General features: G+C 43.2%; 1 pseudogene; it reads left to right on the plus strand.

Annotated features, from left to right (window-relative positions):
* The first annotated feature begins 22850 nt into the window (after positions 1-22850).
* Positions 22851-56837, plus strand: LOC142143130 (hexokinase-1-like; annotated as a pseudogene).
* Positions 56838-72089: the final 15252 nt, after the last annotated feature.

Below are 72089 nucleotides of genomic sequence, written 5' to 3' on the forward strand. Positions count from 1 at the left end.
CTGTGTTTATCCTCCTATGCATACCTGGCAAGCGGATACAAATATGGGAGGTAGGACATTCCTATATCTTGTGGGCGGCCAAGTACAATATGGCCAGCAAGTGGTCCTGCTTCTCACGCCCCGTATACATCAGGTGGGTGGGGAAAAGAGGGATGAGATGGTCAGCCCTCAGGCACCTGTAGACTTGGGAAATAGGAGCCCAAGGTACCCCAGACATTTTAATGTTACACCTAGATGGTAATGATGCGTGGTCATGTCCGTCATCAGATTTAATCATTTAGATACATGAAAGTCTGAAGAACATACAGGCGAGATGGGCAACGATTAAGATATGTTGGACGAATATTGTCCCATGGCTATCATGGCGATCAGACATCCCCCCTATCATTATGGTGCACATTGTTAAGAAGGCCAACAAATCACTGAAATCATCCAGAAATTAGGTGGTACGGTCAAATAGCATCTACTTTTATTAATGGAAGCAATTTAGCATTTGTCGGAGGAAAGGGTATGGATCTTTATCGATCAGATATATTGGAAGCTTAGGAGAGTACATAGGGCTTTGGGGGGTGGGCTGTGAGCCTCCTTCCAGCTTTTTGTTGGTAGGAAAGCAGAGCAGTCAGCAGTCAGATAGCATAAGGTGCTGGTAATCAGTGTGCATGAGTCACTGCCCCCTTCAAAGTCACCAGACTCTTGAGCCTCTAGCAAGGAGGACCGCCTTGGCCTGCTGATAGCTCACACGCCACTGTCGAGTCCAGAGGAAGCATAGTCACTACGTTGACTCAATTTAGCACCGGCCAATAGATAAGGCATTTCCTGGGTTGGTGGTACAATGATCTGACCTTTCCACCTATATTGGTTTTGCAAGTTTCAGCTGACTGTCCTGCTTTCGCCGCCACCGCTTTGAGCTACAATTAATATTTAATAAACTGTATCCTTCTTCCAAACTTAATTACATGTCCCTGTTTTTATTTTGGCAACTTGCAAAAGTTATGTAGATTTTAATTTTGAAGAATCAATGCTATGCATTTTATGACATGAGAGGCCATAAGCCAAATATATTAAAATCATGCGCTTGTGTCTGGCATAACACTTACCCTCACGGAGTTAAGTCTTAAGAATCAACAGTCAATAGCATCCCAGGGGAGTGTCTAAGCTTCCTCTATATAATCTTCCAACCCCTGGGAGTTGACCTTATTTCTTGTCATCTGGATACCGCCCACCTGCCTGTGTCACGAATCCTGTGGATATTTAGTGGATCCCTTGTAACTGCCAGGTGATATTGCTCATTCAGCGGCGCAGAGTCTAACAGGTAGGGGGTGTTCACCAGGGACCCCCGCAAGAGGGTATGGACTTCGCTGCCCCAATCCTGCATAAGTCCCCTGGATGAGTGTTGGGCAGAGTATTAGTCAGAGCCAGATAGGGAGGAAAGATGACGGCAACTAGGAGGAGTACTGGAGAAGCAGCACTAAGGATGACCTGATAGAAGTGCAGGGCAGCAGCACAAGAGTCTCTGGGACAGCAGCAGTTCAATAATAGAATGATGGCTGAAGCGATGATGGCGACTTCAGAAACAGTAGGAGAGTATTGTTACATCGGCAGTAGTGGAATAGAACTACAGCTGATCCGTAGGTGGTAACTCAGAGCGCTGCAGGAGAGTCACTGGTAGAGTGGTAGTTCCAACAGAGGTAGTAGTGGAGAAGAACTTGGCTGATCCGAAGATAGTAACTCAGAGCAACAGCAGGTGAGTCACCGGTACATTGGCAGTTCAAATGGAGGCAGTAGAGAAGTGGAACTATAGCTGATCCGAAGATGGTAACTCAGATCAACAGCAGGTGAGTCACTGGTACAGGTGCAGTTCAAATGGGTGCAGTTGAGAAGTGGAACTATAGCTGATCCGAAGATGGTAACTCAGAGCAACAGCAGGTGAGTCACTGGTACAGTGGCAGTTCAAATGGAGGCAGTAGTAAAATGGAACTAGCTGATCCATAGATGGTAACTCAGCACAGCAGCAGGTGAGTTACGGGTACAGCGGTAGTCCAACAGAGGCAGCAGCGGAGTAGAACTAGCTGATCCGTACATGGTAACTCAGAGCACAGCAGGTGAGTTACTGGTACAGTGGTAGTCCAACAGAGGCAGCAGCGGAGTAGAACTAGCTGATCCATAGATGGTAACTCAGCACAGCAGCAGGTGAGTTACGGGTACAGCGGTAGTCCAACAGAGGCAGCAGCGGAGTAGAACTAGCTGATCCGTAGATGGTAACACAGAGCACAGCAGGTGAGTTACTGGTACAGCGGAAGTTCAACAGAGGCTGTGACGGGGTAGAGCTAGCTGATCCAAAGATGATACTCAGAGCACAGCAGGAGAGTGAGACAGAAGGGAGCCAGGTCCAGGGCCTGATTAAGGGTTCTGGTCGCCCTAAGCTAATATGGCCGCAGCGCTCCCCCCCCCTCCTCCGAATATATAGGTGTATAGGAACACTCCTGAATATGAATGTTCAGGTGTATTCTCCAGCATTCAAATTTAGACAAATTGTGCCATTGTCTCTTACCTGTTCTTGCTCTTCTCTCTTGCAACTTTGTTATCCTCTCGCTGGCTTCTGGAAAGTTGGCGTCCTGTTTTGAAAATGCAAAAATGTATTAAAATGCAAAATGTTAACAAACCCTGAATGATTAGGCCCTTTAGTTAAAACAAAACACTCCATTATGGCCAGCTAAAAGTACCCCATTGGACAGGAATATATAAGCAATATCTGAATATTTGTTGTCAATCAAATACAAACCTCTACCAGCCCCATCTCACTAATATTTAGTATTCTAGCGATTGCTGAGACCACCCGTGTGACCACCACACAATCATAGCTCCCCCCTCCCACCCTATAGATTTGTATGACAGTCCCCCTCTCCCTCCCTATACATATGCATGACAGTCCCCCCTCTCCCTCTCTATAGATATGCAGGGTAGTCCCCCCCTCCCTATAGATATGCAGGGTAGTTCCCCCCCTCCCTATAGATATGCAGTGTAGTTCCCCCCCCTCCCTATTAATATGCAGGGTAGTTCCCCCCCTCCCTATAGATATGCAGGGTAGTCCCCCCCGTCCTATAGATATGCAGGGCAGTTCCCCCTCCCTATAGATATGCAGGGCAGTTCTCCCCCTCCCTATAGATATGCAGGGCAGTTCCCCCCCCTCCTTATAGATATGCAGGGCAGTTCCACCCCTCCCTATAGATATGCAGGGCAGTTCCCCCCCCCCTCCCTATAGATATGCAGGGCAGTTCCCCCCCCCCTCCCTATAGATATGCAGGGCAGTTCCCCCCCTCCCAATAGATATGCAGGGCAGTTCCGCCCCTCCCTATAGATATGCAGGGCAGGTCCCCCCTCTCCCTATAGATATGCAGGGCAGTTCCCCCCCCTTCCCTATAGATATGCAGGGCAGTCCCCCCCCCTCCCTATAGATATGCAGGGCAGTTCCCCCCCCTCCCTATAGATATGCAGGGCAGTTCCCCCCCCTATAGATATGCAGGGCAGTTCCCCCCCTCCCTATAGATATGCAGGGCAGTTCCCCCCCCTCCCTATAGATATGCAGGGCAGTTCCCCCCTTCACTTACCTGTAGTTGTGCCAGCGTCGCTCCTCTCATCAGATCAGCAGATAGGAAGTGAAGACGTCCTGCTTCCTGTCTGCTGCACAGCAACAGGCAGCCTGGTGATTGGCTGTGTGTTGCTAACCACTGACCACCAATGCTTTTGATCGTCGAGCCCTCCACCCCTCCGTGGCGACCCCCTGCGGCGACCCCCCCTCCCCCACCCCGAAAATAATAATGAATGAAGAAAAAAAAAAGAAAGAATGAAAAATAAATAAATAAATACCCGCAGCGCCGCGCCCCCCGGGACCCAGCGCCCCAGGCTGCAGCCTGGTCAGCCTAGTGGTTGATCAGGCCCTGGCCAGGTCCTTACAGCAAGAGAATGAACTCAAAGAACAGGCATCAGACAGGAGGAAGTGGAAGGTTTAAACAGTGCTCCAAAATGACAGGACCAATGGTGAACAAGTAGAAGGTCATAAGAGAGGGGAGAAGGCTTGCACATGCGCAGAGCAGATGGTAGATGTATCTAAAGGTGTCAACAGGATATCGGGATCACCGCTTACAGGAGGAAAGTAACAACGCTGGTGCCCGTCCGCTGGGCCGACGTGTGACAGCCTGGCTATTAGATTCACTGTTTGCACTAACCTTTTTCTCATTTACACACATACAAGGCACAGTCTTGGTAGGATAGCAAATCTGTCAGCTGTCGGATAGCATATGGTGCTGGTAATCAGTGGTCACAAGTCACTGCCCACTTCCAAGTCACCAGACTATTGGGTCTCTAGCGAGAAGGACCCCCTTTACCTGCTGATAGGTCGCATGCCACTGTCGAGTCCAGAGGGGACAATGCAAAACTGTAGCCTCCTGACATAGTGTTTACCTGTCTAGAAGGGCTTGGGGCCTGATTCATTAAGGATCTTAAATGAAGAGGTATCTTATTTCAGTCTCTTCGACAAAACCATGTTACAATGCAAGGGGTGCAAACTAGTTTTCTGTTTTGCACATAAGTTAAATACTGACTGTTTCTTCATGTAGCACACAAATACTTGATAGCTTATTTGTACACTGAAATTTTAAGTTGATATTTGTGTGCTACATGAAAAAACAGTCAGTATTTAACTTATGTGCAAAACAGAAAACTAGTTTGCACCCCTTGCATTGTAACATGGTTTTGTCCAAGAGACTAAAATAAGATACCTCTTCATTTAAGATCCATAATGAATCAGACCCATGGTCACTGGAGTTGAGTGACATGAAAGGATGAGTCACCAGCAATGCTAACTTGCGTGCAGGAAACTACATATTTAGCATGTCTGAGGAGCAAAGACAGAATAACTGATGTCAGAGCCCACCAAACACGGAGCTTGCTGTCAAGTTGGAGAGGCAAGGGATTTGGAGCCAGATCACCCATTAGATGATCATGGTCACCTAGCAAGTGATCTGCATCACAGTGATTATCGTGGTCCGGCCTGAACTGCAGGAGGCCAGCTCCACTAGTGCTCTGCTTCTTGGGTATGTTCCGTATCAATTTATCTGTCGGGTGTAGTAATGTTTATGAGGTGGGAGTGTAGTAATACCATGTTGGACTAGATTTGGGGGTGCATTGAACATATACATAATATATACAGTGCACAGAGCACATACAGCATCTATACGCACATACATAGCACATACACACAGCACATATACGCACATACAGTACATATACACAGAACATATATACACACATACAGCACATATGCACACATATACAGTACATACACATATAATACAAACTTCCATTCTTTTCTCAATTCTTCAGTAATTAATTCATAGGAGGGACATATTTTTGGTTAATCTGGAAATATCTTCCGAAGATCTTTCTCTTCCACCAGACCTTCGTCTGCTTCTGAAGTAATATTTTTACATTTTTAACGGACCAGCCAACTTTTTCTCTCCCCTGGCTCACATCAACCACAATTGTAATACTGGCATTCTCTTTTAATTTCTCTTTCCAGCTGCTTAATTTAAAACCTGACATTTTATTTGCTTAATACAGATTTATTTGGTAATAGTAGGTTATCAGGGGCGGGCTGAGCCGGACTCGAAAAGGGCTACTTTGGGTACAGTGACCGGCCAAGTCTATTACTTTGTGGCTGATCCTTCCAATGGGACCAGCCACCTTCCATCATTGGCCGCTGATCCGCCCTCACCTCTCCCCTCCCTACCCATGTGTGGCCTCGGTGTCACATGGGATGCACACCACATGACAGGTGCCGTCCCATGTGTGAAGATCATTGCGCGCGGACGGAACAAGATAAGTGATGTGTGTGATGGCAATGTAGTGTGTGTGTGTGTGTGTGTGTGTGTGTGTGTGTGTGCTGGTAATGTAGTGTGTGTGTGTGCTGGCAATGTAGTGTGTGTGTGTGTGTGTGTGTGTGTGTGTTGGCAATACAGTGTGTGTGCTGTCCATATAGTGTGAGGGAAGGGGGGTCTTAATTTAGTGTGGGAGGTAGGCTATTTAATGGTGGAGTGCAGGAGGGGCTAGTTATTTAATGGGTGCTATTTTATTTGTGGGGTGGTGGTGCGGCAATATAATTTATTGGTGAGGCTGTTTGAAGGGCGAGAAATAGGTTTATATATTAAAAGTGTTTGCTATTTAATGTTAGGGTTGGTTGGAAAGAATTAGATCCATTTAGCGTATGAGAATATTATTATTTTAAAGTTAGGGCTGGAAGGAGGCCTAATCATAAAGCGTGGGTGCTATTAATTTAATACCGGGACTGTTTGGAGTTTTCTAAAATTTATCTACCCATTTCTATTTCCTAATAATGCATCCAACATTCCAGGATCCAGATAAGCAGCAAAAGAGTTAAGAAACCAGCACTCACAAGTGGTGAACGTGACAAGAACAGGCAAGAGAGAGCAGGACAGTCTGCCAGCTGTCATGCATCTGGTGGGACAGTCCCGAATTTGGGTGACTGTCTCACTTAGGACAGTTGGGAGGTATGTCCTGCTTCCCACTGTACTACTTGTGAAGGCAGAGCTGCGTGCACCTAACTGTACTACACACAGTATTGCCTGTGTATTTATTGAAAATGATAATCATGTTACATCATAGGGGGTTACCCTGTCTAAAGTGCCCAGGCCCCCCAGAGCCTTAATCCAGCTCTTGGCCTGGGCATAAACACATATATATGGATTAAGCAACACTAAAATCGCCTCTTTTTATATAGATAATTATATATATTGCCAAAAAACACCCTTTAAGGATGGGCAGCTACTTATGGGCCAGTGCTGTGTGCTTGCCCCCGGGCTAAAGTCTGCCGGCCTTCCCTTGTAGGTTATTATTCTAAATTTATCGTGTATTAGTTTGGAACTACAAAAATTTTTCAGTATTTTCAAAATGTTTTCCATTCCTTGCTTAATGATTGGAATCTGAGCTAGAACTCAGCATAATATAATATAACCTCAGAGTTGTATCATTTTCACATTAACAATAATGGACCTCCCTATATTTCCAAATTAGTGACCATCAGTTTTTACTGATGAGATTTGGATGCGATACATAGATGACATCCTTCTCACGTGGGACATAGAAAAAGAAATATTGGAAGGATTTAGTGTCATAATGAATTAAAAAAAATGACATAAATTTGAGATTGACAAGTGAGATTCATAAACAGCAAGTTCATTTCCTCAACATTCAGATTAAAGATAATAAAGAAGGACAAATAAAAACAAATTTATTCCTAAACATATGACAAGAAACAGTTTACTTCACAATGATAGTTCACATTTTCCACCAATTGTCAGGAGTATCCCCAAAGGGGTATTCCTGTGAATTAAAAAGGGATGCACAGATGTGTCTACATTTAAACAAAAAGCAAAAGAACTTTCTTGCCAATTGAGAAAGAGAGAGAGAAAGGATACCACAGCAAGCTGATAAATTAACCTTTTCAGAAGAAGTAGAAAAGAATGACTGTGAAACCCTGATATTCTCAAAAAAATCATCTAAAAAGGAGAAATAATAAGATTTGTAGGCAATTTTTGCCAATAGTAGGAAATGATCGAGGGCATCCTACAGAAAGGAAAAACTGACACCTAAGATCTCCATTAGTTGTTCGAAAAAAGGGGTAGCAGTGTTCTTCAAAGTCTCCAGTGACATTCTACTTAGTTATAGCTCGCACAGAAACAGGAAAGCTCTATTGTTCTATTGCAAATTGTCATTGCTGAAATAGAAATAATAGGGCTGTCGGTGTTCTTCAAAGTCTGCAGTCACATTTTACTGTGTTATCAAAATAGATTCACAGCAGTACACAGAAACCAGGAGCACCAAGCAGCTGCTGGCACCAGTCATGATGATAGTAATCCCTCTACGTCATCTGCTAAAGCCTATGTTAAAGTGCATAGTGTTCTTAAGTCAGGAAAACGAAAATGTAAAAATACACCTTTTACCTTTGTAAAGAAAAAAAAACCTGTAATCCAGGCAAAGTTATCTGCAGAAAAAAAAGAAATTGCCAACATGCCATTCTACACAAGCAGTGGCAAGGAAAGAATGAGGCCTTCGCCTCTCTCTATGAGTGCTAGTTCTGCAACTGTCACAGGCATCTTCTTGTAAGGTCAGTCATGACCAAGAAAGACCTTGTCATTCTGACTCCAAAAGTGGTATCCAAAAATTTTTACGTTTAAAAGCTGAGCTGGAAGAAAACAGTAAGGCATTAGAGGTAAATGTAGGACACAAATCCCTGAGGAAAGTCTATGCATGAGTGCTATGTATAAGCCTGAATTTTCTGATAGTGTACCCATAAAGAAGACCCCTTTCAGCATTTCTGCTGATGTGTGCCTGAACAGCCCGAGTGTAGCCGGTGATACATCAATTGAGGATGTCACTTTGGGATTGGAACAGGATGAGGGGGATACCTGTGTAGTTGACAATGGCGCTAATGAGGATGTTGATGAGGATGATGTTGTTTGTGTAAGTGCACCAGTGGAAGCAGTTCTTGCACTTGATAAGAAGAAGGCCATTGTCATACCTGGACATAAGACCAAAAATTCCACTTCTTATGTGTGAAATAATTTCTACCCAAATCCTGACAACAGTTGTCTTGCCATTTATAGCGTTTGTAAAGCCACAGTCAGTAGAGGTGAGGGACCTTCACCATCTAGGAACCTCATCCATGTTACGCCATTTGAAGTTCATGGCAAGCTGTTGGGATAATTGGAAACCTATGCTAAAAAAATAACATCAAGCAGTCCAGCATCAGCTATGTCCCTTCTCTCAGCTAGATCACGACACCTGCAATCTACACCCACAACACCTTCCTCATCAATATCCTCAGTAGCGATTAGAGTTAGTCCTGCATCCAAGTTGCTAAGGCTAGATGACTCCTCCACTATCCTGAATTCCTCAGAGGAATTCTTGAGCATTAGTCCCACTGTGTTATGAACTGGAATAATATCAGGCCTAGTGGGCGGTTCCCACGATGGCCTGTGCACGTGACTAGCTGATTCAGGACCATACAATGTTTAGAAAATAAGAACACAAGACGGTGGTTCTGCTTAATAAGTACTTCAATGAATATGAGCATAAGTACATATCAACACATGGAAACAATGCAGCAAAGTTCTGGACACAGTAGAGATGGTGAGATGGCAGCTCAGAATCTCACAATGATGAGCATCTGCACACTTGGCATAATAAACAAAGTCTTGTAAATTGATGCATAGAGATACTTGCAAACAGAGTCCCAAAGATGGTGCTATCAGCACTTGGTTGATAAAGCAGGTTCACCCACAGGAAATCCAACAGGAGAGTTCAGGAATGCACAGGAGTCCATGGAGACAGGCTAGCAAACAAGTTGCACTGACAGTGAGCAGGTCTCAGTGCTGAGTTTAAATAGAGCAGGTTTGAATGGCATGCCCTGAAGTGAGTCATGTAATCCACAGGAGAACAGAGCAGACAGGAAAAGTAACAAACTTGGACTGGATTGTTACAGTACTTCCCTCCTAAGGGTGGACTCCGGACACCTACGATAATTTGTTAGGGAATATTTTCCGAAAGTGTTTGAGCAAGCGAGGGGCATGAATGTCAGAAGCTTTAACCCAGGAACGTTCCTCAGGCCCATAGCCTTTCCAATCGACTAGAAATTGCAGTGAACCTCTGGATCTACGAGAGTCCAATAGTTGTTTGATCTCATATTCAGTTTGATCTTGAGAAGTAGCCGGAGGCGGAGAAGCTGTGACACTGAAAATTGATTTTGTACCACCGGTTTTAGCAGAGAGACGTGAAACACATTGGGAATCCGTAGTGAGGATCGAAGTTCTAATCTGAAAGCTGCTGGATTGATCATCTCGGAGATTCGGTAGGGACCGATAAATTTGGGTGCTAGTTTCATACTAGGCACTTTTAAACGGATATTTTTAATGGATAACCAGACCTTATCCCCTGGAAGAAGTGGAGGAGCAGGACACCTTTTCTTATCGTAAAATCTTTTAGCCCGAGCGGCAGAATTCTCCACATTACATTTGGTTTGTGTCCAAATGAGAGAAAACTTGCGTAGCAGGGAATCTACTGCAGGAACTGAGGAGATAGGAGTTTGAGAAAAGGTAGGTGGTCTGGGATGACATCCATACATGACGAAAAAGGGTGAATTACAAACAGCTTCATGGAAATTATTGTTATGGGCGAACTCAGCCCACGGGAGGAGTTCCAGCCAATCCGCTTGGTGAGCAGACACATACATTCGTAGGAATTTTTCGAGCTCTTGGTTTTTCCGTTCGGTCAGGCCATTAGATTGAGGATGGTATGCAGAGGAAAAGTCCAATTTAATGCCTAACTGAGAACAAAAGGATCTCCAGAACCTTGCAACGAATTGTGAACCACAGTCTGACACGATATGGAGTGGACAGCCGTGGAGGCGAAATATTTCTTTGATGAAAAGTTCTGCCAACACTGCGGAAGAAGGGAGTCCTTTGAGAGGAAAGAAATGAGCTGCTCTTGAAAAATGGTCTGTCACCACCCAGATAAGCGTATGAGCTTTGGAGGGAGGCAGATCGGTAATAAAGTCCATAGATATTTGAGACCAGGGTATTTCAGGAACAGGTAGAGGAATAAGAGGACCGAAGGGTCTATGTCGAGGAACCTTATGTTGTGCACATTTAGAGCAGGCAGAGACGAATGATTTCACATCTTTCAAGAGGGATGGCCACCAATAGTACCGGGCTAGGAGTTCTCCAGTCTTCTTGACTCCAGCATGACCCGAGAAACGAGATAAATGGGCCCAGCATAGCAACTTGAGACGTAGATGTGGTAATATGAAGGTTCTGCCTGGAGGGCAAGTAGATTTATGCACAGGAGTAAGGGCCAAGACACAACTAGGGTTGAAGATGGGATGAATGTCCTCGGGAGAATCCTGGTCTTCGGAATGAAAGGACCTAGAAAGAGCATCTGCTTTTTTATTTTTTGATCCCGGACGGAAGGTAAGACGAATATCAAATCTTGAAAAGAACAAGGCCCATCTGGCTTGACGAGGATTCAGACAACGGGCTGAACGGAGATAAATGAGGTTCTTATGGTCGGTATATATCGTAAAAGGAAACAAGGCCCCTTCCAACAGATGTCGCCATTCAGACAGGGCTAATTTAATAGCCAATAATTCTTGATCTCCTATTCCATAGTTATTTTCTGCTGGGAGGAATATACAAGAGAAAAAGCCACATGGATGTAGTTTCCCAGAAGTGTCACGTTGAGACAAAACTGCACCAGTGGCCACCGAAGATGCATCTACCTCCAAGAAGAAGGGACGTTGGCAATCAGGTTGCTGAAGAATAGGAGCAGAAGTGAAGGCTGACTTTAGATGTTCAAAGGCTGAGATGGCCTCGGGGGACCAAAGCTTGGGATTAGCTGATTTCTTGGTAAGTTCAGTGATGGGGCAATGATGGTAGAATACCCCTTGATGAATTGTCTGTAGTAATTGGCAAAGCCAAGGAAGCGTTGGATAGCTTTCAGACCAGTGGGCCAATCCACAATTGCTCTTAGTTTGGCCGAGTCCATCTGAAGGGCTGTGCCTGAGAGGATGTACCCTAAGAAAGGAACCTGGGGCTGCTCAAAAAGGCACTTTTCTAATTTACAGAAGAGGTTGTGTTCTCTCAGACGGGCCAGGACTTGACCTACATGTTCCCTATGTGAAGGGAGGTCTTGAGAAAATATCAGAATGTCGTCCAGGTAGATGATGACGAATTGATAGAGAAGGTCTTGGAAAATATCATTCATGAGGGTTTGGAATACAGCTGGAGCATTACAAAGCCCAAAGGGCATTACTAAATACTCAAAGTGCCCATCGTGTGTGTTAAATGCTGTTTTCCATTCGTCACCTGCTTTAATACGAACAAGATTGTAGGCCCCGCGTAGATCTAATTTGGAGAACACAGTGGCACCTTTGATGCGGTTGAAAAGCTCAGAGATGAGAGGTAACGGATACCTATTCTTAATGGTAATATCATTTAAGGCCTCGAAAGTCAATGTATGGCCGGAGGCCGCCATCCTTCTTTTTAACGAAAAAGAATTCAGCTCCAGCTGGAGAGGTGGACTTCCGGATAAAGCCTTTTTGCAGGTTTTCTTGAATATATTTAGACATTGCTTGAGTCTCAGGAAGAGAAAGGGGATATACACGACCACGAGGAATAGGTTTGTCAGGGAGGAGCTCGATTCCACAATCCCAAATGCGATGAGGGGGAAGCTTGGTTGCTTCCTTTTCACAGAAGACATCTGCATACTGTTGGTATTGAGGAGGTAAAGATGGTAACGAAGAAGCAGTGGTTAGATGAAGAGGTACTACTTTCTTCAGACAGTGAGACTGACACCGTGATCCCCAGGACAAAATTTGAGCAGTATGCCAGTCCAGAGTTGGGGAGTGGAGACGTAGCCATGGCAGACCTAACACAAGGGAGTTGATGGTCTTTGGAAGGACTAGAAAGGAAATTTTTTCCTGATGCAGAACTCCAATCTGAAGGGTGAGAGCAATAGTCCGGAACTTAATGAAGCCTCCTGGAATATTACTGCCATCGATGGCTGTAAGGCGTACAGGACGTTCCAGTGGTGTAGTAAGAATATTGTATTTCTCAACCACAGTGGCAGCAATAAAGTTACCAGCTGCACCAGAATCCAGAAAGGCATCAAGCGGAATAGAGAGATTCCCAAAAAACAGAAAAACAGAAAACAAGAGGTTCTCTTTGTGAGGAGAACTGTTGGGGGAAAAATCAAACAGACCGAACGGTGTTCCACCTTGCTCTGTTTGGCCTGAGCATTTTTCCAGACGCGTAGCACAAGTACTGATGCGATGGGCCTTCCCTCCACAATAGAGGCATAGATCATTTTTAAATCTTCTCTCCCTCTCACTTGGACAGGCGGGACCTACCCACTTGCATAGGTTCTTCTGGGGGCAAAGAGGACCCTGGGTTCCGGAAAACAGGGCGATGATTAGGACACCGGATCTGTTCCTTTTCTTGAACCCTCTCCTTGAATCGAAGATCTATTCTGACACATAGCGAGATCAGATCATCCAAGGAAGATGGGAGGTCACGGGAAGCCAACACGTCTTTTATTTTATCAGATAGGCCTTGCCAGAACGTGGCCACTAGCGCTTCCTCATTCCAGCACAACTCAGAGGCCATGGTCCTAAATATGATGGCATATTGCCCGACAGAATGAGAACCTTGGCGTAGACGAAGAATTCCTGAAGCTGCACTGGAAAGCCGACCAGGTTCATCAAAAATTCGTTTGAAAGTTGTCAGAAATTCTGTATAATTTTGTAGCAAGGGGTCATTCTTCTCCCATAGGGGTGAGGCCCAGGCCAGGGCTTGACCAGAAAGAAGGGATAGAATGTAGGCAATTTTAGCTCTATCCATAGGGAAGTTCCTGGGTAATAATTCAAATTGAATTGCACATTGAGTCACGAATCCTCTACATGACTTGGGGTTCCCATCATACATTGGAGGATTAGGAATTTATGGGTGTAAGGTAGTTGTGTTTGCAGAATCCGAAGAAGACTCAGCAGAGATCTCAGGTTTATGGGAGGATACCAGAGTGTTCTGAAAAGAATCCAGACAAGAAGATAAACCTTGTAAGAACTGCATGAAGCAATCTTAATTGGACTCTTGCTTTTCCACTCTCCCTACTACATATTGCAATAGGTCCTTGAGAGAGGGATCGCCCATGGTGTTCATTTCCTTTTATTGTCAGTGCAAACTGTTATGGACTGGAATAATATCAGGCCTAGTGGGCGGTTCCCACGATGGCCTGTGCACGTGACTAGCTGATTCAGGACCATACAATATTTAGAAAATAAGAACACAAGACGGTGGTTCTGCTTAATAAGTACTTCAATGAATATGAGCATAAGTACATATCAACACATGGAAACAATGCAGCAAAGTTCTGGACACAGTAGAGATGGTGAGATGGCAGCTCAGAATCTCACAATGATGAGCATCTGCACACTTGGCATAATAAACAAAGTCTTGTAAATTGATGCATAGACAGAGTCCCAAAGATGGTGCTATCAGCACTTGGTTGATAAAGCAGGTTCACCCACAGGAAATCCAACAGGAGAGTTCAGGAATGCACAGGAGTCCATGGAGACAGGCTAGCAAACAAGTTGCACTGACAGTGAGCAGGTGTCAATGCTGAGTTTAAATAGAGCAGGTTTGAATGGCACGCCCTGAAGTGAGTCATGTGATCCACAGGAGAACAGAGCAGACAGGAAAAGTAACAAACCTGGACTGGATTGTTACACACTGCTGCTGCTGCTGCTGCTGGGGGTGGATCTTCATCGCAGAAGCAGACCAAGAAGAAGACTTCTAATAGTTTACAACAATTGACTGTTAAACAATCCTTTACAAGAGGAAGCAAGTATGAAAGCTGTCACCCGGTCGCAAAACAGATCACAGACGCCAAGGCGACTATGCTAGCATTGCGTTCAATATCCACTATTAATGCAGCTGGTTTTAGACAGTTACTTGAGGTCTTGTTTAGCCGTTACCAAATTCCATCACGACACCATTTTACTAGAAAAGCTATTCCTCATCTCTACCAGAAGGTTGGTAAAAATGTAATTATTGGGCTACAAAATGCAATTCTATCCACTGTACACTTAACCACAGATATCTGTGCAAACTGAAGATTATATGACTGTGACAGCCCACTGGGTTGGTGATTCACCTTCAAAAGCAGGAACAGCAGCAAAATAACTTTTGTTTCCAACTGACCCAGATTTCAAGAGATGCAAGGAGCTCCTGGTGAGCAAGATGACATCTCAAGTGTTACGTGACAGGACCGCATCTCCTCTTTCAGTTTCTCAGTCAACTGCTGCTAGGAAAAAACTTAGCCTTCCCAAGAGACCCAGGGATGATGCAGATGACTCAGCACAACATTTTGACAACTGGTCTGGTCTAAAAGAATTGACCAAAAAATGTGACACCTCTGCTGTCACCGGATCCTACTATCAACATCCAAAGGAGGGTGAAAAATTATTTGAATTACATCATAGAAATAGACACATCAGTCCCTTTACATACTGGGAGGAAAAAAAAGGGAATTTGGAGACCCATGTACCAACTCGTTTTGCACTGCCTAATCTGCCCACCCTCCAGTGTGTACTCGGAAAGATTTTCAGCACAGCCGGGAACCTTGTCAGCGATCGGCGTAGGAGGCTACTTCCTCAATATGTGAATGAATTAATAATGTGTGAAGATGATGTACACACTGATGAGGGTGAGGATGAGGCTGATGACAACAACATCTTGCTACAGTAGAGTTCATTAACAGCACTGTTACCTTAGGTGCCTTAAGCCCATTGTTAGCTTGTTTTGTGGGGGCCCAAACAAACCAAGCTCTTCAGCCACAAAAGGGGCACTTCTTGTCGCTGAAATGCTTGGTCTTTTAAAGTGTGCATGTTCTTTTTAACATCCAACATAAGGGTGGGTGGGAGGGCCCAGCCCCACACTTGCACCACCTTTTGTTTCAGCTACAGCTATGTGCCAATGTTACCTTTATGTGCTATATACGGTTGTGTGCTTTTCAATAAACTTAGACACCCATTAATGATGCAGATCCCTCAGCACAACATTTTGACATCTGGGGGTAAATGTATCAAGCTGAGAGTTTTCTGGCGGGTTTGAACAGTGGAGATGTTGCCTATAGCAACCGTTCAATTTCTAGCTATCATTTTGTAGAATGTGCTAAATAAATGATAGCTAGAATCTGATTGGTTTTTCAAACCCGGTGAAAAACTCTCTGCTTGATACATTTAACCCGTGGTCTTGTCTACTGTAAAAGAATTGACCAGAATTAGTGACACCTCTGCTGTAACTCCACCTGATCCTACTATCAACTATCAACATCCAAAGAATGGTGGAGGATTATTTTTAATTTGTTCGAAGGGTTTAAAGACAACAGTTTTAACAAAGAACAATGTTGCTGTAACAGATTCTGGATACTATATTACTAATCTTGATTAGCGCTGGCTTACCTGAGGTGCGGAGTCTAACGATCTCCCCGGAGTTCACCAAGAACCGCCGCAAGGCGGGGTGGGCTTTGCTGCCAGGAGTCGCAGGTCGCGGTCCCCAGGTTCGCCCCAAGATGTAGTACAGCGGAGTGAAGCGGAGGTAGCGGAGTCAACAAGCCGGTTCGGTACACAGGAATGGAGTCAGGCAGAATCAGAAAGCAATTCGGAGTCAACAAGCCAGGTTCGGTACACGGGTCACAAGAATAGGGGAATGGTCAGCAAGCTGGGTTGGTACACAGAGGTAGGAGAACCAGAGAAGTCAAACAGGCAGAGATAAGCACACAGGTAGACACTGGAAACTGGAAGACACTGCAATCCACGAAGAACAGGAGCCAGGAACAGGTAAGTAATGCTCTGACACTCAGCGAGTGCCAGAGTGAGGTTTTTATGCTGAAGGGGATTCAAAATCCCCGCCTCTGAGATGTGGTCATATGACCGCCTCCGGTGCGGTCACGTGGTCCTGGATGCGGAAGTGCGGCTTCCGGACGGAGCGGCGGGGATAAGGTAAGTCCGTTACAGTACCCCCTGCCATAAAGGTGGACTCTGAACACCTAATAGGGTTTCAAAGGAAATTTTTTATGGAAGGATTTAAGCAGACAGGGAGCATGCAGATCAATGGCTCTTACCCATGAGCGCTCCTCAGGGCCGTAACCCTTCCAATCCACCAGGAACTGTATGGCACCTTGAACTTTACGAGAATCAAGGATAGTTTTAATCTCGTATTCGACTTGATCCCGATCCACAACAGGAGGCGGAGTTCCGGATGAGGTGGAGAATCTGTTGGTTACCATCGGTTTTAACAAGGAGACATGAAAGACATTGGGTATAGGTAAAGAGGAAGGCAGACTCAATCTAAAGGCTACGGGATTAATAATCTCAGAAATAGCGAATGGACCAATAAACTTGGGAGCAAATTTTTTACTGGGAACCTTTAAACGAATGTTCTGGGTGGATAGCCATACCCTGTCACCGACTGAAAAACTTGGAGTCATTCTTCTCCTTTTATCATAGAATTTTTTGGAACGAGTGGTTGCTTTCTATAAATTTATCTTAGACTGTTCCCAAATAGCGGAGAAGTTACGAAAGAGAGAAGGTGGGTAGTCTAGGATGGCAGCCATAAAGAACAAAAAAGGGGGAGTTAGAGATGGCCTCATGGAAATGGTTGTTATGGGCGAACTCGGCCCAAGGGAGAAGATCCACCCAGTTGTCTTGGTTACTTGAGATAAATATTTTTAGAAATTTTTCTAATTCTTGGTTGGTTCTCTCAGTAGCCCCATTGGACTGGGGATGATATGCAGAAGAGAAGTCAAGCTTAATCCCGGATTTATTGCAAAAAGACCGCCAAAATTTTGATATGAATTGTGATCCTCTATCGGAGACAATATGTTGAGGACAGCCATGGAGGCGAAATATTTCTTTGATAAAAATATCGGCTAAGGAGGAGGAAGAAGGAAGGCCTTTAAGAGCAATAAAGTGAGCTGTTTTAGAGAAGCGATCCGTGACCACAAGCACCACAGTTCAGGATTTGGAAGGGGGAAGGTCCGTGATAAAATCCATGGAGATCTGTGACCACGGGTAATCAGGAATGGGTAATGGGAGCAAGCATCCATAAGGCTTCTTCCTAGAGGTCTTGTGTTGAGCACAATTGGAACAAGCAGCGACAAATCTCTTCACATCTTCCAGCAAGGAAGGCCACCAGTAACTTCGGGACAATAAGTCCCAGGTCTTGCGAATGCCGGCATGCCCAGAGAAGAGTGAGTGATGAGCCCAGTTAAGGAGCTGGGTGCGTAGATGTGGCAAGATGAATGTTTTGCTCGCGGGACAACCCTTTTTCAGGTGTGTAGCTGCCAATACTTGACATGGATTTACAATGAATTTATTATCTTCTGAGGATTCCATGTCAGCTGGATCAAAAGAGCGAGATAAGGCGTCTGCCTTCGTATTCTTGGATCCTGAGTGAAAAGTGATGTTGAAATCAAAACGTGAGAAGAATAAGGACCACCTTGCTTGTTGAGGGGTTAGACATCGAGCAGTGCGTAAGTAAAGCAAATTCTTATGGTCGGTATATATGGTGATAGGAAATTGCGCTCCTTCTAGTAGATGTCTCCATTCGGAGAGAGCCAACTTGATGGCCAGGAGCTCTTTGTCGCCAATCCCATAATTCTTCTCAGCAGGTAAAAAGCGACGGGAAAAGAATCCGCAGGGATGAAGTTTTCCAGAAGGGCTTCGCTGTGATAGCACAGCTCCTGTGCCAACAGAAGAGGCATCTACCTCCAGGACAAAAGTACGTGAACAATCCGACTGTTGAAGAATGGGTGCAGATGAAAAAAGAGACTTTATTAATATAAAGGCTTGGATAGCCTCAGTGGACCAAATACTAGCATCAGCAGATTTACGGGTCAATGCTGTGATGGGAGCCACAAGAGAGGAGTACCCTTTGATAAATTGACGATAATAGTTGGAGAATCCTAGGAAGCGTTGGGTGGCCTTAAGACCCGATGGTTGGGGCCAGTCAAGTATGGCTTTCAATTTCGTGGGATCCATCTGTAGACCGGTGCCCGAAATAATATATCCCAGGAAGGGAATCTGTTTCTGCTCGAAGGTGCATTTCTCCAATTTGCAAAATAGATGATTTTCTCGGATACGTGAGAGGACCTCCAATACATGAGTGCCATGGGATACTAGATCTTGAGAAAAGATGAGAATGTCGTCCAAGTAGACGACTACGGATTGGTACAAGAGGTCTTGAAACAGCTCATTCATAAAGCCCTGAAAGATGGCCGGGGCATTGCATAACCCGAAGGGCATGACCAGGTATTCGAAGTGGCCATCTCAAGTGTTGAACGCCGTCTTCCATTCATCTCCCTCCTTAATGCGTATGAGGTTATACGCTCCTCTGAGGTCAAGTTTAGAAAAGATGGTGACACCTTTAATCCGGTCAAATAATTCGGAAATCAGTGGCAGTGGATACCGATTTTTAACGGTAATGGCATTCAGGCCTCTGTAATCAATGCAAGGGCGGAGGCCCCCATCTTTCTTTTTTACGAAGAAGAAGCCAGCCCCAGGTGGGGAGGCAGACTTGCGGATGAAGCCCCTTTTTAGATTTTCTTGGACGTACTCCTCCATAGCCTTAGACTCCGGGAGGTAAAGGGGGTAAACATGGCCCCTGGGAATGGGTCTACCAGGTTTAAGGTCAATGCCACAATCCCAGATTCTGTGAGGAAGAAGTCTAGTGGCCTCTTGTTGACAAAAAACATCAGAGAAGGTTTGGTATGGTTCAGGCAAAAGAGTCACAGGTAATTCTTGGGAACGTCTGGGACTATTCAGAGGAACCACGCTCTGTAGGCAGTGAGAGAAGCAGGACTGTCCCCAGGACAATATGTGACCTGATTTCCAGTCCAAGGTGGGGGAGTGGAGACGAAGCCATGGAAGTCCTAGGATGACTGGGTTGGTAGATCTTTGAATTACTAGGAAAGAAATCTTCTCCCGATGAAGCGCTCCTATCTGAAGCAGTAGGGGAATAGTGCGTACCATAATGGACCCCTCAGGAATTCTTTCCCCATCAATAGCCATTAGAGAGATGGGTTGTTCCAAAGCTTGTGTGGGAATGGAAAATTGTTTAACTACCGTGGCAGAGATGAAATTTCCTGTGGCTCCGGAATCAAGAAAAGCCGACTGCGGGAAAGTTTTCTGTCCTAACTGAAGGGAAATGGGAATAGACAGGCAATCATTACTACTGGGAACTGAGTGACACTGAGAAAAGAGGCCCAACGATACAGGTTCTGAACTCGTTAGGCCCTGTCGTTTCCTGAGCGTTTAGAGCAAGAACTCAGAAGATGGCCGCTCTCCACACAATATAAACACAACTTGTTCCGAAATCTCCTCTCCCTTTCTTCGGCTGACAGGCGGGTCCTCCCCAGTTGCATGGGCTCTTCAGGAGGAAGAACAGGGGTTTGGAAGTTGGGGGCCAAGCCAATCATACTACGCCAGGACTGTTCCTTCTCAGAATTACGTTCCTTGAAACGCAAGTCCACTTTGACACAGAGGGAGATAACATCGTCCAAAGACGTAGGGAGTTCCTGAGATACCAGCTCGTCTTTGATTCGGTCTGAAAGGCGCTGCCAGAACGTAGCTACTAGGGCTTCATCGTTCCAGCTAAGTTCAGAGGCCATAGTTCTAAAGTGGACCGCATACTGTCCCACAGACTGGTTTCCCTGGCGTAGACGTAATAAGCCGGAAGCGGCATTGGACACCCTTCCTGGCTCATCAAATATTTAGTTGAAAGTAGACAAAAAGACGCTGAAGTTATGTAGAATGGGGTCGTCCCTCTCCCATAAGGGGGAAGCCCATGCTAAGGCTTGACCGGACAATAATGAAATCACATAGGCCACTTTCGTTTTTTCGGAAGGGAAGTTCCCGGGTAAAAGCTCGAATTGTATGGAGCATTGATTTAAAAATCCTCTGCAATACTTGGGATCTCCATCGAACTTGGGTGGATTAGGTAACCGTAACTGTGAGGAAGAAGTTGCTGCTGCGGCCTGAGGTACAGGAGCCACTGCCGGCCCGGGTGATCCACCAGCCACTAGGGTGTTCTGGACAACATCCAACCGAGTGGATAAACTATTGAGGAATTTTAAAAGTTGCTCTTGGTTAGCTTCTTCCTTATCCATCCTTCCTACTAAATGCTCCAACAGATCTTTAGCTGTGGAATCCATGGTCAGAGCAAACTGTAACAGATTCTGGATACTATATTACTAATCTTGATTAGCGCTGGCTTACCTGAGGTGCGGAGTCTAACGATCTCACCGGAGTTCACCAAGAACCGCCGCAAGGCGGGTGGGCTTCGCTGCCAGGAGTCGCAGGTCGCGGTCCCCAGGTTCGCCCCAAGATGTAGTACAGCGGAGTGAAGCGGAGGTAGCGGAGTCAACAAGCCGGTTCGGTACACAGGGGTAGGAGAACCAGAGAAGTCAAACAGGCAGAGATCAGCACACAGGTAGACACTGGAAACTGGAAGACACTGCAATCCACGAAGAACAGGAGCCAGGAACAGGTAAGTGTTGCTCTGACACTCAGCGAGTGCCAGAGTGAGGTTTTTATGCTGAAGGGGATTCAAAATCCCCGCCTCTGAGATGTGGTCATGTGACCGCCTCCGGGTGCGGTCACGTGGTCCTGGATGCGGAAGTGCGGCTTCCGGACGGAGCGGCGGGGATAAGGTAAGTCCGTTACAGTTGCTTACAGAAGTAAGGTAAGCATGGATGTCTAAATAGACGTGTATATGTATTAACTTCCACTTTGCTGCTGTTTCATCAGTTATGCACAAAGTGTTTGTAATCTGCAATTTACGTCAAAAGTACCTATCTATATTATAATTTTTTGGGAATTGGGGCTGATTCGAAGCTCAGTGATGAACTTGCTTTTGCTGTGAATTACAATGGCTCTTTTTAGTGCATTGTCTGGCACTTTGGAATGGTTCGGGTCTGATAAAATCACGCAATCCAGAGGGGGGGGGGGGGGAGGTGTTCAGCACTCTTTGCCATGTATTAGCTGTAAAATTACCACAGTTATCTAAGGAACAGGTTGAGTGATCAAATGAACCATAATTCATTTTGTGATCCAAGGACAATTCCATCTTGCACCACTTTTCTTTTCTGCCACTGCTGTGTGCCAATGTTTCCTAGATGTGCTATGAACTGCTGTGTGCTTGAGTCATTGCTCTGTCGCTTAGCATCCAGCCAGGTCGCTGCAGTCTTTGTTTGAAAGTGTATGAAAATAATATTGTGACCTGTGAGATGGTCAAAATTGACTGTAAAAGACTTGAAATTAGTGTTATTAAGGTTAATAATAATGTAGGAACAAAAAAAGAGCAAAATTATGTGATTTTAGCATATTTTAGGATTTTTTTCTAAAAAATCCAAAACCAAAACCAAAACACACGAGGGCGGTTTTGCCGAAACCAAAAACCAAAACATGAAGCTAATCCAGATCCACAGCCAAACCAAAACCACTACACGGGGGTCAGTGAGCATCTCTAATTTATGTAATTTGCACAGTTGGCCTGACTATAAACTTAAATTGCATTGCACATTAACTGGCACGCTCAAGCAACTGGAGGTGGCCCACCCGCTGAACTTGAACTGTCACCACTGAAGGAACTAGTAGTGGTCTGTTTTTGGAGAAAAGTCTGGTTGGGGTGGGCTGAATTGATACAGATTGTGACCCAACCTTAACACGACCATTAACTCCACTAGGTAGATGTTAATTCTATAATAATTGTGTCTGTTAATGTTTTCTGTTGTTTATAGAAACATATGCCACCTCTATTAGTTTGTGCCTTAAAGATACCTTGCCATTAATATTCAGTTCGTGCAGCACATCATACAGGACATTAATTCCCCAGTGTATATATTTTTTACAATTGGTTAAAAATTCTAAACATAAACTTAATTATGCCTCTTTGATAAGTACAAACAAATATATGCAGATTTGTACAGTTTGTTTTTGTTTGTCAATGCATGTTTGTAGCTACATTTTCAAACATAATAATCATATACATGGATGCCTCACAATTGCCAGTAATTAAAATAGGCAACCTGTACGTACACCAATGTGTCCTAGCACATCTAGGACACATTGGCACTCAGCAGTGGCAGAAAAGAAAAATGGAGGTCCGCCCTCACTCCCAATCACAGAGCAGAGTATTGGACAGTATTATACTACTGCCAAAATGAGAGCAAGCACCTTTGCTCATCGAGAGTTGCTGGAACATCTCAAACGAGATGAAATTGCGGGCATACCAGCGGGTACGGGCCTAAATATGGAGGTGGTTTCACAGCTACCATTCCATTGTACAGCTCCAGAGGCGATAGAGCGATTTAAGGCACCGCCAACCTCAGCTTCTGGAGAAGCTAAGGCAGGAGATTGTCCGACCTGAGTTCTCTATTAATCGCATAAAATACTGTAATACACATACTTGCTTTAATTTTACCAATATTTTTTAATTTTTCAAAGGACATGCCCTACCCCAAATATAAATGTCTCCAGATTCTAAATTTAACTCACCCTCCAATGCAACATGCTTTTGGGCATTTGTAATTTGTAATTTTTTTGCGGTTAACATTTCATTTACTTTCCTTACTGATTGGGTCTCAATCTCCAGACCGCTAAGGCATGTTTGGGATATAAACTCATGACCCCAGTGCTGTGAGGCAGAAGTGCTAACCACTAAGGGAACATGGTGACATTAACTTCCAGACATTTATAGTATAACAGTGGCAGATGTGGTATATTGCAAATATATTCGCACCCGATTTTTGGGGACAACGCTCACAGTTGCCCTAAGCTGATTTAACCATATTACAAGGCCTTACCCAAATACCTCCTGTAATATGTCTCTGTAATCTGTCACTATTTAGATTATATACTTTTTTTTATCAAGAAAAATACAATATTAATGTAGTACTTATTTTTTTTTATATAAAAATGTCAGTTCAACATCCCTATGTCACCTAAGCCAAATCCAAGATTTGTTACAGGCCATCTGAAAGTGTTGTGTGTCTCTAATATTTTTGTTTTTTGTTTAAATGCACTCAAATATCTCTGTTTGTAAATGCATATGACTACATGTAGGCAACTTTGAAACAAGGAGAACATTTATAAAGAAAGTAATGTGTTATATTTATTTCAACAAGCCATCTGAGGCGATAGGAGCAAGAGGCCAGGGAGGAGCCTGAGGAGGAGGAGGAGGAGCAGGAGCCGGCCAGGGTTAAGGTGGAGGAGGAGGAGCAGGAGCCGGCTATGGGTGAGGCGAATGAGGTGGAGGAGCAGGAGCCGACCAGGGTTGAGGTGGAAGAGGAGGAACAGGAGCCGGACAGGGTTGAGGCAGAAGAGGTGGAGGAGGCGGCGGCTGCGCCGGAGAGGAAGGAGGAAGAGGCTTTGGTGGAATGTAAGTTTTTTCAGAAACAAAGATATATTCTTGTTGTTGTGGGTAAGCCCATTGTATTAATCACAAAACACTGTTTTTCCCACTTGCCATTTTCCCAATAACTAGTTATCCATTCCACAGTTTTCAACCATGATGGCCATAACTTTATTTCCTTTTTCAGGGTCACAAAGTCCAGGCAGATAAGAGCATGGTTGGGAATTGAACTCAGAACCCCAGTACTGTAAGGCAGAAGTGCTAGCCGCTAAGCCACTGTGCTGCTCTAGATGAAGAAAAAACAAGGTTTGCAGACAATGTTGCATTGTTGCTAATGAAATGAGAGGGTAATGAGTGGGTTATGGATATAAATGATGCAGGGATTAATTAATAAGGCGTAGGAGGGAGTTAATGATTATAAATGAGTAAATGATGTTGAATGGGGTTGTTATGGCGACGCTGAAGGTGTTAATGATTTTGAGGAGTGGTTAATTAATGATGGGGGATTATAAAAATGCTCTTTACATGGTGGTCATCAAGATGCTCTCTGTAGTGTATGGCAGTCATTATGATCAGGCACGGGCTGGGAGAGGGATGGCCATGGGGCACACAGATGGCCGCATCGCATGAAATGGGATGCGGGCACGTCATTGATGACGCGGCCACATCCCCTGTCATGTGATGCGGCCGCCTGTGCGCTGACACGGCCGCATCTGATGTAATCAGATGCGTCCGCCGGTGAAAATGTGCTATATTGCACCCGGGGGGGGGGGGGGGGGGGGCGGCCGGCCTACCCCCCGGCCCTAATAGCGGTCTGACTGAGCGGCCCGCTGTGCCCCTGCCCCCTGGGCCAGCCCACCCCTGATTATGATGCACTCTGTATTGTATTGTGGTCACTAGATTGCCCTCTGTATTTTATGCTGGTCAGAAGAATGCTGTCTGTATTGTATGGCATGCACTGCGATGCACTTTGGATTATATGGTGGTCAAAAGAATGCTCTTTGTATTACATAACGGTCCCTAGGATACTCTCTGTGTTGGTCACTGTATTGTGTGGCAGTCACTAGGTTGCTCAATTTATTGTATATAAGTCAAAAAAATGCCATATATATTGTATATAGGTCACTAGAATGCTCCCTGTATTGTCTGGTGGTCATTAGGATACTCTCTGTATTGTATATCAATCACTAGGATGCCATCTGTATTATAAGGTGGTCAATAGGATGCCATCTAAATTGTGCGGCAGGTGTCACACACCAGGCCCTCTGGTCCTGTCACTTACCTCTTCGATGCCTTTCCAAGTTGTTCCTGCAGTCCTCAGACTCTGCTGGTTTCAGTCCTCTATGTAACATGCTGTCCAGTGTGTGACCACTCCAGAGCAGTCATCTTGGATTCGGTCACATGAATCCTCTCAGCCAATCACGTGATAACAGTCTCCATTCCAGGTTTCTCTCCAAAACCAGTTCATGGGAGCTGCCATCTTGGACTTAGTCACCTGATCCATCTCAGTAACTCAGAGTGCTGTTTCTACCCAGCTGACCGCAGTCTCCAATCAGGAATCAACAACCACTATAAAAGGACTTCCTGGAGCCCTTACCTGTTGCCAGTGCAACGTTGAATTTCAAACGCCATCCTGGTTCCCAGAATTCTGCAGTCTTACTATCTATCTTGCCAACAGTCTTGCTATTAATCCAGCTCTGACAATACAGTTTGCATTCTGGCTCCAGTCCAATTCCAGCACTCTGGTTCCATCCACTCTGGCTCCATTCCAGTTACTGCATTCCGGTTCCAGTCTGGTTACAGCATTCCGGTTATAGCATTCCAGTTACAGCATTCCAGTTACAGCATTCCAGTTTTTGTTTGCTCTCCTCTGCTAGTGTAATCCCCATTGGCACCAGTCTTTTCACTACATGCAAAGGAACATTATCAGACTACACAGCTTTGTCCACGTAGTCACCAGTCCAGCTTCAGAGATACAACCCAATCTGGGTTACAGACAGGTCCTCAGGCATGACAGCAGGCACAGAAAGCTCTCTGTACTTTATATCTAACCATAATACTGGCTCAATGATAAAAGCAATAGGGGGTAAATAAATACTACTGTTGTGTTGGCCATGCCTACAGTTGACTTGGTCATGCCTAAGCGAGGCAACAGAGAACTTTTTAAGTACCACTTTTAGTTCCCAATCCACCCCTACCACCCAGGCTATATACCAACATTGTAAGAATTTGGGTCATTTTAAAATAAGGGGCTGGAGGGATCCCTGTGCACTGCAGGTCCTCACCATTTGCTACTCGGGATACTGGTGTTGGAATAAAGACCAGACCAGATGGACCAGATGCTGTTGTGCTGCTGTTTTAATGGACTGCTGATCTGAACTATTATTCTGCAAGTATCCTGTGTTACTGCCTCCATCTGGGATTTCCATGAGTCTGATTACCTGATGAGCCTGCGGGAGTTGGAAAACTGGGTTTCCTACCATACTGGAAGAGGGTATAACATGCCCTGTGAAGTTGGAAATAATTTCACTCATGAAGTTGCAGTGTTCAGAGACTGTGTGGATAAGGGTTGGTACTAGGGGGTTGGTGACTCACCTGGCTATTGTTAATGTATTATTGTATAAAATGTATTACTGTATTGCACTGTATTTAATATTGTGTAATAAAGATACTGCTGTATCTTTAATATTGTCCTTGTCTGTGTGATCTGTGAAACCTAGGTACCGGGATTGTATTGTCAGCTCCAGTTCTAATATCCCAGAACCCTCACAAACATCTCTCAAAATTATGGTGCTTTTATCAAGTTCCAAGAAACTTTTATCCTACACTTACTGGGGCCCCTGATGTCTGCCAAAACAAGTCAGACACGCACCCCTGCTGTTGCAGCTCCAAAATCATCTTCCAGGCGGAGTGTGTGGACTAGGGGAGGCTGCAGGAGAGAAGTAAATGGGGTCAGATGAGGAGGGCACTTTGAAAAAAAACAAAGATAAAATGTAGAATATTCACATGTTTACACTCAACAATGGGCCAAAATATTTAAAACTTGCTCATTCATTTCAATTTTTTTGGTTCTTTTACTAAGCATATTTGAATGTATGCCTTTCTTGTTTTACACATTTTCATAGCATAATGGTAATGATGTAATGGAGCAGAAAGTAGTGTAAGGAAGGACTCTACGGGCCTAGTGGTATGGTAGAGACGCGAAGGTCTCCCCAGTAGTGTTGAATAAAACAAGGAACACAGGACTAAAACTGCATAAACTCGTGCGTTTATTCTCTTTGTTTGTGGCATAAGGCTTTACCTCAGCAGCAGATAAGTAGCGGTAGTGTAGAAAAGTAAAAGCACTATACCATCAATATGCAATGTTATTCAACATATCACAAAATAAATAGCACTTTAAGAATCTTGGTTCAAAAAATTGCAAACGTAAATTGGCACAACACATAGGTCACTGAATATATATATCCCACTTTAAACTTAGGCATTGTGCTTCAGGGAAATGGATAGATACTTTAGAAGACAACCAGTTGCTATAAGTTAATTAGACCAATACACAAAATGCTGCGACAGCAGATAATATAGACCAATCAACAACACTTTTAGTACAATTATACAGATCATACTTATCACACAAAAATCAGTAGAGATGCAACAAAGAGCAATCCAGCTGGTTCAGGTTAGATGTTTTCTAGTTTACTTTACAATATACAAAACCCAAGGGGGTAAATTATAATCCACAAGTTTAAGCGAAGTTTCAGCTGACACATAAAGCTTATTTACTTGTACAAGGTGAAATCAGTAGTCAACTTAAAGCATGTGTGACTCTTAAGCTCCGTAAACAGCAATTCTGCATAATAAACGATTTCCATTGTAAAGGACAGTGTCCACTTAGCAATCCATCTAATGGAATAAGCAGTTGTCTCCCAGCAACTGTAGGATTAAGTAACTGGCAATTCTCTCATCACGACCATTTTAGACAGCTTCACATTGGAATCAAAGTTCTGATGCACTACAGACAAACTCTTCTGATAAATGACTGCTCTCTATGTCCCAGTCAGCTTGCAGATAACTTTAAATACAGCAGAATTGTCTGGAACAAACTTTTCCTTTAGCCAGTGCTATAACATCTCTCAATACCAATATTACAGTCCAGGTCAGAGGTTTTCATAACACAACTTGATGTCTTAATTAAATAACTTGAACAAAGCAAAAGAAACATATTTGTCTCCATATGAGTCTTGCTGACATCTCATGGGCAGTGGCAAGTTAGACCTTTTCCTATACTGCAAAGGTGCTTCTTTCTGGGCTGGCTGGAAACATAACTCATGACAACAATTCAACCATAGCATTCAGTGGCTCTTGGTGGGGAGATCCTCTATTAACTCAGCCAGCAGTCACACATCACTTCTCTCACTAGCCAGTCCGTTTTTGGCTCCTCCCCTTTCCCCCCAAGAATCTCCTGGAACCTTCTAGTTCATTCACTGCAGTTAGCCCATCTAAAAATAGCAGATGCAATTTGCAATTAACTTCACAGAGGCACTCTGGGGCACTATAGATTTCTGAATGAGCGCATACAGTAATATACCTGTGATTTGGAGGGTATTACAATTGGTGTGTACTTAATATGCTTGATAATAAATATACACGCATTTACAATAAGAAACAGCAACAGCGTTGCTTGCTCTAAGGTTGGTTTAGCAACAGGAATAAAGTGTTTTTAGTTGTAGGAAAAAAGGATTACAAAAACAACAGCATACTGAATTTTTGGGGGGCTAAACACAGTCAAAGTAACTTTGCAAGAGCCCCCTTCTGACCACCCCCCTCTGTATTCTCCACATGATAAAAAGGTAATTGGATCCCTGTTTTCTCACCTGTGTTTTTACTGCACAAATCTTAACAGTTTATTGGAATCACAAATCTTAACAGTATCCTGGAATTATGTGTTGATAAAGTGGATGTGAGATAGTGAGGAGTAGACAATCACTGACTACTGGTAGTAATAGTACATTCGTAAACTAATTATGAGTGGACAAAAAAACATTCTTACTTGCATTTAAAATCCAAGGCAATTGTCCATGTGTAAAATTTTTGCCACACAAATTTTATTTTGAAACCGTAATAAAAAACCTTTCCAAAAGGTAAAATGAAACAGCGCTTATCTGTGTCTGCGATGTTACCGACTCTAAAGACGAACTCCTTTGTTTTCTGCACCAGAAAGTTGTAATGTTCCACAAATGCCGCGCTGTCAATTGCAGACTTTCCAACATTAAAACATGCCGAAAAAAGGTGTGTGAACCTATGCGTTTCATTCTATGAATTTCATCAGGGGTATGATTGTCAGGGCCTAATCAACCACTAGGCTGACCAGGCTGCAGCCTGGGGTGCTGGGTCCCGGGGGGCGTGGCGCTGCGGGTATTTATTTATTTTTTTCATTCATTTTTTTTTTTCATTCATTTTTTTTTCGGGGTGGGGGAGGGGGGGTCGCCGCGGGGGGTGGAGGGCTCGACGATCAAAATCATTGGTGGTCAGTGGTTAGCAACACACAGCCAATCACCAGGCTGCCTGTTGCTGTGCAGCAGACAGGAAGCAGGACGTCTTCACTTCCTATCTGCTGATCTGAGGAGAGGAGCGATGCTGGCACAACTACAGGTAAGTGAAGGGGGGAACTGCCCTGCATATCTATAGGGAGGTGGGGAACTGCCCTTCATATCTATAGGGAGGGGGGGGAACTGCCCTGCATATCTATAGGGAGAGGGGGGGGGAACTGCCCTGCATATCTATAGGGAGGGGGGGGAAACTGGCCTGCATATCTATAGGGAGGGGGGGAACTGCCCTGCATATCTATAGGGAGGGGGAGGGAACTGCCCTGCATATCTATAGGGAGGGGGAGGGAACTGCCCTGCATATCTATAGGGAGAGGGAACTGCCCTGCATATCTATAGGGAGGGGGGGGGGAACTGCTCTGCATATCTATAGGGAGGGGGGGGAACTGCTCTGCATATCTATAGGGAGGGGGGAGGGAACTGCCCTGCATATCTATAGGGAGGGGGGGGAACTGCCCTGAATATCTATAGGGAGGGGCAGAACTGCCCTGCATATCTATAGGGAGGGGGAACTGCCCTGCATATCTATAGGAAGGGGAAGGGGGAACTACCCTGCATATCTATAGGGAGGGGGGGAACTACCCTGCATATCTATAGGGAGGGGGGAACTACACTGCATATCTATAGGGAGGGGGGGAACTACCCTGCATATCTATAGGGAGGGGGGGACTACCCTGCATATCTATAGGGAGGGAGAGGGGGGACTGTCATGCATATGTATAGGGAGGGAGAGGGGGACTGTCATACAAATCTATAGGGTGGGAGGGGGGGGGCTGCCATGAAAATCTATAGGGAGGGAGAGAGGTTGATATGTATGAAGGAGGGCAGAGGAGGGGGGCTGATATATGTGACTGGGGGAGTTTTGATGTGACGGGGGGGATAGCTACAGAGTGGAGGTAAGGAAAATAGCTGCAAGGGGGATGGATGCAGGGTGGGAGGTAAAGAAAATGGCTGCAGCAGGGGTTAAGGAAAATGGCTGTGGGGGGGTTGTGGTTAAGGAAAATGGCTGCAGGGGGTATTTAAAAAATAGAGCAGCTTTGGGGGGCAGAATCTCATGATTGTGTGGTGGTCATATGGGTGGTCTCAGCAATCACTAGAATACTAAATATTAGTGAGATGGGGCTGGTAGAGGTTTGTATTTGATTGACAACAAATATTCAGATATTGCTTATATATGCCTGTCCAATGGGGTACTTTTAGCTGGCCATAATGGAGTGTTTTGTTTTAACTAAAGGGCCTAATCATTCAGGGTTTGTTAACATTTTGCATTTTAATCCATTTTTGCATTTTCAAAACAGGACGCCAACTTTCCAGAAGCCAGCGAGAGGATAACAAAGTTGCAAGAGAGAAGAGCAAGAACAGGTAAGAGACAATGGCACAATCTGTCTAAATTTGAATGCTGGAGAATACACCTGAACATTCATATTCAGGAGTGTTCCTATACACCTATATATTCGGAGGAGGGGGGGGAGCGCTGCGGCCATATTAGCCTAGGGCGACCAGAACCCTTAATTAGGCCCTGATGATTGCCCTCACATCACACAAGTTTATAAAGTTACTAAACTAAATGATCCTATCCCATGTAACCACTTTCATTCCAATTGGATGCTGCTGTCTGTGAACAGCTTTCACTTGTTAGTTAATTAACTGGTGTGTGTGGCTCACCAGAATCCTAAATATACACAGCACCTAAAAGTGAAACTATTAACCATCTACTAAACTCTTCAAAACCCAAACAGACAATTATCCCATCTGCAACGAACACACTCCCAGCATCCGTGAATTTAGGTGTTTACTGTATGGGAGTACAGACAATTCCAGCACTCAATCTCTCTCTCACCTATCACACAGGTTATAGATCTGCTGAATCATCCCCAAAACAGCTCTCACCCACCCCCCACACACACTTAGGTTCTGCCACCACCTGTTGAATAAGGGCAATAGGACCCCTAATACACTATCCCACACAGGCACACTACGCTCCTTGATACACACATGTTAGCAAAGCACACACAAGCAATTAAAGGGTTAACTCTTTAACACCTCAAAACTGTTATACAAATGTAAATGCTAGCGCACACTAGGCTTGTTAGTCAAATGTATTAACAGTTCACACAAGCATTCAATGGGTTAACATGGTCAAGCTATATTCTTCCTAACAGGCTAATGGATCGTTAGAGTATCAAGGACACAACTTATTAATTTTTAGATTTAATATACAAAGGTACAGGGAATTCAGATATAAAAACAAATCGATAACAATTGGCATACAAATATAAAATGCATAACAGTTATAAAAACAAATAGGATGAATGTAGAGAGCATAAATTTATGTCTGATAATCAGTATGCCTGGGGTACACAGAAGAGATGGATAGTCCTTTGTCCCTTGACACACAGGCTTTTTAAGCCAACTCAGATGGAATGGCATTCAGAGGGGCAGTGTTGATGCTAATCTGAGGGTGGAAATGACCCTTGGGTGTCAACTATGGTTTGCTCCAAAATATTTCAAAGGTTTTGACATGTCTTAACTTTTCTCATATATATCCCAGAGACATAACTCCCTCTTCAATAAACCGGTCATAACCTCCTGCACATTTAAATACCAAACATGATGGAATTATAATAATATGAAATAAACTTCAAAAAGACGTGTGACTTCTGCTGTTCCCAGTACCGCTGGTACCTATAATTTACAACCATTGTACAGTTTCGGTCTACGAGTACAGTGGGGCACACTGATATCTCAAAATATGAACTTCAAAGAACATACCTTCATATTTCATATTTCTATATATCTTCATAGATAGCCTTCATGTTTCTGCATCTGTCTACAGGGTTCTCACCTAGTCTATAGCTTCCCCTAATTTACACCTTACACCTTTAAGTATATTAAGTACACACCAATTGTAATACACCTTTGTGGTCACCCCTTGTGACTGGATCACTTATAAGTAACTTATGGTATAAATCTATTTAAAGGAAATAGCACAGGGCACTTATTTATATAATTGCAAATGTACTTATTTTTGTTATTGTGTGTGTTTTGGGAAAGGAAATATCTTTATTTCTGAGACCAGGGCAGAAAATTAGTTTTTTGTTTTAAGGTTGCTAGAGGAAATCTCCAATTAGGCATATGTGGGGAAGGAGTCTGATAGCATGAAATGCTAAAGGGCCTGATTCATTAAGGAACTTAAATTAAGGAATTTCTTATTTAAGTCTCCTGGACAAAACCATGTTACAATGCATGGGGTGAAAATTAGTTTTCTGTTTTGCACATAACTTAAATACTGACTGTTTTTTCATTTAGCATACAAATACTTGATAGCTTATTTGTACACTGAAATTTAAAGTTGATATTTATGTGCTCTCCGGCTTAGTATTACCATAATAACGGTAGTACTTTTTCCGTGGCGGAAAACGGGAACAATTGAATATGCCCCTTAGACTACAAATTACTAGTAATATTTCTATATACTGTCGACTGAAGTTTCTATTCTGCAAGACTTGCAATTTTTTACTTGGATTTGAAATTAAACTGTGTTACATGGGATAGTTCGCAACATTCTTTACAAATTGTTTGACATAAGCAAGAGAGCTCACATCTTCCTCTGATTCCATAGTAAATTATACGGCTATTAAAATAATAAAATAGACTATAGCATAATATAGCGCAAGGGATGGCAACCTTTTTCCATGTATTCTGGCTAATATCTAGTTAAGCCTAGGTGTGTGTGTGTGTGTGTTTATATTATGCCACATAGTTGTGCCCCCAATTAATATCATGCCGCATAGTTGTGCCCCCAATTCATATCATGCCGCATAGTTGTGCCCCCAATTCATATCGTGCCACATAGTTGTGCCCCAAAATATATGATGCCACACAGTTGCCCCCCTATACATAGAATGCCACATAGTTGCCCCCCCCAATTCATACTAAGCCACATAGTTCATAGTTTTGTTTGAGGTAGATAAGTTGGTCATTATTCCGACCTCTCAAAACTGAAGTGTTTCTTTTCAAGCTTGAATTACATAATAAGTTTGCTTACAATACATGTAGTCATTTTGTTACGAGTCGCGGCCGCTCCGGGCACCGCCGCGACTCGCTTCCTGTTCTGCCTCTGAGTCCCGGCCGTCGTCATGACGACCAGGACGTCACTTCCTCCCTGCCGTTGCCTAGGCAACGGTCCGGACGCCAGCAATGGTTAGCGCCACGTCCCGGCATCTAGGGCAGCCGGGCGCATGCGCATGTGCATAATTACAGCCCAGCTGGGCTAAGTATTCCCTGCTGTGCAGGGCACTGTTCATTGGCCCCTGCATGTTTATAAGACAAGCCTTCCTGCCGGTTATAGTCCCTGCTTGCCATACTAAGCCTGCTGTGTACCTTGCTCTCTGTGTTCCTTGTGGATTCTGACTACTGTTGCCGACCCTTGCTTGTTTACTGACTACGTTTGTTTGCCTGTGCCCATTTGACCTTTGCCTGGACTCCTACGCTGCTGATTTGCCTGTGACCTCTGACCCCGGCTTTGTGTTCTGGATATTCTGTCTGCTGCCGGCCTCGAACCTTGCCTGGACCTCACTCTGCCATTTGCTCCTACCCTCTATCGCTGGGTTCCCCTCAGTCAGCGCACAATTCACGACCCTCAGCTGTCTGCGGCCAAGCCTGTCCCCACCACTAGGGGCTCCAGCGAAAACCAGACTTCTGAGCAGACTCCGGGTTTTGTGTTGCGGGCTGTTGGGGTTCCTAACACATTTAACATAAGGACACAGTGTCGGACTGGAACATGAAAGGCCCATTGGGGGAATGCAGTAGTAGGGGCCCACTACATTGGGGTGTGGCCAACTGTAATGGGGTGTGGTCAGTCATTCAAGGGGGTGTGGTCAGTCCATGGAGAACAAAGCATAAAGAAAAAGTGGACATTGCAAATAAGGCCAATTTCACATGTATCATGTAAAATAACTGATGCTCCTCTACACTTGGCTTTTTGAACTGCGTCACAGCCATAGGACAGGAATAGGACTTTCAATTCTTTTAGATTTATGCTCTGGCTTATGGCAGACAACCCCCACCCTAATACTAGTATATATAATGTTTTCTAGTAGGGGGGTTTTTGTGTTCATTTGCTGGCTTATATCAACCCCCCTCCCAAAAAAACAGTATATATAATGTTTCTAGTAGGGTTTATTTAAATATTATTTGTGCAATGGCTGCGTTAGTTTAATTTGTGTGTTAGAACACCTCCCATTAACAATATATAGTTTGTTATGTCTACTGGTAGTGCTTCTCTATGTTAGACCTCCCCCCCATTAGCAATATAGTGTGTTATGTTCACTGGTAGTGCTTTTTTATGTCAGACCCTCTCCTCCTTAACAGTATATATTTGTTTGGTAACTAGTGTTCTCTAAATTGTGACAGAGTCGCCCCCCCCCTCAATTAACAGTATATTATGTTTTGGGCTACTGGCAGTACTTTTTTATTGAGTCAGGAACCAAACCAAACCCTTCTCCCCTGTCCTGTCCTGCAGTCGATTGAATTCAGCTTTTCATAAACACTTTACATCTTTCTCTTAAAGATTGCTAGGTCCCACAATTGGAATGGCTGATTTGTCTGCTATATTTTTTACGGATGATCTTCCTCAAAATTATTCAGCTAATAAAGATATAATGAAATAAAAAAAACATAAAAAAACATAAAAAACAAAATCACTAATTAATTATATATTTATATATATAAGTATGTTTTTGGTACAAATATGAATGTAGTAATGTGTTTTGACATGGTATAGATGATTGTGTGGTAAAAAATAATTCAATTAAAAAATATGCTAAAGAAAGTACTGTAATGTAGATATTATCTATGTGTAATGCAATCTAATGTATGGACATGTATGCAAAACCTTTTTTTTTGGTGTTATACATGACCGCGTTAAAACTCCCCTTCACTCCGCTAAAATCTTGCAAACATAATTTTTAGCACGCGGGGGCAGCGGTCCCTATTTTTCAATTGAATTGGACGAGTTTTCCCATTGCGCTAACTCAAAACAGTCGCTATTGCTGTCAAAAACCTGCGGGAGATTTTTTTTTTTTACGTGCTGGGAAAAAAAACCTTGTGGTCAATTGAATACCCCCCACAGAGTGAAATAACACAGATATGATACATGCCACACTTATTATGCACAGCAATGACAGGGTAATATGTGTACTGCGAGAAGCCTGGTCCTACTAAATAGATATTACAGGTAATAATGCCTGGTGGATATGATTGCAGGGTTTGTCTTATGACAGCCCTGGAGGATATTAGGGTAACTGTTGTGTTATTAGAGGTCGGTGTCGTCCATAGTCAATTGAAGAGGCAGAAGTACAGTGATTTCATAATACTGTACATTCTGAAAACACCATAACCGTCAAGAGTAATAATCATGCCACAGGCTCATGTTTGTTTAAGAACGTCAAATTATAAATTACTGACATCCATCCATATTATGTCAGCTAATACATGTATTCAGGGGCGGATTGGGAACTTAAAGTGGCCCTGGAAAAAATTCTTGAAGTGGCTTCATGTGGATGTGGCCAACACAAAAGGAAGCAGGATTTAGAACTACTGGAATTTGGTTGTAGTAACATTTTGGAAAACCTGGATGTGATGACTTAAGACACAGTGGGTCCTCTCTAAGGCATTGCAGGGAAAAAGCTGCCAGTCCTCTGCTTTAAAAGTAAACAAAATCTTTTGCATGATCTGCAACTTTTTATGCCTCTGTGCTCAAACCTGTTTCATTTCCTACATATCCTTCCAATATTCCCTTCATAGAAACATACCTGACTTCAGGGCCGGACTGGGACTAAAAATCAGCCCTGGCATTTAAAGCACACAGGCCCACGTGTTGTGGGCTCCATGCACTATATTGTTGCACACTGATGCTGGTGCAGTACAACATGATGTAGTATGAGTGTGTGTGTGTGGGGGGGGGGGGGGGTATTTATTTCTCCTAATGACCCTCAACATTACATTATTAGCACCCCAATTACATCAATAAACACCATGACAATACATTATTAGTACCCAAATTACAGCAATAAATAACCCCCCACACACACTCATACTACATCAATCATCCCCACATTACAGCAACCGGCATCACCCCCCACATTACAGCAACCGGCATCACCCCACACATTACAGCAACCGGCATCACCCCCCACATTACAGCGTCCAGCATCACCCCCCACATTACAGCAATCGGCATCACCCCCACATTACAGCATCCGGCATCACCCCCCACATTACAGCAACCAGCATCACCCCCACATTACAGCAACCAGCATCACCCCCACATTACAGCAACCGGCATCACCCCCCACATTACAGCAACCAGCATCACCCCCACATTACAGCAACCGGCATCACCCCCACATTACAGCGTCCAGCATTACCCCCACATTACAGCAACTGGCATCACCCCCCACATTACATCAACCGGCATCACCCCCCACATTACAGCAACCGGCATCACCCCCACATTACAGCGTCCAGCATCACCCCCCCACATTATAGCTATACCCTCTCCTACTTATTAGCAATACTAAGCACCAAACACACTACAACACTGCCACCAGCACGCCACCCCATACTACAGCAATACCACCAATTATACAGACGCCACTGTAGGAAACAATGTTTTGCTTTTTTCAAATCTCCCACAAAATAGCAACAACGAACAGAGTACTTACACACATATAGGTAACAGGTACCCTTTTCCCTCAATTAAATAGTAATGGCAGAATTTTCATGAATCATTCCACATGAAATAAAACTAACATATATCTAAAAAAAACATAACTATTGAATGATCAGTTGAATCCACGTGGCCGCATTAAAAGTATTTCCATCTACAGCAAAATGTCAGAGAAAAATATTTTTGTTTTACTACAGTAATTGGATATGCTTCTTTTCTATTCATTTTAAATAACCCAGTATATAAATTAAGGGGGATAGAGGAGGTGGGTGAGAAATAATTGGATGTGATCCATCAGTTTGATTAGATAGGAAACATTTAGATTATTTACCTGGAGGCGTCATGACTAACAGGCAGGGCTGACAAGAGGAATTTTGGGCCCCGATACAGCAACTTCTTTGGGCTCCCATCATATTCAACAATGAAAGACTTGCCTTTGGCAGAAGTTCATATGATGCCACACCGTAGTGTGCCCAGTTCATATTATGCCACATTGTAGTGCCCCAAGGTCATATTATGCCACATAGTATTACCCTCAATTCATATTTGGTCATGCAGAAGTGCCCACAAATCATATTATGGCATAGTAGTGCCCCCAAATCATTAGTAAAGCTCAGATAAAAACTCATTCACAAATAAAAATTGGTACAGCATATCAGATACTGAGTGTGAGTCCCAAGAGCAGCTTAATACATCATTTACAATGCAAACAAAAATAGATATATTGACACAATTACAGATAACATTTATGACAAGCAATGTTTTTTCCTCTTAATTAAAAATCTCTGTACAGATAAATATGCAAAAAACATTACAGCGCAATAATGAGCAATACATAGTGTTAAACATTATTGGATACGCTGTAGTGTCCCCAGTTCAAGAAAGGATGGTTAAAAACATATTGCACACGAGAAAATATATGAACTTACCTGATTATGGCATCCTGTGTTCTGTTCTCCTAGTGGGCGCGCTGGGCGAGGAGGGATCAGCAGCTGTCAGCTCACACAGGCAGTCGGGAGCAGGTATAGAGGGCAGTGGTCGAAGCAGAAATTTAGGAGTGGGGGTATAGAAAATATAAGTGAAGTGATTTTTTATTTTTTTTAACACTTGTCCCCTCTGTGCATTTCCATTCTTCATTACTACTTGTGTTTTATGATGGCTGCATCCCTGACATTCCCATTCTTAAGATGTCTCTCCTTTTACACTTTCTTTTACCTATGCCCCTGCACCATCTTCTCCTTTGTCCCTCTCACTTAACCCCCTGCACCACCTTCTCCGCTGGCTCTCACACATCCTCCTGTACCACCTACTCCCCTGGCTCTCTCACACGTCTTCCTGCACCCTCTACCCCCCGGCTCTCTCACTCCTCTTCCTGCACCCCCTACCACCCTGGCTCTCTCACCCCCTTCGGCTCTCTCACCTCCTTTCCCAGCACCCCCTTCGGCTCTCTCACCCCCTCTCCCAGCACCCCCCTTTCCCAGCACCCCCTTCCGCTCTCTCAACCCCCTCTCCCAGCACCCCCTTCAGCTCTCTCACCCCCCTTTCCCAGCACCCCCCTTGGGCTCTCTCACCCCTCTCTGCCAGCACCCCCTGGCTCTCACCCCCTTTCCCAGCACCCCCTTCGGCTCTCTCACCCCCTCTCCCAGCAACCCCCTGGCTCTCACCCCCTTTCCCAGCATCCCCCTTCCGCTCTCTTACCCCCTCTCCCAGCACCCCCTTCAGCTCTCTCACCCCCTCTCCCAGCACCCCCTTCAGCTCTCTCACCCCCTTTCCCAGCACCCCCTTCCGCTCTCTCACCCCCTTCGGCTCTCACACCCCCTCTCCCAGCACCCCTGGCTCTCTCACCCCCCTCTCCCAGCACCCTCTTCGGCTCTCACCCCCTCTCCCAGCACCCCCTGGCTCTCTCACCCCCTCTCCCAGCACCCCCTTCGGCTCTCTCACCCCCTCTCCCAGCACCCCCTTCGGCTCTCTCACCCCCTCTCCCAGCACCCCCTTCGGCTCTCTCACCCCTCTCCCAGCACCCCCTGGCTCTCAACCCCTTTCCCAGCACCCCCTTCCGCTCTCTCACCCCCTTTCCCAGCACCCCCTTCCGCTCTCTCACCCCCTCTCCCAGCACCCCCTGGCTCTCACCCCCTTTCCCAGCACCCCCTTCGGCTCTCTCACCCCCTTTCCCAGCACCCCCTTCGGCTCTTTCACCACCTTTCCCAGCACCCCCTCCGGCTCTCTCACCCCCTCTCCAAGCATCCCCTAGCTCTCACACCCCTTTCCCAGCACCCCCTGGCTCTCACCCCCTTTCCCAGCACTCCCTGGCTCTCACCCCCTTTCCCAGCACTCCCTGGCTCTCACCACCTGAAAATCGCGGGCACCCCCGCCCGAAAATTGCGGCACCCCCGCGACCCCCCCCCCTGAAAATCGCGGGCACCCCCCCCTGAAAATCGCGGCACCCCCGCGACCCCCCCCCCCTGAAAATCGCGGGCACCCCCGCCCGAAAATCGCGGCACCCCCCCCCCACCCCGAAAATCGCGGCACCCCCCCCCCCCCCCGAAAATCGCGACACCCCCCCCCCCGAAAAATCGCGGCACCCCCCCCCCCTCTTCAGTAAAAAAAAAAAACAAATTAAAAAAGACAGGAAACTCACCAGTGTAACTGGCTGCACAGCATAACGGGGGAGGGAGCTAGGGAGCGCGCAGCAGAGGTGGCTGGTTCCTCCAGCCACCAAGAAGACAGGGGGAGTCGGGCCGGCCCATATAGCCATCGGCCCTTCTGGCATTTGCCAGAAGTGCCAGATGGCCAGTCCGGCCCTGCCTGACTTTGTTTAATAAGTTTAACTATTACAAAACATTAGACCCGGAAGTGGTAGTGACTGTTCACGACATCATATATAGGGATGTGCACCGGCGACTTTTGAGGTCTCAAGTTTTGTATTTTAGATCAGGATTTTCGCGATGTTTTGGGTTCGGATTTGTTTCGCAAAACACCTGCCGAAAGGTTTTGGTTCGGATTTAAGGTTTTGGATTTTTCGAAAAAAAACTAAAAAGTGTAAAAATCAAGTTTTAGGGCTTATTTTCACTCCTACGCTATTATTAACCTCAATAACATTCAATAAAAATAATTTCCACTAATTTAAAGGCTATTCTGAACACCTAACACCTCACAATATTTTATTTTTTTTAGTACAAAAAGTTGCAACGAGGTATCTTTCTGGATTGCGTAGAGGAGTGTTCCCCACAATATAATTAAAAACCCATCAACTGGTCTGAATTACACCCAAAAATAGTATCTGGACTGCGTAGAGGACTGGCCACTGGCCACCACAATATAATATATAGAAAACCTTCAACAGGTCTGCATTACACCCAAAAATAGTATCTGGACTGCGTAGAGTAGTGGGCACTGGGCACCACAATAAAAAATATATAGAAAACCTTCAACAGGTCTGAATTACACCCAAAAATAGTATCTGGACTGCGCAGAGGACTGGCCACTGGCCACCACAATATAATATATAGAAAACCTTCAACAGGTCTGAATTACACCCAAAAATAGTATCTGGACTGCGTAGAGTAGTGGGCACTGGGCACCACAATAAAATATATAGAAAACATTTAACAGGTCTGCATTACACCCAAAAATAGTATCTGGACTGCGTAGAGTAGTGGGCACTGGGCACCACAATAAAAAATATATAGAAAACCTTCAACAGGTCTGCATTACACCCAAAAATAGTATCTGGACTGCGTAGAGGACTGGCCACTGGCCACCACAATATAATATATAGAAAACCTTCAACAGGTCTAAATTACACCCAAAAATAGTATCTGGACTGCGTAGAGTAGTGGGCACTGGGCACCACAATAAAATATATAGAAAACCTTCAACAGGTCTGCATTACACCCAAAAATAGTATCTGGACTGCGTAGAGGACTGGCCACTGGCCACCACAATATAATATATAGAAAACCTTCAACAGGTCTGCATTACACCCAAAAATAGTATCTGGACTGCGTAGAGTAGTGGGCACTGGGCACCACAATAAAAATATATAGAAAACCTTCAACAGGTCTGAATTACACCCAAAAATAGTATCTGGACTGCGTAGAGGACTGGCCACTGGCCACCACAATATAATATATAGAAAACCTTCAACAGGTCTGAATTACACCCAAAAATAGTATCTGGACTGCAAAGAGGACTTGTCACTGGCCACCACAATATAATATATAGAAAACCTTCAACAGGTCTGCATTACACCCAAAAATAGTATCTGGACTGCGTAGAGGACTGGCCACTGGCCACTGGCCACCACAATATAATATATAAAAAACCTTCAACAGGTCTGAATTACACCCAAAAATAGTATCTGGACTGCGTAGAGTAGTGGACACTGGGCACCACAATAAAATATATAGAAAACCTTCAACAGGTCTGAATTACACCCAAAAAATAGTATCTGGACTGCGTAGAGGACTGGCCACTGGCCACCACAAAATAATATATAGAAAACCTTCAACAGGTCTAAATTACACCCAAAAATAGTATCTGGACTGCGTAGAGTAGTGGGCACTGGACACCACAATAAAATATATAGAAAACCTTCAACAGGTCTGCATTACACCCAAAAATAGTATCTGGACTGCGTAGAGGACTGGCCACTGGCCACCACAATATAATATATAGAAAACCTTCAACAGGTCTGCATTACACCCAAAAATAGTATCTGGACTGCGTAGAGTAGTGGGCACTGGGCACCACAATAAAAAATATATAGAAAACCTTCAACAGGTCTGAATTACACCCAAAAATAGTATCTGGACTGCGTAGAGGACTGGCCACTGGCCACCACAATATGATATATAGAAAACCTTCAACAGGTCTAAATTACACCCAAAAATAGTATCTGGACTGCGTAGAGTAGTGGGCACTGGGCACCACATTAAAATATATAGAAAACCTTCAACAGGTCTGCATTACACCCAAAAATAGTATCTGGACTGCGTAGAGGACTGACCACCGGCCACCACAATATAATATATAGAAAACCTTCAACAGGTCTGCATTACACCCAAAAATAGTATCTGGACTGCGTAGAGTAGTGGGCACTGGGCACCACAATAAAAAATATATAGAAAACCTTCAACAGGTCTGCATTACACCCAAAAATAGTATCTGGACTGCGTAGAGGACTGGCCACTGGCCACCACAATATACTATATAGAAAACCTTCAACAGGTCTAAATTACACCCAAAAATAGTATCTGGACTGCGTAGAGGACTGGCCACTGGCCACCACAATATAATATATAGAAAACCTTCAACAGGTCTGCATTACACCCAAAAATAGTATCTGGACTGCGTAGAGGACTGGCCACTGGCCACCACAATATAATATATAGAAAACCTTCAACAGGTCTGAATTACACCCAAAAATAGTATCTGGACTGCGTAGAGTAGTGGGCACTGGGCACCACAATAAAATATATTGAAAACCTTCAACAGGTCTAAATTACACCCAAAAATAGTATCTGGACTGCGTAGAGGACTGGCCACTGGCCACCACAATATAATATATAGAAAACCTTCAACAGGTCTGCATTACACCCAAAAATAGTATCTGGACTGCGTATAGTAGTGGGCACTGGGCACCACAATAAAAAATATATAGAAAACCTTCAACAGGTCTGCATTACACCCAAAAATAGTATCTGGACTGCGTAGAGGACTGGCCACCACAATATACTATATAGAAAACCTTCAACAGGTCTGAATTACACCCAAAAATAGTATCTGGACTGCGTAGAGGACTGGCCACTGGCCACCACAATATAATATATAGAAAACCTTCAACAGGTCTGCATTACACCCAAAAATAGTATCTGGACTGCGTAGAGGACTGGCCACTGGCCACCACAATATAATATATAGAAAACCTTCAACAGGTCTGAATTACACCCAAAAATAGTATCTGGACTGCGTAGAGTAGTGGGCACTGGGCACCACAATAAAATATATAGAAAACCTTCAACAGGTCTGCATTACACCCAAAAATAGTATCTGGACTGCGTAGAGTAGTGGGCACTGGCCACCACAATAAAATATATAAAAAACCTTCAACATGTCTGCATTACACTGCACATACGGCTGCTCCTCCATCCTCTCCATCATATACATGTTGGAGTTTTAGCATGTGAAAACCTCTTGTTTTTGATAATGTCAGTGCATTTTGAATATTTTTCAATTTGCCCCACAACACTGAATGTACTTTATCTATGATACGCATCTATCTTTCTTGGCTGCGTAGTGTGGTGGCCCCGGTACACAATTTGGTACCGAGGCCACAATATAATTAAAAAACCCTCCACGGGTCAGAATTCCACCAAAAAAAGGTATGGACTGCATAGTGTGGTGTGCCCGGAACACAATTTTTTACAGCGCCAACAATATAATTAAAAAATTGGGCATCAACTGTCACCGTTGTTTAATATCTGATACACCTAAATATGGACTGCACAGTGGAGTGGCCCCGGTAGTAAATTTGGTGCCGGGGCCACAATACCTCCTCCAACTTCCAAGTGTAGTGTTTATAAAGACAGACAGCGTCGAAGTGTTATTTGTTGACTTTCTTAACCCTAAAATTGTCCCTGTTGCAAATATTCGTGCAATGGAGAGTTACTTTTTCATTGAAAGACTCAAGCTTTCAAGTGTAGTGTTTATAAAATATAAACAACAATACAGTAGTTTTAGAGCACGTCAATACCTCTTGTTTTAAATTATGACAGGGCATTTTACTTTTGGTTTAATTTCTTGAATTTGTTTAAATTTGGTTTTACTTTTTGAACATGGCAAACGACTGTTGATTGGTCATATAATGCAAAAAAAAAAGTTCCAAGATGGAATTGTCCTTGGGCCCTCACACCCACCCTTATGTTGTTGAAATAGGACATGCACACTTTAACAAACCAATCATTTCAGCGACAAGGCCTACCAAACAACTTTGGCTGAAATGATTGGTTTGTTTGGGCCCCCACACCAAAAAAGCTATTCATCTCTCCCTGTACAGACTAAACAGGCTCTACTGAGGCAAGATGTCGTCCTCATCCTCAACCTCTGATTCCTCTCCCCCTACAGTGTGTACTTCCTCCTCATCACACATTATCAATTCGTCCCCGCTGGACTCCACAACCACAGGTCCCTCTGTACTATCTGGAGGGCAGTGCTGTAGTTCATTGAGGAATTGATTATTCATTTTTATAAACATCATTTTTTCAACGTTATGAGGAAGCAACCTCCTTCGCCGCTCACTGACCAGGTTCCCTGCTGCATTAAAAACTCTTTCCGAGTACACACTGGAGGGGGGACAACTCAGGTAAAATAGAGCCAGTTTGTACAGGGGCTTCCAAACTGCCTTTTTTTCCTGCCAGTAACAATATGGACTGTCTGACATGTCTACTTGGATGGTGTCAGCAAAGTAGTCATCCACAATTTTTTCTATTGTGACAGCATCCAATACAGCGAGAGTAGACATGTCTGCAATGGTTGGCAGGTCCTTCAGTCCGGACCAGATGTTATCAGCATCCCCGCCAGCGCCTCTTTTAAGAAAACTGAGCTTTTTCCTCGCAGCCATAGATGTGGAAGAAAATGAGGGTGGAGCTGTAGGCATGTCACGGTCCTCTTCAGAGGACAATCTCCTGACCAGCAGGTCTTTGCACCGCTGTAGACTTGTGTCCGCCGGAAACAGAGACATAACATTCGCTTTAAACCGAGGATCGAGCACGGTGGCAAGAATGTATTCCTCTGACTTTAAAAGAGTGACCACCCTCGGATCCTGTCAAAACATACGAAGGGCTACATCCACAAGAGCTACATGCTTGGTGTAATCGCAATGGCTTACCAGCTCCTCCCTCACTTTCTCCAGCTGCTTCTGCAACCGCCTGATCAGGGGAATGACCTGACTCAAGCTGGCAGTGTCGGAACTGACTTCTCGTGTGGCAAGTTCAAATGGCTGCAGAACCTTGCACAACACGGAAATCAGTCTCCACTGCGCTTGACTCAGGCGCATCCCCACTCCTTTGCCTATGTCGTAGGTGGCTGTGTAGGCCTGAATGGCCTTTTGCTGCTCCTCCATCCTCTGCAGCATATAGAGGGTGGAGTTCCAGCGCGTCACAACCTCTTGTTTGAGGTGATGGCAGGGCAGGTTCATGCTTTTTTTATGTGCCTTTAGTCTGCGGTAGGCACTGGCTGAATGCCGAAAGTGTCCAGCAATTTTGCGCGCCACCGCAAGCATCTCCTGCACACCCCTGTCACTCTTGAGGTAATTCTGCACCAGCAAATTAATGGTGTGGGCAAAACATGGGACGTGATGGAATTTGCCCATATTTAATGCCCGCACAATGTTACTGGCATTGTCTGACACCCCAAATCCCCATGAGAGTCTAAGTGGGGTAAGCCACTGGGAGAAAATTTCCCTCAGTTTCTCTAATATGTTGTCAGTGTTGTGCCTCTTATTAAAGCCTGTAATACACAATGTTGCCTGCCTTTGCACGAGCAGCCATTTTGTAGATGCTGCTACTGATGCAGCTGTTGCTGTTGCTGCGGAAGAGGATGCATCTACCCAGTGGGCTGTCACAGTCATATAGTCCTTCGTTTGCCCAGAACCACTTGTCCACATGTCCGTGGTTAAGTGGACAGTGGGTACAACCGCATTTTTTAGAGCACTGAGGACACTTGATCGTACTTCTCTGTACATTTTTGGTATCGCCTGCCTAGTGAAGTGGAATCTCGACGGGATTTGGTACCGGGGACACAATACCTCCATCAACCCTCTAAATCCCACTCCACTGATGGCGGACACCGGGCGCACGTCTAACACCAACATTGCAGTTACAGCCGCAGTTATACGCTTTGCAATAGGGTGACTACTATCGTATTTTGTGGTCATGGCAAACGACTGTTGGACGGTCAATTGTTTTGTGAAAGACTTAGCGGTCTTACGACTTCCCCTTTGGGAAGATGACCGACTAACAGCAGCAACAGCAGCAGTGGCAGTAGTAGGCGTTCAGCTGCAGGATTCCTCGGATGAATCCCGTATTGAGGAGGACTTAGTCTGGCTGCTGACTTGGGCTGCAGGACTGAATTTGATGGAGATCGTGCAGAAAGTTGACGAGAAGGGTGTTACTGGTGTGTATCCAACTGGACCACGGGATTTAGGTGTTCCTGTACCGATGACGGTCCTAGCCCCAGTTTCTGAACTAACCACTGATTTATGAAGGTTATTCAGGTGACGTATAAGGGAGGATGTTCCTAGATGGGCAAGATCCTTACCCCTGTTTATTTGAGCTTTACATAAGCTACATATGGCCATACATTGGTTGTCTGGATTTGGATAAGATTAACTCCAGACCGAAGAGGTGCATTTTTTGGTCTTCTGACCAGGCATGACGATGGGCTTTTTCATCCCATGGACATCAGCTGTTTCTCCCCCTGGTGCCTCATTTAAAATAACCACATCACCATCCTCATCATCAAGTTCCTCCACAGCGCCAGCTACATCATCTATAGGCTCCTCCCGAGCCACCTCTTCCCGTACAGTGATGGGAAGGTCAGGCTTGACAACCACCAACACCCTTGGACTCGCCTTTGGGATTTGTAATAATTTCTCTTTAGAAGGCAGAGTTGTTTGCTGTTTTGTTGCTGACAGCATAACTCTCTTCAATTTTTTATAGGGGGGGGAGGAGGAGGAGGGCTAAGATCCGTGGGTGAAGCTGAACCACTAGTCATGAACACGGGCCAGGGCCTAAGCCGTTCCTTGCCACTCCATGTCGTAAATGGCATATTGGCAAATTTACGTTTCTCCTCAGATGATTTTAAGTTTCTCTTTTTGCTACTTTTTCTTAACTTGGGCTTTTTGGATTTTACATGCCCTGTACTACGAGATTGGGCATCGGGCTTGGAAGACGACGTTGATGGCATTTCATCGTCTATGTCATGACTAGTGGCAGCAGCTTCAGCATTAGGAGGAAGTGGGTCTTGATCTTTCCCTACTTTATCCTCCAAATTTTTGGTCTCCATTATATGTAGCACAAGATACTGCAGAATGTGTGAACTTGGTAATATTGCAGTACCAATGGACTTATACTGCTGGATTGGTTTTGCAAATTTGGTTATAATTATTATTTTATTTTTTTTATAACTTTTTTTTTAATTTTTTTAAAAACTTGGGAATAATGGGGAAATAACTATGCCCTTAGAAACACAGAGCACAGGACACAGCACCACTGGACTGAACAGGACACAGCACAGGACCCAGCAGCACTACTGAACTCAGTAGGACAGAGCACAGGACACAGCACCACTGGACTGAACAGGACACAGCACAGGACCCAGCAGCACCACTGACCTCAGAAAGACAGAGCATAGGACACAGCACCACTAGATTTAGCACAGCACAGCACAGCACAGAACTGAATAGCACGAGATATAGCAGGACAGAGGACCACCTAACACACCCTCCCTCTACCCTGATCAATGCCCGAGTGAAGATGGTGGCGACTAGCGGGGAATTTATAGGATCCGAGAATCGCGAGATCCGACAACGGGATTGTGAGTCAGAGCCTCAGTTTCAGATTTGAATTTGGCGCCAATACCCGGATCTGTCTCGGATCCGACTCGGATCGGCAACGTTCAGATGGGCTCGAATTTCAGAAATCCGAGGGCGCTCATCTCTAATACATATATATATATATATATATATATATATATATATATATATATATGTGATAGGTGCAACAGATGGATGGCGCACTGTTGATGTTAGCAGATTATGCTAAACAAAGTGGGAACAGATAAATAAGCATGAGGATAAAGTGCAAGTCTCTGGGTTGGTATTCAACAGTGTATGCAATAAATCCAGTTCTTAAATCCAAATGCTAGACACAGAATGAACAACCGTATCAGACTCTGGTGTACAGAGAATTAACTCCAATGTCACAATAAAAATATGCATATGCAGTAACCGCTCAAATGTAGCTGGCTGGACCAGTGTCCCAGCCCACAAGTTCTCCAATAAAATACCAGGGACAGGGATATAAAGAGGGTGTATGATGAAGTACAGTTAACCAGGTAACAATGTAATAGATGGAAGCGTACCGAAAGGTAATATAAAAACAGCTTATCTGTATCAGGGTCTCCAGGAGGGAATCACAGCTCCATCTAGTGTATCAGGAACAGGTAAACCAGCAGGTACAGTATGCAGTAGTTCTTGGTCTCGGGCAGCCGTCCCCATGCACACACCGCTATCAAACTCCAATCAACCGAAATAGTGAAAATAGAGGAACCATATAGTGTAGTAATTTATGTACAAAGAATTTATTCAGCAATAATATAAAATGCAAACTCACATTGTACAAAATAATAATAAGCTTATCTGTATTAGGCAGTAGGTCAGCTTATACCAGTATGGATCCCTGGAAGATTCTACAGGTGTTACCAGTGATCTCCGCACAGAAGTATCAGGGTGTACCCATTAAGTGTCCAGGATGGTAGAGTGGCCTAAGGCAGTGTATACAGACAGTAGAGGGGCCTCAACGCGTTTCGTCGTAAATAGACTTCTTCAGGAGGAAATATAAGATGCCCATGTTCAGGGCTTGTTTATATACTGTTTACGGTGGCCATTTTGCGCATGCACAGTGCGCAGAAGCTCCCGCGCAAGCGCAGTGCGTGGCCACTGCTGCGCATACGCGGAACACCCGCGACCGCGCGGGTGCAACAGAATAAGGGATATGGTGATAATCTCTCTAGGTGTGTGGAGCAAGGTCCCAGGAAACTAATGGGACATGTCCAGTGCCAGATTTAAAGTTCAGAGAGACTTTAATAGGTCATAGAGAACCGAGTGCGGTGGCCATCTTGGGTAAGGGCACTCCACATAGATTATTAGTAGGTGAAGTCTGCGGGGGAATCATAGTATGCAATGTATGCTAACTCAGATAATACACAGTAAATACAGATACAATACAATATCAACAATAAGTAAATATAAAAGGTATATATAGAATCTATAGAATATGATAAAATATATAAAATATCATGGCAGTTAAAACACACACTTCATCATATATGTGATGTAACAGTAAAACAGATATGTGAAGCTGTGATAGGAATGGACATATGCTAAAACATAACTAGTGAATACATGCAGAATAATGTAATGCCATCTTATGCAACCTGGGATCACACAAATCTGTGGCCCTTTTGACAAGTTTAGCCAGCAGTTATAAATAGCCCAGAGATATTTGGTAAAATATGCAGTGAGACATAATATTATAAAAAAGGAGCAATTTCATATCCTTCATTGAGACCAGAGGGGGTAAGAGTATTCAGCTGGAAGATCCAAAACATCTCCCTCTTGGAGAGCTTGGACTGGAGATCACCTCCTCGACATCCTAGGCATACATTCTCTATCCCCTTAAATGTAAGGTGATTTGGATCAGAGTTATGTTTTTTATTAAAATGTCTGGAAACAGAGTGGGATTCGATCTTATTTTTAATATTCCTGACATGCTCTTGGATTCTTAGTTTTAATGGTCTTTTCGTTTTGCCAATGTATTTAAGACCACAAGAGCATTCTAATAAATATATAACGGAAGATGTTTGGCAATTCATGAATTCTTTTATGTTGAACTGCAGGCTATTGTCATGATTGTAGAAGACTTTCTTATCAGGGCTCGCAAACTTGCAAATATTGCAGTGACTACACTTATTGAAACCCTTCACCGTTAAGAATGTGTTGGGAGTGTTGGTATGAATATCAGATAACATGCTGGGTGCAAGGGCATCTTTCAAATTCCTATTTTTGCGGAAAATGATATCCGGTCTTGTAGGGAGAATGTTGGTTAAAATGGGGTCCATGCGTAAAATCTCCCATTGTTTGGAGATAGTGGACCTTATTCTATTTTCACATGAGTTGTAGTTAGTGATAAAGGGTATACGTTCCTTTTGGTGATCTCTAGTTTTGTATATATGTGTGCGTGTGCATATGTGTGTGTGCCCTATATATATATATATATATATATATATATATATGTAAAAGTGGTCCACGTGGGGGTGTATACAGTGGTATGCTATACCGCCACTTCTCATACTACCTTCATTGTAAAATGATCAAGATCCATTCCAAACCCCATCCATGTCACATTTTAATTTCTTGTTTTTTCAGTCACTGTTACAAAAAATAAGTGACTTTGTCTAGTGTACTTTGAACTGTCATCTAATAATACATGTGAACCTTCCTCCCTGCTAGTTTTTGTTGTCTCTTCTACATTCTCACTAGCATTTCTGTTAATCATTCTATATGCTGTGGGGATGGGAGGGGGAATGATAGGTCGGTCTTGAAAAAATGTCATAAAAGATAACTGAACTGGTAATCTGTTCATAAGGAGACACGTGGAAAGATAGACTTCATCTAGTTTGTTAATAAAAGTAAAATTAATGCTATCCACCCCTTGACTCATTATGTTGCTGCTTAGCAATTCGCTAGACGTCGGCAGCACATAAACTATGAGACTTTAGGCATTATTTACTGCTTTATGTCCATGATGTAAACAATAAGTGGGCATGATGATAAGGGCATTCAAATCTCAACTCCTTGAACACATTGGGACTATGCTTTATCAGATACACAGAATATTAAACAATAAGTTCTCTAGTGAGGCATTTTCTAAATGAACATTTGATATGGAGTTCCATACTTGTTCATACCCTGACATAACCTGCTCTCGCTGTTAGCATGCAGGGGTCACTATTTAAATTCACACTGATACTCTAACATGGCATGGCCATTCCACTGCCACAAATTTTCTTTTTCCCACCTTGTGCATGTAGGACTCAAACTGTGAACTCTTGGTTACAAAAGTGCAACCTCTACACAATGACCCACATATTGAGTTAACAACCTATTGCACCTTTTTTTATCACATCATCTATTTAGACCTGCATCAGGGAATGATCTAATAACCTGCTGCCAGTAAAAGAGCCGCCAGCACTCGAGACTCATTACCACAGATTCAGCCTATATAAGCAGATTTCTGTAAATAACAAATTGCCAGTTTATTAAGCTTGTCTCCATGAACCAGAATTCTATATCCTATACATTTCTAGCTGCCTTCCAGTGTTTAACCCCTGGCCTTTACATGACTACCTCTCTGGCTCCTGATCTTTGGCTCTCATACGACTACCTTCTCTGACTCTTATCTCTTTGCTCTCATGAGTTAAGAGATACAAATCAATATTAGGAGCAATATTAAACAAACTAGGGAACTAGGGAACTAACAAAATGTCCCACTTTCTAAATAGTGTGTCTCAAACAAGTGAGCACCTAAAGTTCTTCTTCGCTCATAGAACAAGCAGTGATATTGTTTAATAGCCAGGCATAGACCTGTCTCCCATAAATGGATTGATGTATACTTATAGTTTCATATAAATTGGAGACAATTATTACCCAGGTCTAGTCCATAGGCGCCTTTTAGTTTGCACGTTTGGTTCCTGTTATTGCTAATAGGTTTGGTCCAATCTTGGTACTTGCATCTGCTTCAGAGTCTTTATAGTAATAAAAAAAACACCCTGCTGAATTTAGTATTACATATAGAATAGAGAATTGGGCGAGGGGAGGAGGGCGCCGGCGGAGAACCGAGGGATGGCCTCTCAGGCTTGGTGTCCCCTCGTCTTGCTTACCATGTCCCACAGGCCGCAAAATACATGCATTTGGGCCTGCATGCAGCCCGCAGCCGCTAGTTTGACACCCATGTTCTACATAAATGTTGTCTAGTCGTAACGACTGCAGGAACAGGAAATAACCAGAGTTTCTTCAGTGCCTCCAAATAAAAATGGAGGATCAGCTTTGGGGGCAAATGTTCTTTTACTACTCCTTGCCAACCTGCCCCAGCTGATACCACACACTTCTGTGGCTTTTCAGCTGGTAATTCTATCAGTAGCCCATTGAAGCTGGCACCTGCCACACTATACCTGAATCATAGTATGTGCAGAATTCGTTTTTTGACCACATTGCCGAGTGCCTATGAGATTTCAGGGAAATGAAGCAGATTAAGGACAAGTAGCTGCGTGTTGGATTCACTTTTTCCTTTCCATGCACGCAGTCAAAATGAGATGAGGGTGTATTGATTACATGGAAAAAGTGATTCAAAGATAGTGGTGTGGAGGGCATAGATGTGGTTAAACTATTAAACAAGGCAATCAAGAAACAAGGAGACTATGATGCAGATATTATGGCTATTGTGAATGACACATTTGGGGACTGTGATTACTTATGGATTTGATGACTGTCACGAATAAGCCCTTTCTGGCTACTCCCTGATTTAATACCTTATCCTATATTCACACTGTCAAACAAAATATCACCTCAGATTTGGCAGGAAAACCTATCCTATTTACCATTTCCAGTCACAAACCACACTTTGCGCACTTGTGACTTGGAAGTGTTTACGGTGTGGGGTTCCACACGATCCCTGCACTCAATCTTCGACTCACCTGTCACACAGGTTACTGCTTTGCTGAATCGCCCCAAACAGCGCTCACACAACCACATCCACTTCAGTCTTGCCACCACCTATTGAATAAGGGCAATAGGACCCCAATATCCTTTTCCACACTTGCACGCAATAAGCACTCCTTGTTACACACAGTTTAGCAAGGCACACACCAGGCTTGGTATACAAATTTATTCACCATTAACACCTCAGCAATGAAAGGTTTTAGTATGGTCAAGTGATCTTATCTCTTCTACACAGGCAATGAATCATTTAGAGCAATAAAGACATGAACTATTAAATTCTTAGATTTAATATACAAAATGTGCAATGCTTACAGGATAGTAAAAACAACTATGATGACATGACATACATAACAAGCAAAACAGTTTAAAATGAAGGGATTAAATTCAGAGTATAACTTACAGAGAAGTGGTATATTCTGGTCAAGGGAACTTGGCATGAAGATGGACAGCTTATCAATGATGATTGATTTCCCAAAAAAATTAAAATTTCTGGTAACTGGTCTCATCTTTCTAAATACACTTTCACAATTTACCCCACCTCCAGGGTTTGTGGGTTATGACACTTTTTACAACCACTATTTGCATGCTGCCTGATTTACTACCCAATTCTACTGTGTGACCTAACATTTCTGTGGAGTGTCGCACAGACCCAATTTTATTATTAATAGATCCACCATGAATTTACCCATCTATTGCTACCCTTGGTATAGGGTATTAGTCGAGCTTATACTTATTTCCTCAAATTCTCTGTGTGGCAGACTTTTTAATTTGACATATGAGCTGCCCTGCATCATGCTATTGGGGAATATGTGGTTGATCACTACTTTTATTGATTTTAAGTGGCTTATTTTAAAACTGAATTATTTTTGTCTATATAAACTATAGCCATTCATCATATGATCTACTTATACCAGACACCATGCTATGCAATACCTAAAAATTTATTCAGGTTTCAAAACTCTATCATAGACCAGGATAAAGCTCACCCCATGAGGTATTTGAAGCTGACACAGGTGACACTGCTATCTTCTAACACCGGGATGTGCAGTGCCATCGAATAAACACAGACCCTCTGACTTCACATATAACACTTTAGTAGCTCAATTTATCGAAGGATTTGATATATCAAATAAGCACTGCAGTTATGTTCCCCCAATAATGTAGGTTAATCCTTATAACTGTTATTTCTCTATGATCACTTCAATGACCAGCGGTGTTAGGTAGGTATAATCATAGATAGTGGAGCAAATATCTGCTTCATAGAGGAGCTGAGGCACATTGATTTAGTGGAAGTAGGTGAAGGCAGAATATGCAAGAGTGAGGAGCTTTTGGAGGTGATGGCTCCCTGGAGGGCATTAGGACAGAATGTGATAAAGAAATTGACAGAGGCTGCCTAAATCCAGGAAAACAGCTGTTTGAAAAGATGGTCAGCAACATGTACATAGGAGAACTTGTCAGACTAAATGACACAGTTGGAACAACGATGACTTGTGCATATGAAGATCCAATCTTTGAGTTGTTCTAATTGTGGGAACTGGCAGCAATGCATGTTACATGGAAGAGATGAAAAACATAAAAATGATGGATGGAGATGAAAGGAAGATGTGTGTTAATATGGAATGGACAGCATTCGGGGACAATGGGTGTCTGGATGATATCTGTACAGTATATGACAAAGTTGTTGATGAATTCTCACTTAATTCAGGAAAACAAAGGTACGAAAAGATGATCAGTGGAATGTATTTAAGAGAAATTGCACGCAACATTTTAATTTACTTTACAAAAAGAGGATTTCTGTTCCAAGATCAGATTTCTGAGGCATTGAAAACAAGAAGTATCTTTGAAACAAAATTCCTTTCACAGATACAGAGTGATCGGTTAGCATTGCTACAAGTACGGTCAATCCTACAACAGCTGGATCTGAACAGCCAGAGCCAAATTAAGGGGTGGCACAGGGGGCACGTGTCCCGAGCCCCCCTCTCTCTGGGGCCCCACGACCGATGGCAGCTTGAGTTTTTTGCAATTTAAAAAAAAAAAAAAGACCTGCAACTGATCTGTTCCACCTCCCTCTCTTACCTTATGTGTGTTTGTGTATGTCTTCTCCTTGCTCTTTATGTGTGTATGTGTGTGTATCTGTGTCCCTGGTCTACATATGTGTGTGTGTCTGTGTCAGTCCTCCCTCCCTGCATTCCTTCTGTGTCTCTAGGATTCTTCTCTCTGGCCTCCCTCTGACAAGTCACATGAACGGTTGCCGTCCCATGCGTGCAGCTTCCAGAGAGACAGAGGAGTCTCCTACACAGCTCTGCTGAATGAAGGTAAGTGTGAGAGAAGGGGAGCAGGGTTATTTTCTTAATGTAATAAGGGAGGGGTGCTGTATTTGTATTAATATAATGAAATAAGGTGATTTGTCTTACTGTAATGAGGGGAGGGGGGATTTGTCTTACTGTAGTGAGCAGAGGGTTATTTATCTTACTGTAATGAGGGGAGGGGGGATTGACTTACTGTAATGAGGGGAGGGGGATTGACTTACTGTTCTGAGGGGAGGCGGGATTTGTCTTACTGTAATGAGGAGAGGGGGCATTTGTCTTACTGTAATGAGGAGGTGGGGATTTGTCTTACTGTAGTGAGGGGAGGGGGGATTTGTCTTACTGTAATGAGGGGAGGGGGGATTTGACTTACTGTAATGAGGGGAGGCTGGATTTGTCTTAGTGTGTTGAGGAGAGGGGGGATTTGTCTTACTGTAATAAGGGGAGGGGAGTGGGTTTTTCTTAATGTAATGAAAGGTGACCTATTAATTTAATGGTGGACTGTGGGTGGGGAAAAAGGTTGGGGAGAAGGAGGGCTATTTATTAAATGTGAATATGAATTATTTAATGCTGGGGGTGGTTGTGGGAAATGGTTATATTTATTAAACGTACATGTTATTCATTTATTGCTGGGGCTGTTTTGAGGGAGGGAAATAGGTTAATTTATTAATTGGGATTACAATTAATTTAATGCTGGGGCTGGGTGGAGTGAAATATGTCTATTAATTAATTGTGTATGCTATTAATTTTAATGTCAGGCGGATTGGAGAGAAAAGATGTATTTATCAAATGCAAATACTTTAATATATTTAATGTTGGGGCCTCATTATTAAATGTGGGTGCTATTGATTTAACACTGGGGGTGGTTGGAGTTTTCTAACTTACATGTACATATTTTTTCCAAATAGAGCCACCAGCATTCCAGGATCCAGATAAGCAGCAACTAAAGACACCAGCAGCCACAGGTGGTGAAAGTGACAAGAACAAGTAGGAGAGAGCAGGACAATCTGCCAACTGTCTTGAATCTGGTGGGGCAATCCCGAATTTGGGTGACTTTCTCACTTAGTCAGGATTTTGTTTAACTGCAATGACAGTTGGGAGGTATGTCCCGCTTAGCTGTGTACTGCTCGTGAGGCAGAGCTCTGTGCATCTAACAGTAGTGCACACAGTATTGCCTGTGTATTTGTCTAAAATTTGTCTAAAATAATAACCATATAACATCATAGGGGCCCCCTAGCTTAAGTGCCCCGGGCCCCCTAGACCCTTAATTCAGCTCTGTGAACAGCCCCTGTGATGACAGTATAATCGTCAAAGAAGTTTGTGGCATTGTATCAAAAAGAGTAGCACAGTTGTGCAGTGCTGGGATGGCAGCTGTTGTGGATAAAATATGCAAAAACAGAGGCTTGGACCATTTGGAGGTCTCAGTTGGTGTTGATGGAATTTTATTTTCTCTTCTTCAGAGTCATGCACCAGACAGCTACAGATCTTGCTCCAAAGTGTAACATATCCTTTCCCATCTCAGAAGACGGCAGTGGTAAGGGAGCAGCTCTGATCAATGCTGTTGGATGCAGACTTTCTGATGCTGAACAGAATTAAAGATTGGATCATCTTGCTTGTGTTTTCCTGCCTTTTCCAGGACTTTCATTTCAAGCAGTAACTTTAACAGGGCAGTTTCCAGCTGCACAGTTTATAGGAATCTAATCATAGGGAAATAGGAGACCATCATAAGAAGAGTATTATCCCCAGCATTGGCTGTTACTGGACTCCTGTCAGTATCACACACAGCTAATGCCACTTGTAGACCTGTCTGTTATTTTATACTTTATTTATCAGTTTGTTAAGACATATGGTTAGTTGTCCTCTTCAGTTTCACCAGCTTTACAGTTAATTCCCAATGCTAGCAGCTTACTCTAAAGCTGGATTCAATCCGCCATAAGGCAAAAGTCCAGTACATTAAACGAAGCACATTACATTGTTTTATTTCAGTACTATATATTACCATTGGTTGTGTCTTATAAACTAATGAAGACCTGGGTGCCAGGGGCAGTATCAGTTCCAGAAATCGGAGAGTTAATAGAATACACCCAAAATCCTAAGAAAGCATAGGATGCACATGGTAAATCTTGTGTCATTGACATTTCTCATTACTTGATAAATAGTGTTGTGTAACTAGTATATATCAATTCCACATGTATGTTTTGTTCTAATGTCAGGCTAAATATAACCTGTATCTGTTCTTGGGAGGCCACTTTTTTTTAAGTTGTTATGCTAATGCCCCCCGAGATCTAGGAAGTTGTAATCTTTTATATGAATATTTTGTTGCACAGTGATTGGATGTGTTGAGTGCTGTTTTTAACGTCCGATTTACAAAACTATGCCCAACGTTTTATTTAGATCAGAGAAACTTATTATGCCACACTTTTACAATGTGTAAAAAAACAAAAAAAAAAAACGGAGAATTGGAACCAATGTATTTAAATAGGTGTATATCTCAAACCTAGCTATCACAGGTGGGAAAACTCACAAAGCTATAGCATAAAGCACTGTATATCCCTATGAGCTACAGACTTTTCATATTTCATTATGAGCAAGGGTTGCTTAAATTTATTTTTTATCGCAAATGATAAGAAAAAAGATCATGCCGCCTAGTACTTATGAGGCATTTTTACGATTTATTTTATAATGTCGTTTTATATGATAATACAATTTGTGCATAATAATATTAACATTGGTTATTGTATGTGTATGCGACCTACAGGTATAGGTTGAGCATTCTAATTTAAATTGTACTACTGTGTACTGTGTAATGTGTACTACTGGACATATGTGGCTGTGTTGTGTACTAGTCATTAAATGAAACAGAGTTAGATACTGGTCAGTGAGACCTTTGTTGGATACTGAATATTAGGATAATCTATGCTGCATGATGTTATCAGATGAGATTGTAGTAGGCAGACCGTAAAAATCAAACTTATGGATATTAAAGGATATTTGTAAAGCTAAGGGTTAGGTAATGGAAGGATGTATTAAGGTAGGAGAGAAGTTCAAACTACTGTAAGTTTATTTGAATACTTTGAAAACATCCAGAGAAACCAATGATCATATACAGAGTAAACACAGCTTGAAACTGATTAATAAGCACATATCAAAGTCTCTAGTAATGGCAGTCACTGACAGCTGCAGTGAATAAAAGATCTCCAGATACACCTGCACCTTCTCACAGAATAATTGAAGTTCAGATTTTAATAAATTGTAGATAATCATGTTATGGTTGAAGCTGTAGTTCTATACTGGTATTGATAATATGTGTTTCCATTATCATAACTCTTCTTTTCTATATTGAAAGTTCAGATTTGTAGAAGCAGACACAGTACACCCAAGAAGCAATGCTGTCCTGTTATTTCAAAAAATAAATAAAAAAAATAACAGGAGGGGGTTGTAAACTCCAAAGGTCCAATCAGGTCAGGAGAGAAGCACACCCTAATTTAATGAGAATGATGTCCAATGATTCATGCTCACCATAGCTAAACAGGTAATGTCAACATACACAGTCAATGACTCATACTTACCAGTGTTAAAGAGGCAATCCCAATATCCTAACACTGAGTGTGGTGTATTGGGCCTATCTTGGTTCACCACTGTCTATCATTATGTATTCGTTTGCTTTCATTCCAGTATACAATGTTATCACAGGCACCTTTTGGTGAAGAGAAAATAACTAGAAAATTAGAAAATGAATATGGTCTTGAAGCCAAGATGTTGAAAAATGGAAGATTATGGCTACTGCATTAGCTAATGCACGGCTAATGCAGTAGCCAGCAGATCATTCTTATTTTTCATAGAAAACTAGATAAACGGCAATTAATGAAAATTCATGATTTATTTTCAGAGATGTGTGTTTATCCCACATTCAGGGACGGTGCAAGGTTGCTCAGCGCCTTAGGCAAAGCTGATGTTCCCGCGCCGCTGAAGGGAGAAGAGCAGAGAGGCTGCAGCTATCAACTTTTGGGTAAGTAATAATGAGTTGTTTATATTGTTTGTGATATATATATATATATATATATATATATATATATATATATATATGTATATATATAGTTAGTGTGTGTGTATATAGCTCAATCAAACACAGAGTACATTTAGACAAGGTATGTGGGAGAAAGAACAGAATCACATCTGCTACTGCAAATGTAAAAGCCCAACCTGTGGGATGCTCTATAAGTGGAAATCGGTTTACAATTGAGCTGATAATCTGTCCCAGACTTTGTAATAATGTTCTATATTTGAGCAAGGCAATAATATATGTTCTTTTATACAACTGACTTTCATAAGAAAAGTTGTTTACATTCTTCACTATGTGGTACTGATTACATTGTCACGTCCGCATACTGGAACATTATGCAAATGTACTGTGATTTGTATGTAGAAACTATTGCTGGTAGAGTCACAAAGCAATGTCCCGGCTTTTAAAGTGACAACATCTCGACACAGTGGAATGAGGATATTTGCAAGTACTTTCCAACACACAGAGATTCTCATATACTTGTTAACAAGTTACAGTGAATAATTTGCAGTTGTAGCAAAGGTTCCACACATACAGCAAATCAATATGCATAATAACAGAGCCGTTAAGTATTTTAATGGAACCCTTTCTCTATATAACAACATATTAGCAACCAACTATATCGTTTTTCCATTTGTTATGTTAGGATATGTTAGGATATGTGGGAAATGGATGTATTAAACGTAAATGCTAATAATTTATTGCTGGGGCTGTTTGGAGGGAGGGTAATAGGTTTATTTATTAAATGGGAATACTATTTAATGTTGGGGTTGGTTGGAGGGAAATAGATCTAGTCATCAAATGTGAGCACTATTACTTTAATGTTGAGGCTTGAGAGAGGCCTAATTATTAAATGTGGGTGCTGTTTATTTAATGGCAGGGATGGTTGACGTTTCTAAATGTACCCATTATTTTTTCCAAATAGGGCCCTCAACATTACAGGATCCAGACAAGCCGCCACTAAAGAAACCAGCAGCCACAGGTGATAAAAGTGACAACAACAGGTAGGACAGTCTATCAAATGATCTGAGTCTATTGCAGGCTTGGCTAACCTGTGGTACTCCAGGTGTTGTGAAACTATAAGTCCCAGCATACCCTTCCAGCAATAAGCTGCTATATATTGGCAAAGCATGCTGGGGCTTGTAGTTTCACAACACCTGGAGTGCCACAGGTTAGCCAATCCTGGTCTAGTGGGACAATCGTGATTTTTAGTGACTGTTCTGCCCAATCTAAGGGGCAGGCCAAGACTGTATTCTTTATACACACACTGCATTCTTTATATACTGCACTAAGGTGCTAACTGTCCTTCGTGGACTGAACACTCCCCCTCTAGTGTCTGGTCCTGCCTCTATGAAGGCTGACCACACCCCCTTTGGTGGGCCCCTAGTGTTGCATTCCCCGGTGGGCCCTTCATGCCCCAGTCCGACACTGCCCGCTGCCCAGCAATGTCTCTCACACATGCCTGTCTGCCCACTATTATTAATTTATTATTCATTTTTATTTATAAGGCGCCACAAGGTGTCCGTAGCGCTGTACAGGGACAAACAAATTACAATACAATGGGAGACAGCACAGTACAGTAAACAGTAAGCACAGTAACTCAGTAAGCTCAATGCACAGCTAGAGATGGTAGGGAAGGGGGAGGGAGGATTCGCAAATGACGGGGCCCAAGAAGGAGGGTGCAAAAGACAGGGAGACCCCCAGAGGGGGGAGGAGGGAGCGAGAGGGGACGGGGGGTGGAGGACCCTCGAGGAGGAGGGCTAAGTAGCTGGAGAGCAGAATTAGAAGTGGTGGAAACAGGAGGAGAGATGGCCCTGCTCAGAGGAGCGTACAATCTAAGGGGAGGGGTGGACAGACAGAGAGACACAGGGGAGAGAGGGAGAGTAGGGGGACGGAGGCAGACGATAAGCTAGGAAGTTAAGTGGGAGACTGAAAGGCTTTAAGAAAAAGGTGGGTTTTTAGGGCCCGTTTGAAACTGGACAGATTAAGGGAAGTTCTGATGGAGGGAGGGAGCTTGTTCCAGTGGAGGGGGGCAGCGCGGGCGAAGTCTTGGATACGCGCGTGGGAGGAGGTTATAAGGGGGGAAGAGAGGCGACGGTCAGAGGCAGAATGGAGAGGGCAGGATGGAGCATGAATAGAGAGGAAGGTGGAGATGTAGGGCGCAGTGGAGTTGGCGAGGGCCTTGTAGGTGAGTGTGAGGAGCTTAAAGAGGATTCTGAAGGGGAATGGGAGCCAGTGAAGTGCTAGGTAGAGGGTGGAGACAGAAGAGGAGCAGCGAGAAAGGAAAATAAGCCTAGCGGCAGTGTTAAGGACAGATCGAAGGGGAGCGAGATGAGAGTGGGGGAGGCCAGTGAGGAGGTTGCAGTAGTCCAGGCGGGAGATGATCAGAGAGTGGATAAGGCATTTGGTGGCATCTTGGGAGAGGAAGGGCCAGATGCGAGCGATGTTACGCAGCTGGAATTGGCAGGATTTAGCAAGAGAGAGGATGTGGGGGCTAAAGGAGAGAGAGGAGTCGAGGATGACATCAAGGCAGCGAAGTTGGGGGACAGGGGAGATAGAGGTGTTGTCAACAGTGATGGAGAGGTCAGAAGGGGATGAGGTATGTGAGGGAGGAAAAACTATGAGCTCAGTTTTGGCGAGGTTAAGTTTGAAGAATCAAGAGGACATCCAGGAGGAGATGGCAGAGAGGAAGGTAGACACCCTAGAGAGGAGGGAGGGAGAGAGATCAAGAGAGGAGAGGTATAGTTGAGTGTCGTCAGCGTAAAGGTGGTAGCTGAAGCCAAAGGAGCTGATGAGTTCACCCAGGGAGGAGGTGTATAGAGAGAAGAGTAAGGGTCCCAGAACAGAGCCCTGAGGGACCCCGACTGGAAGGGTGGACGGGGAGGAAGCTAGCTATTTTCACATATGTTACCCCTTGCCTATCAGCTTGTGTCACATATGCTAGCCGCAAAACACCAGCTTTACTCACATGCCCCCTGCCCACTACTTGGCTTTTTTTTGTATTTGCCCTCTACTTGGCTCTCCTCTGTTGCTGTCTATTGATGTATTCTGTAGATGATATATTAAATATATTAACACATACAAATAGAGAAAGGTAATCTAAATGAAAGATAATCTAGACCGTTCTATTTTATTTACATTTCTTAATGTATTCTGCAGATGTAAAATTAATTATACTAATAGAAAGCAACAAAGGAGAGCCAAATAGAGTGCAAATAGTAAAAAACATAAATGGTTCCTCAACTATCCAAGAGTAGCCCCGGCTTGGTGAACAGCGGTGCTTCATTATGCATCGCTGAAATTTGTCACCGCACTATTATAGTACATAGACCCCATAGTCTCTAACTTTTCTGTAGCATCCTTTCCCCCTCCCCCTTTCTATAGCATCCACCCCCCCTTTCTATAGCATCCATGTCTGCCCCTTTCTATAACATTCATTTCTGCCCCCTTTCTATAGCATCCACCCCCCCTTCTATAGCATCCACCCCCCCTTTCTATAGTATCCATTCTCCCCCATTTCTATAGCATCCACCACCCCTTTCTATAGCATCCATTCTCCCCCTGTATCTATAGCATCCATTCTCCCCCTCTTTCTATAGCATCAATTCTTCACCTCTTTCTATAGCATCAATTCTTCACCTCTTTCTATAGCATCCATTCTCCCCCTCTATCTATAGCATCCATTCTCCCCCTCTTTCTATAGCATCCATTCTCCCCCTCTTTCTATAGCATCCATTCTCCCCCTCTTTCTATAGCATCCATTCTCCCCCTTTGTGTAGCCTCCATTCTCCTCCCTTTCTCTTGCCTCTATTCTCCCCCTTTCTCTTGCCTCCGTTCTCCCCCCCCCTTTCTCTTGCCTCCTTTCCCCCCCCCCTTTCTTTTGCCTCCGTTCTTCCCCCTTTCTCTTGCCTCCGTTCTTCCCCCTTTCTCTTGCCTCCGTTCTTCCCCCTTTCTCTTGCCTCCGTTCTTCCCCCTTTCTCTTGCCTCCGTACTCCCCCCTTTCTCTTGCCTCCGTACTCCCCCCTTTCTCTTGCCTCCGTTCTTCCCTCTTTCTCTTGCCTCCGTTTTTCCCCCTTTATTTTGCCTCCGTTCTCCCCCGTTTCTCTTGCCTCCGTTCTCCCTCCTTTTCTTTTGCCTCCGTTCTCCCTCCTTTTCTCTTGCCTCCTCTTCTCTGTACTCACCTTAGCTTCTCATTTTTCTTCCTTTCTTTTCTTGCCTTCCTCTAATTTTCTTGCTTCTTTCTTCCTGTCGGCTCTACGCTACACTGGCAGCATCATGACGTCACAACACTGCAAGAAGCCGGAAGCCGGGTGCCAGATGTTAAAATGCGGTGTCTTTCAAACATGTCACCTTTCCATTTGTTTCTCATTAAGCGCCATAACCCTTTTTTTTTTTTACTAAACTATGTTGCTGCAACATTTATTATTTAAGTATACAATAACTATCACGGAAAGCCCTGCCTTAACACTGAGTACTGTTTCTGATGAGTGAGTACCTATGACAGGTATTACTCTGGCAAAGTGCATAAAACACTGATCTGTAATAAGCCTGAAATGTAGTTTCTAAGAGAATGAATATGAGTCAGTTATTGTCCATTCTCACTTCTGTTATACCACTAAGCACATTGCTTTTACAGTGTCTTTTTACATTAATATAATCAAATGTTGAATTATTGAACGTGCGCGCGAGGACCATAAGCCGCTATGCAGAGGGGAGGGGGGACGGGGGGTGAGCGGGTCGCTCCAAGCAGCTATTTTTTCTGGGCTTCTAGGGAGGGGGGAAGGAGTATGTCAGTAAAATGTAACAATAAGCGGTAATGCAGCTTTACCATTTTCAAAGATAAAATAAAGGATGTTCTCAATACTTCCTACAGATTGAACTCCAAGGATACAGGTTTCTTGAGTAATGAAATATATGAATTTAAGTAACACAATCAGTAGGAGATGAGTGAAATTGCAGCAACATATCACACAAATCAAGTTTTGAGGTGGAACAGGCTGTTTCCCCAGTGGTGTTAAGTCTGGAGATACAATTTTCAAGTTCCTCTTTTTCTTCAACATTCCTCAGAATCACATTCTGCACTGTATTTGTAAATTTACATTTTGCTAAATTTATTGTCTATGAATAGAGTTGGGGTAACAATGGTCAATTCATTTTGCTGTGTGGAGTGGTTGCGGTAGTCCTGGGAACAGCTAAGAACAAATCCCAAATCCAATATTTTACAGAACAGTTTTGAAAATGTTAGATAGCCTCACCAAGATGATCTTTTAGATTTCTGTGCTCTTCACAGCTAACCTGATGAGAGATAAAGTGTAATGATATTCACTTGCCCTATTTACTGTGTAAAATTAATGCCATTTTCTCTCTTCTAGTCTAAGAGAACACGAAGATCTGCTAATGTCTGCGATAAAGCCAAAACTAATTCCAAGCATGGTATGCTAAAAAAAAGTTGTTTCCTGCTTTTCTCCATAAAAACAGTTTATGCCATTACACTTTGTAAACATCTGAAAATTATCAATGTAACCTTTGTATTTACAGGAAGGTAATTCTGAAGAGCTGCTGCAATCGGTAAGACAGAATTTTTCTATTTTAGATTTGTACATGACAATTAAATCACAGTGGACGTCACTTACGAAGACAATTGCACAGGGCACATGTCTCCTTTCTGTACTCACAGCAGCCACCACAAAGTGTGCCTTGGTGTGTGGAGAGGAGGAAAAACTTTGGGTGGTGCAGTATCAAAAAGTGTCATCACGTCAAAGTCCAGTCTCTTATTGCTTTAGCTCCACACCGTATAATTGTATAACTGTTTTTATCCTAAAATACTACTAGATTTAGCCTCTTTGATGGTTTAAAAAAATAATGACAGCAATTGGACTTTGGGTCTGTTTTGATTACATGTGTCACTTTTTTATGTGAAATAAGGAAATAAGGCATGTCAATAAGTAATAATCCTGTTTACTCTTAATAACTGTGCACAATATGCGATCTATATATACGACGCCACATCTTCAGAAATAGAAGTATATTAAAAAGATTGTTAAACATTTACTACATCTAAAAAATATATCTAGATAATTTCTGTGATGGTCTCTGTGAAAATATTTTTATTTATATAAAATGTAATAAAATAAAAATTTTCCAACATTTTTCCTACATTAGTCCAAATGTAAATGACAAACAAGTTACCTTTATATAATATAGCCATAATGAATGACGCAGCTGTAGTGGTCAATACACAAGCAGACATTCAGAAGTTGCTAGATAGTACTGCAGGTGTCATCCACACCATCGTGTGTCTTTACACCAAGCCTTCAGTGTCCATAAAAGATACGCCTCCTAAAAAGCATATTGGGGATGCATCTAAGTCTCATTAGGTTGCATCTCCAGGTAGCGTGCTACTCTTATGTGAATATGCCCTTAGTGGACTCAACATATGATGGCCCAGTCCCGTTTGACTCTCCAAGTATAAGGGGCTGCAAGTCTCAGCTACACACAAATCTAGATATGGACACATTTTGGTACGCATGCGCAGTATGGAAATACATATGTTTACAGGACAAAAATTGTCATATTTCTAACCCTGAAAGAAGCCAAATATGTGGGATAAATCCCGGACTTTTCAAGCTGCAAAATTATGTGGGCATTCTTGAGCAGAAAATGATGGGAGTACAGATGTTCAAATTAACTTCAAAGCTGTTCTCATACTGTCATGTCTCTAAAGTTCTAAATTTGTAATAAATTCTCTTGTTGATAGAATTTTAATTATTTTTTAACTAAATTCGACCAAGGTGAACAGGGTCAACCCTGTTCAAACCAAATTGCACACGTGGAAACTTACAAGGATATATTAGAATTTTAAACTATTTTTAATGAATTTCCACACAAACCGTAAATGTGTATTGCAAATTCAAACACAGTAATGGCCCAAGAAAAATGGGCAAAGTTTCATCCTATGTGGGCGTTTTTGTGCGGGGATACATTTATACATGAATACTGACCAGTGATAATGGTCAACGGGGTAAATACATGTGAGTTGCGACATTTTTTGGTTTATAATATCTATAGTTCTACATGTGATTTTTTTTATCTCAAAATGTTACACAAACAGGCTCTCTCAAAAATACTTAAAATACACTTACTGCATTTTCAGTAATATAATAAGTGTGTAGCTTCGATCATAAAAATAAATTCATAAGGTAAGTTATCTCTTCCAATTTTTTCTTACAAAGTAAACCAGACTTGTTGCAAAGTCTAATGCTCATGAGACTTAAGCTGATGTAATATTAAAGGACAATGCTTATATCGTGACTAGGGACGTCATCTGTTTTCTTAATATATTTGTGAATTTTGGAAATACTTATTTTAATGATGTTAAAAATAGAAATATTTTAAAAGCTGATTTAGTTTTTTTTTAAAGCTATGTTGCTAATGTAAATAGTATTATATGCTCTATTTTGAATGTGCACTACAGTTTTTTTTTTGTATTATATTGAGTTTTTGTCACTTTGCTGCAGTAACACAGGAATATTTATTGTGCAAGATGCAATTATATGAGGCTTACTCTTTTTTAAACAAATAAATATTTATCATTTATTTAATCAAACTTATTAAATAAACAATGCGTAAGTGTTAGCTCTTGAGCAAGGTGATGAAGTAATGGGTACTGCACCAATTGGTACATGAGCAAATAGAAGATACTGTAAATAAATGATTATTTTATTCATCCAATTAAGGTGACCTGGCTCCCATTAGTGTAATCAGTGGTAACTGTACATCATTTCACCTGTTACATCTGCATAACATCTGTTCTCCTATCATCAAATATTCTTGTGCAGGGATACATATTTGCTAACTTTAACAAACAGCATCATGAGATGGGAGGGACTGAGCGAGAGCCGAGTGGTTGACCCATTGGTACTACAAGGTAGACGTTAAGAATAGCGCACTACCAACACCCACCTAGGCACTCTCTGGTCACATCTGATAGTTTGCTATGGGTTATTGCTCATATTTTATTTTCTGGAATACCTACTGTATGAATTTGAAAAATGTTAAAGGCAAATTCCAAACAATACTTCATGATTCTCCTATCCATTTCCTATTTTATCTTTTTGATTCATAACCAGTAATGGCAGATAAAGATACAGTTTCTTTTTTGGATATTGAGTTGGAAAATCCCATAATTGCAAGGCAAAATGTTTGGAGATGAAGGAAAAAATACATTGCATGTGGTTTATTATTGTGATATTTTGTGTTATATATGTAACATTTGCCAACGAGCGGAGACTAAAAATAAATATAGTTGCTGACACCTGCTGGAACTACATATCCCAGAGTCCCCTGTGGCCGAAACTGACAAATGAGGGTGACGGTTACAGTGGGATGAGGAGTGATAACGGTTTTACTGGACACAAGGGTGAGGTAGAGAGGAGAAAGACCTATGTGAGGAGAAGAAAATTAATTTAGACAGATCTATAAGAAGCCAGATATTTATAATTGAGATTACTCTATTAAGGGATGTATATGTAAAAGGTTGTATTTGTGGAGATCTGCAATTATAAGGAAAAGCATCTAAAATATGAAATATATGTAAAGAGAATTATCAAAGCAACTGTGTGTAGAAACATCATTGTGAAATAATCCCTGTGGGAGCACAACAATGAGAAAAGCAGTAATTGTATAATCAAACCCTAGTGCTTATGAGTAGGCCTAAGAAACCATCATATACATACATAACATAAACCTGAAGTGAAAGGAAAATATATAGTTAACACTTGTGTCACTAAATTCAGAGACTGTGTTTTTATCATTAACATCATATTTATTTATTTATATAGCGCCAGCAGATTCCATTCCGCTTTACAATTGGGAAAAAACAGTAATAAAACAATACTGGGTAATACATATATACGTAGAGGTAAGAAGGGCCCGCTCGCGAGCTTACAATCTATGGGACAATGCTTTGATACACAAGGGTAAGTGCTACATCAAATTGAATATCTGTCCAGCTATAATGCAAAGATTACAAAGTATTTAGTGGGCTGTATGCTCAGTCACACAACTATGTTGGTCAGAGGGTTGTTGTCTTGTGTTAGCTGTGTAGATGGTGGTAATAGGGTAACCTAGGGAGATTAAGAGGGTGGTAGAGGAATACTATAAGATTGTCTGCAGAGGTGGGTTTTTAAATGCACCTGCTTGTATAAATGCCCAGGCTTGTCAGATACTGCTTGATAGCAGTTCCTAAGTGTCCACTGTGCTCAAGAAGTGGTACCAATATAATTTGTCAGAAGTGGAGATTCAACCTTTGTCTGGGTTAGCCTTTAGCCTTGTGAGAGTTTATTGACCATAGCTACCCTTTCCTGGGGTATATACAGATCACCATCAAGTTCCCAGAAGATGTTGCCGGGATAGAATGTGAAGTGGAGACCCTTACATTGGTGTGTCCTGAAGCTGTAAATGAACCACCTGATGTACCCATCATAATTGGGACTAATGCAAACCTTTTCAAAACTCTTGCCAAGTGGTGACGGGAGTTTGGGAGAAAGGACTATGCTCAGAGTCTAATGATCCATCCTATGTGTCAAGAGGCCTATGTGAAGAAAATCAGAATCTAAAGGGGATAGACTTAAACCAGATTGTTTTGATGCATGCTTTGAAGGAAGTGACATACAGAGAAGGAGGTCCTCATTCATGAAATGATGCAAAGAAAGGATGTGTTCTCTTTAAGGAATTTGGATCTGGGCCTAGATCATTTGAGTAAATGATGAGACATCCTTCAGATAGAGATCCCGACGGCTGGCGCCAGCAGACTGGGATTATGTGAAGAAGCTACTTGAGCTAATGTTAAGTCTGAAAGCCCCTATGCTTCACCTAGAGTGCAAGAAAACTGGAGACATCAAGAAAATTGGAGACATCAGAATGTGCGTGGACTATCACAAATTAAACAAGCGCACTATACCTAACCAGTATATCATACCAAAAATTGATGAAGCTTTGAAGCTGATGATTTTTAGTGTTAGGTCTGTGCAGCAGATATTACCAAACTTCAATTAACGCTGAAGATGCAGAAAACACTGCTTTCATATGCCCATTGGGGTTTTTCCAGTTTCAGAGTATGCCTCAAGGGATATCAGGAGCTCCTGCAACCTTCCAAAGATGTATGGGCAAGATCATGGGTGACATGAATTATCGAGAAGTCATTGTGTTTCTAGATGATTTCATGGTGTTCAGTCATACTTTGGAAGAACTTGAACAGTGGCTTCTTAAAGTGATAAATCGTCTTCTAAATAATGGCTTAAAATTGAAGTTGGACAAATGTTACCTATGTCAAACCACGTTGGAGTATGTGGGCCATATAGTGAGGTGGGATGGCATCTCCACAGATACATCAAAAGTGTAAGCAGTAGTAATCTGGCCATGACCCATGTAATTTGGGGAGCTTCATTTCTTCATGGGGTTCTGTGGGTATTATAGAAGATTCATACCCCATTATTCCTATATTACAAAACCATTGAATGAATTGACTCAGGGCTACCTCCCTTCTAAGGGAGTAACTACAAGCAAGGAGGCTGGGTAAGTGCCCTACTTCAAAGTGAAAAAAGTGTTCGGTGAATGATGGACACCTAAATGTGAAATAGCTTTCCAGAAATTGAAGAGCATTCTCATTCAGTCACCAGTATTAGCATAAGCAAATCCAGCTTTGCCTTATGTGCTTCACGCTGACACCTCCTTCAATGGCCTTGGGGGTGTATTATACCAAGAACAACAAGGGAGATTACAGCCAATATATTACAACAGCAGAGGCCTGTCACCCAGTGAAAGAAATGACCAAATTGCACAAATTGGAATTCCTTGCTTTGAAGTTGGCTATTGTTTATAAATTACAAAATTATCTCTATGGGGTTAAATTTTAAGTGCTTGCCAACAAAAATCGTCTAATTTATGTTCAAACGAATGCCAAGCTTGACGCTACTGAGCATGGGTGGCTAGCTGCATTGGCGGTGTACAACTTAAGCATAAGATACTAACCTTGTGTTATCAACATAGATGCAGATACTTTGTCAGGCCTACCTGGGAAATTTGTTAAAGCAGATGAAGAGAAATGTTTTGAAGTTTCTGCCCCTGAAGTACGAGGGATATGCCAAACCAGTAGGATAGTAGGATAGTAGTCCTACCTGTGTGTCACGAAACAACGTAGAAATACCGCTAAGGAGCCATGAATAGGTGAAAAAACAAACAATGTTTATTGCTGGCAAATATATACAGGTGATGAAATCATAAGTTTGCAGAAATACCAGATATTCAGCAGTTGCAGGTAAATGGAAGGTGAGGGAAGATTCCAGGCAGCATATACAGGGAAATGCACAGGTAAGTCCCAGGTTCACATATGAAACAGATCAGCAGAATGAATGATGAGATCCTAATGCAGTATAATCACAGGAACAATGCAGGAGGAGGAATCACAGTGTGTAACCACAGGATATGACATCATTAACCAGCAATGTGTGCTGGGAGTGACAGGTATATAAAGGGAAATGAGAACACACCCAGGTGCATGGAATAATTAGTGAACAAGTTAACCCCTAAAGCAAACAAGAAAGGCACAATAGCAGCACCTCTGATAATCAGAGGTACTGCTGCAATACAATAATAAGGACAAAGGCAGGAGCTGCCAGGCAAAGCAGCATATAATGCATAAGCTTGCAGGCAGATCCTGACAGTACCCCCCCCCCTTAGGGCGAATTCCAAACGCCCGATTACCAAAAATGTCTAAATTCATCGGAATCATAGTCCACAATAGGGGGCCCGGCAGAAAAGTCCTCGTCCATGGGCGGAAAGGCAAAGGAGACGATGCCAGATGGAAGCTGAAGCACTGCAGAACCTCCTTTCTTTTTACGTCCTCCCCATTTGCGGGACTTCCTCGGGATTGAGACCTGAGCCAACTGTAAGGTGCACAATGGTGATATTGCTGACAATGCAGAGGCCCCGCAAGATGGCATAGCGGGAGGAGTTACAAACTTGCTGATTACTGCCTCAGAAAAGGATTGTAAGCCCGATAAGATGGGATGATCCGTCTCAATAAATGGGTTTGCCCATTCCAAAGCCTCTCCCCTAAAATGGGATATTAGGAATAGTACCTGTCTCTTAGAGCTACTAACAAGGCTTGGTAGGGAGGGGATCTGTGAGGCAAAAAATCTCAGAAGGGCATTAAATTGGGAAGGATGCCCCTCAAAGAAAGGTGATGGTTCAGAGTTGGCACACTCGGTAGCAGATGTTTCGGACTTGGCAGCAGGCCCGGACTGGGCGGCAGGCTTGGCAGCAGGCCCGGACTGGGCGGCAGGCTTGGCAGCAGGCCCGGACTGGGCGGCAGGCTTGGCAGCAGGCCCGGACTGGGCGGCAGGCTTGGCAGCAGGTCCGGACTGGGCGGCAGGCTTGGCAGGGACAGCACTGAGAGAAGCCTCCGGGCAGACAGCACTGTGAGAAGCCTCAGGGCAGACAGCACTGTGAGAAGCCTCGGGGCAGACAGCACTGTGAGAAGCCTCGGGGCAGACAGCACTGTGAGAAGCCTCGGGGCAGACAGCACTGTGAAAAGCCTCGGGGCAGACAGCACTGTGAGAAGCCTCGCTATTAATCCAGAAAATTTATTTTGTCCCAGACGGTCAGATTAGCCTACAGCTCAATTTGGATTGCAATTAATAAGTATCAGCTTGCTCTACTCCAGCATTTGATCTCGCTGTTCCAGTGACTCCTCTACCATCACCTGGGTTACTTGTATCGTGTCA

This window comes from Mixophyes fleayi, chromosome 3 (genome assembly GCF_038048845.1).
Source record: "Mixophyes fleayi isolate aMixFle1 chromosome 3, aMixFle1.hap1, whole genome shotgun sequence".
Lineage (NCBI taxonomy): Eukaryota > Metazoa > Chordata > Amphibia > Anura > Limnodynastidae > Mixophyes > Mixophyes fleayi.